Source organism: Pseudophryne corroboree, chromosome 8 (genome assembly GCF_028390025.1).
Source record: "Pseudophryne corroboree isolate aPseCor3 chromosome 8, aPseCor3.hap2, whole genome shotgun sequence".
NCBI classification, from domain to species: domain Eukaryota; kingdom Metazoa; phylum Chordata; class Amphibia; order Anura; family Myobatrachidae; genus Pseudophryne; species Pseudophryne corroboree.
The window spans coordinates 300,114,167-300,186,255 of NC_086451.1; the positions used below are offsets into that span (position 1 = coordinate 300,114,167).

Below are 72,089 nucleotides of genomic sequence, written 5' to 3' on the forward strand. Positions count from 1 at the left end.
CCCTTCTTCCCGGTTCGTTATCACTGCTCTGAGTGACTCCATCTTGATTTGAACCTTTGTAAGTGTTCAAAATTTTTTTAGATTTAGAATAGGTCTCACCTAGCCTTCTGGCTTCAGTACCACAATATAGTGTGGAATAATACCCCTTTTCTTGTTGTAGGAGGGGTAATTTAATTATCACCTGCTGGGAATACAGCTCGTGAATTTTTTCCCATACTGCCTCCTTGTCGGAGGGAGACCTTGGTAAAGCAGACTTCAGGAGCCTGCGCAGGGGAAACGTCTCGACATTCCAAACTGTACCCCTGGAATACTACTTGTAGGATCCAGGGGTCCTGTACGGTCTCAGCGTCATGCTGAGAGCTTGTCAGAAGCGGTGGAACGTTTCTGTTCCTGGGAATGGGCTGCCTGCTGCAGTCTTCTTCCCTTTCCTCTATCCCTGGGCAGATATGACTCTTATAGGGACGAAAGGACTGAAGCTGAAAAGACGGTGTCTTTTTCTGCAGAGATGTGACTTAGGGTAAAAACGGTGGATTTTCCAGCAGTTGCCCTGGCCACCAGGTCCGATGGACCGATCCTTTATACGGCAATACACCTTTGTGCCGTTTGGAATCTGCATCACCTGACCACTGTCGTGTCCATAAACATCTTCTGGCAGATATGGACATCGCACTTACTCTTGATGCCAGAGTGCAAATATCCCTCTGTGCATCTCGCATATATAGAAATACATCCTTTAAATGCTCTATAGTCAATAAAATACTGTCCCTGTCAAGGGTATCAATATTTTTAGTCAGGGAATCCGACCAAGCCACCCCAGCTCTGCACATCCAGGCTGAGGCGATCGCTGGTCGCAGTATAACACCAGTATGTGTGTATATACTTTTCATGATATTTTTCCAGCCTCCTGTCAGCTGGCTCCTTGAGGACGGCCCTATCTATAGACGGTACCGCCACTTGTTCTGATAAGCGTGTGAGCGCCTTATCCACCCTAAGGGGTGTTTCCCAACGCGCCCTAACTTCTGGCGGGAAAGGGTATACCGCCCATATTTTCTATCGGGGGGAACCCACGCATCATCACACACTTCATTTAATTTATCTGATTCAGGAAAAACTACGGTAGTTTTTTCACATCCCACATAATACCCTCTTTTGTGGTACTTGTAGTATCAGAAATATGTAACACCTCCTTCATTGCCCTTAACGTGTGGCCCTAATAAGGAATACGTTTGTTTATTCACCGTCGACACTGGATTCAGTGTCCGTGTCTGTGTCCGTGTCGACCGACTAAAGTAAACGGGCGTTTTAAAACCCCTGACGGTGTTTCTGAGACGTCTGGACCGGTACTAATTGTTTGTCGGCCGTCTCATGTCGTCAACCGACCTTGCAGCGTGTTGACATTATCACGTAATTCCCTAAATAAGCCATCCATTCCGGTGTCGACTCCCTAGAGAGTGACATCACCATTACAGGCAATTGCTCCGCCTCCTCACCAACATCGTCCTCATACATGTCGACACACACGTACCGACACACAGCACACACACAGGGAATGCTCTGATAGAGGACAGGACCCACTAGCCCTTTGGAGAGACAGAGGGAGAGTTTGCCAGCACACACCAAAAACGCTATAATTATATAGGGACAACCTTATATAAGTGTTTTCCCTTATAGCATCTTTTATATATTTCTAACGCCAAATTAGTGCCCCCCCTCTCTGTTTTAACCCTGTTTCTGTAGTGCAGTGCAGGGGAGAGCCTGGGAGCCTTCCCTCCAGCCTTTCTGTGAGGGAAAATGGCGCTGTGTGCTGAGGAGATAGGCCCCGCCCCTTTTTCGGCGGCCTCGTCTCCCGCTCTTAACGGATTCTGGCAGGGGTTAAATATCTCCATATAGCCCCCGGAGGCTATATGTGAGGTATTTTTAGCCAAAAAAGGTTTTCATTTGCCTCCCAGGGCGCCCCCCTCCCAGCGCCCTGCACCCTCAGTGACTGCCGTGTGAAGTGTGCTGAGAGGAAAATGGCGCACAGCTGCAGTGCTGTGCGCTACCTTAAGAAGACTGAGGAGTCTTCTGCCGCCGATTCTGGACCTCTTCTCGTTTCAGCATCTGCAAGGGGGCCGGCGGCGAGGCTCCGGTGACCATCCAGGCTGTACCTGTGATCGTCCCTCTGGAGCTAATGTCCAGTAGCCAAGAAGCCAATCCATCCTGCACGCAGGTGAGTTCACTTCTTCTCCCCTAAGTCCCTCGTTGCAGTGATCCTGTTGCCAGCAGGACTCACTGTAAAATAAAAAACCTAAGCTAAACTTTTCTAAGCAGCTCTTTGGGAGAGCCACCTAGATTGCACCCTTCTCGGCCGGGCACAAAAATCTAACTGAGGCTTGGAGGAGGGCCATAGGGGGAGGAGCCAGTGCACACCACCTGATCCTAAAGCTTTACTTTTTGTGCCCTGTCTCCTGCGGAGCCGCTATTCCCCATGGTCCTTTCAGGAACCCCAGCATCCACTAGGACGATAGAGAAAAGCATATATTTTTCTACGTAAATTCAGTTTGCAAAATAAAATATTTTGTTATACGACAAGCAATGTGTGGTGTAATTTTCTTACCTTGCAGTACTTATACTGAAGCACTTTGATGATAGCCTTGCAGGTTTCAGGTATGATGTGTCCCAAAGCCTGCGCAGAGATACGGGTCCTATACTTCAGGTCCTCAAACGACTGTCCAGTAGCAAGGAACCGCAGGGTAGCCACGAGCCTCTCCTCAGCAGGGATAGGAACCCGACATTTGTTATCCAGCTTCTGCATGAATGGGGTCACAAGACGCAGCAACTCCTGGAAGGTGTCATCATTCATGCACAGGAAGTTGCGGTAGTTATCTGGGTTGTTCTCCCTGATCTCATCCAGGAGGGGCATGTAGGAGCGAGTAGGCCGCTTAAGCAGCCACTCCTTGGTCCAGCAAGATCTCTCCCTCCGCCTTTGCTGGGCCCTCTCCCTGTCTGCCCTCACCTTCAGCACAGAGTAGCACATGAGAGCCTGATAGCGAGTAGAATCTAGAAACACTTTGGGGTAGATTTACTAAGATGGGAGTTCTATTTAAGATGGGATGTTGCCCATAGCAACCAATCAGATTCCAGGTATTATCTTCTAGAAGGGACTAGATCAATGAGACGTAGAATCTGATTGGTTTCTATGGGCAACATCCCATCTTAAATAGAACTCCCATCTTAGTAAATTTACCCCTTTGTGTGGAACGAGCAGCAGGTATAAAGTAAACCAGACTTCTCTAGTCACAGAGCAAACAGGAGTGCACAGACTATAAAATGGCTGCTTGTTTATATATCCCCCATATAGGCCAGCCCACTATTTAAATTTTTCTTAATCTGGCAGATAAATCTGGTGTGCTTTTGGGCAGCATGAGATGCGCTCGAATTCGATCATCCGATACCACCTGATTTCCGTTCGTGAGGGGCATGAGATAAATCTCAGGATTGTACGTGCATCGAATGCAGTAAAAATGCACTTTCGATGAGATTTGTCTCAAGGTGAGCTTCAAGGGAAATCGGGCCCGATCTCGCGTTGAAAGCAATCGCACAAGTGTATGGGTACCATTAGGTTGAACTGAATTGACAAATTGTCTTTTTTCAACCTCAGAAACTATATAACTATGTAAACACAGCACCGCAGCATCAACTTTGTGAGCCAGTACCCAGCTGGACATATGATCCACCAAAAGAGGATAAAGGTATGCCAACTTGCGAAGGACAGAGAACTTGTCCTCTGGAGCTTTCCAGGCATCCGCAATCCAAAGAAAGGGAAATAATGGCTTTCTTGTGTCGATGCTCAAATGGAGCCACAGCCTAGCCCCTGAATTAAAACTGAAAGTTTGCACTTCAATTGCCGCTGTTTAATTTGAAGTCCAATATGATAGCAAAAAGACAAAATAAGAAAATTGCATCATGTTCCAAATATATATGGACCTCTTGTTCAGCACACGTATGAATACATGTGGTTTGCTTTGCGCAGCTCTTTATTAATGTTTTGGATTTATTCAGGATAAGACACAATCCTGTTCATACTACATAATTTGACTATTTATAACTACTTTATTATCAATTTTGTAATTGCCACTGATCTAACATGATTAATCAGTGCCTGTTATTTGTTTCAGTTGTACCAAGAAGCTGAGAATCATCTGTTCCGCCCAAATACTGCAGTGTGTACACCATACTTGCCTACACTGTATTTCTCCTCTCCGGGAGAAGCGCGGAGAGGAGACGCTGCAGGGGTCTTCAGGGGGCGGGGGCGGACTGTGACATCACCAAGCCCCGCCCCATACCGGAAAATGCCACGATTCGTGGGTCCGCGGGAAGGGGGCGGGACTAAAATGACGCAATTTGCGTCATTTTAACCCCTTCCCCACCCGACGGACCTGCAAATACGGGAAATTATCTCTCCATCCTGCTGGCATCACTACTAGGGTGCGAGCAGGATGCGGGAGACCTGCCCACTCTTCCAGGGGTGCGGGGGGCTACCCCAAAAAACGTGAGCCTCCCGCAGCTTCCGGGAGAGTAGGTAAGTATGGTGTACACGGCTTTAATCTGCTGCAGTGGAGGTGGGATTAGAGGGTTGTACTGTACAGCAGCTGTTGTACAATGCAGTAGACCAGGGGGTGTCCATACTTTTTGCAGAGGACCAGATTTGGTGAGGTGAAAATGGGTGAGAAACAACCATTGAGCCTGACATTCTTTGAACCATTAATAACATCAGAAGACTAAACAAATAACTTGTTTTACCTACTTTAATCTAGTTGCGCAGTTGATTTTTTTAAAAATAGGATTTTAATTACCTACCGGTGAATCCTTTTCTCGTAGTCCGTAGAGGATGCTGAGGTCCACATTAGTACTATGGGGTATAGACGGTTCACTAGGAGCCATGGGCACTTTAAGAGATTAATCGTGTGCGCTGGCTTCTCCCTCTATGCCCCTCCTACCAGACTCAGTCTAAAAACTGTGCCCGAGGAGACGGACATACTTCGAGCGAAGGAAATACACAGATAGTGGTGAGATTCACACCAGCTCACACGTACAACAAAAAGAAAGCAAAGCTAACCAACTTAGAACGATTCAGCAATGGCTGAACTCACAAACTGAACCAAGTAACAATGCAGGAAAATGAAGCACTGGGCGGGCGCTCAGCATCCTCTACGGACTACGAGAAAAGAATTTACTGGTAGGTAATTAAAATCTTATTTTTTCTTCTGTCCTAGAGGATGCTGGGGTCGATATTAGTACCATGGGGATGTACTAAAGCTCCCAGTACGGGAGGAGAGTGCTGAGGTTCCTGCAGAACTGATTGACCAAACTGTAGGTCCTCAGAGACCAAAGTATCGAACTTGTAAAACTTAGTAAACGTGTTCGACCATGACCAAGTAGCTGCTCGGCCAAGCTGAAGAGCCGAGACACCCCGGGCAGCCGCCCAGGAAGAACCCACTTTACGAGTAGAGTGGGCCTTAACAGATTTTGGACACGGCAATCCTGCCATAGAATAAGCGTGTTGGATGGTGAACCTGATCCAGCGAGAAATTGTCTGCTTAGAAGCAAGACACCCAACCTTGTTGGGATCATAAAGGACAAAGAGCATCCGACTTTTCTGTGACGAGACGTTCTCTTCACATATATTTTCAAAGCCCTCACAACATCCAAGGACCTTGAGGGACTTGAGGAGTCAGTAGTCACTGGCATCACAATAGGCTGATTGATATGAAAGGCTGACACAGCCTTCGGAAGAAATTGCTGACGCATTCTAAGCTCAGCTCTAACCTCATGGAAAATCAAATAGGGGCTCCTGCATGACAACGCCCCCAATTCCGACACACGTCGAGCAGACGCCAATGCCAACAGTGTGACCGCTTTCCAAGTAAGAAACTTGTTGTCCATGTACTGTAAAGGTTCGAACCAATCCAATTGCAGGAACTGCAGCACCACATTATGATCCCAAGGTGCCGTAAGAGGCACAAAGGGTGGTTGAACATGCAGAACCCCTTTCAAGAATGTCTGAACCTCAGGAAGAGCTGCCAATTGTTTCTGGGAAAAAACAGACAAGGCCGAAATCTGGACCTTTATGGAGCCCAAGTGTAGGCCTACATCCACACCTGCTTGCAGAAAGAGGAGAAACCGTCCCAGTTGAAACTCCACCGCAGGAAACTTCTTGAATTCACACCAAGACACATACTTTTTCCAAATCCGATGGTAATGTTTTGACATTACTCCCTTCCTAGCCTGTATCAGGGTAGGAATTACCTTTTTCAGAATGCTTTTCCAAGCTAAGATCTGGCGTTCAACCTCCATGCCGTCAAACGTAGCCACGGTAAGTCTTGATAGGCAAACAGCCCCTGTAGGGGAAGGTCCTCGTGAAGAGGAAGAGGCCTCGGATCCTCTTGCAGTAATTCCAGAAGATCCGCGTACCAAGCCCGTCTTGGTCAGTCCGGAGCAATGAGGATCGCCTGAACTCTTGTTCTTTTTATGAGCTTGAGAATCCTTGGGATGAGCGGAAGTGGAGGGAACACATACACTGACTGGTACGTCCACGGAGTTACCAGTACATCCACCGCCACTGCGTGGGTCTCTCGACCTGTAACAGTACCTCCGAAGCTCCTTGTTGAGGTGAGAGGCCATAATGTCTATCTGAGGTACACCCCATCGGCTTGACACCTCTGCGAACACCTCCGGATGGAGGCCCCATTCTCCTGGATGGAGATCGTGTCTGCTGAGGAAGTTCTCTTCCCAGTTATCCACTCCCGGAATGAAAATTGCCGACAGCGCCATTGCGTGCTTTTCTGCCAAGAGGAGGATTCTTGTTACCTCTGACATCGCAGCTTTGCTCTTTGGTCCGCCCTGTCTATGTAGGACACCGCTGTGACGTTGTCTGACTGAACCTGAATGGCTTGATTTTGCAGAAGATGTGCCGCTTGTAGAAGGCCGTCGTAAATGGCCCTTAGTTCCGGAACGTTTATTGGAAGGATGGATTCCTGACTGGACCACCTTCCTTGGAAATTTTCCCTTTGGGTTACAGCTCCCCAACCTCTGAGACTTGCGTCCGTGGTTAGAAGGATCCAGTTCTGAATCCCTAACCTGCGGCCTTCTGAATCCCTAACCTGCGGTAGGTGAGAAGCTTGGAGCCACCAGAGGAGTGAAATTCTGGCTTTTGGAGACAGGCGTATCCGCTGGTGCATGTGAAGGAGTGATCCCGACCACTTGCCTAGGAGATCCAGTTGGAAGAACCTCACATGGAATCTTCCGTACTGAAGAGCCTCGTAGGAGGCAACCATCTTCCTCAGAAGGCGAATACACTGATGAACCGATACCTGGGTTGGCTTCAGAAGCTTCCGGACCATTGATTGGATCACCAACGCTTTCTCCACCGGTAGAAACACCTTCTGCACTTCCGTGTCGAGTATCATCCCCAGGAAGGGCAGTCTCTTTAGTCAGCTCCAAATATGACTTTGGAAGATTCAGGATCCACCCATAATCCTGGAGTAGCCGAGTTGAGATAGCAATACTCTGCAACATCTTCTCCTTAGAAGATGCTCTTATCAGCAGATCGTCCAGATATGGAATTATGTTCACACCCTGTCTGCGGAGGAGTAGCATCATCTCTGCCATGACCTTGGTGAACACCCTTGGTGCTGTGGATAGGCCAAATGGCAGTGCCTGGAACGGATAGTGACAGTCCAGCAGCGCAAATCTGATATAAGCCTGGTGATGCGGCCAGATTGGAATGTGAAGGTATGCATCCTTGATAACTGGGGATACTAGGAATTCCCCCTCCTCCAGACCTGAGATCACCGCTCTCAGAGACTCCATCTTGAGTTTGAATTCCCTCAAGTAGGGGTTCAATGACTTTAGGTTTAATATTGGCCTTACCAAACCGTCCGGTTTCGGTACCACAAACAGGCTTGTGTAATAACCCTTGTGTTGCAGGTGAAGTGGAACTGGAACAATGACATTTGTTTGAACCAATTTTTGAATGGCTTCCTGTAGGATGGCCCTTTCTGTCAGCGAAACTGGTAAGCCTGATTTGAGGAATCTGTGAGGTGGGAGCTCTTGAAACTCCAGCCTGCATCCCTAGGCAACAATATCTTTTACCCAGGGGTCTAGGCATGATGACGCCCAAACGTGACTGAAAACTTTTAGTCTCGCTCCCACCTGCCCGACCTCCAAGCTGGGAGGTCCACCGTCAAGCTGACGATTTTGAGGAAACAGAACCTGGTTTCTGTTCCTGGGAACCTGATGGTGCAGGTTTTCTGGACTTTCCCCGACCACCTCTAAAGAAGGTGGGAGGGGGTTTGGATTTTTTACATTTTGCGGTCCGAAAGGACTGCAGTGTAGGCGAAGGAGAAGACTTCCTAGCCGGTGGTGCTGCTCAGCGAAGAAAGGTTGACTTACCCGCAGTTGCCGTGGAGATCCACGCATCCCCAAACAGAGCCTGACCTGTGAAGGGTAGGTTCTCCACAATTCTCTTGGATTCTGCATCCGCAGTCCATTGGCGAAGCCAGAGTCCTCTGTGCGCTGAGACCGCCAGAGAAGTAGCCCGTGCATTCAGCATACCGAGGTCCTTCATGGCCTCCACCATGAACCCCGCAGAATCCTGTATGTGACGTAAGAACAGATCAATGTCACTCCTATCCATAGTATCTAAGTCCTCTAGTAATGTGCCTGACCACTTCACTATGGCTTCAGAAATCCACGCACAAGCAATAGTGTGCCTTAAAGCTATGCCAGTTGCTGTATATAGTGATTTGAGTGTAGTCTCAATTTTGCAGTCAGCCGACTCTTTCATAGCGGTTGAACCAGGAATAGGTAAAACCACCTTTTTTTGACAACCTAGATACAGAAGAGTCAACAATAGGGGGGTTTTCCCACTTTTTTCTATCCTCTTCAGGAAAAGGGAAAGCAATAAGAACCCTTTTTGGGATCTGGAATTTTTTCTATAGGTTTTCCCAGGATTTTTCAAACAAAAAGTTTAACTCCTTGGAAACCGGAAAGGTACGCGAGGATTTCTTACTTTCTGTAAAATAAGATTCCTCCACCTGTTCAGGTAAGTTCTCAGAAATGAGTAAAACATCCCTAATGGCTTCAATCATTAGTTGCACCCCTTTAGCAAGGGATGCATCCCCCCCGCATATCCCCATCACCGTCCCCGGTATCAGTCGGTATCAGTGTCAGCTTGCATTATATGGGCAAGTGTACGCTTTTGTGGGTATGTAGGTGGGGTTTTTGATGAAGTAGTGGGGGACAAATATTGTAACCCCTCCACAGATTTCCTCAAAAACTGCGTCTCTTTCTCAGTATGTGACATCCTTGTAGAAATCTGGGGTGTCATTCCCCTTAAAGAATCCACCCATGGGGGTTCGGATTCCAAAGGCCGAGACAGTATATTGCAATCCCGAGTACATGGAATAGACTCCTCAGGAGAAGATAAATACTCTGCAGCACAGGACACAAAGTCCTTAGACATGGTAATGTGGGATATACACACACACACACACACACAGGAAAAATAAGATTTTACTCACCGGTAAATCTATTTCTCGTAGTCCGTAGTGGATGCTGGGAACTCCGTAAGGACCATGGGGAATAGCGGCTCCGCAGGAGACTGGGCACAACTAAAGAAAGCTTTAGGACTACCTGGTGTGCACTGGCTCCTCCCACTATGACCCTCCTCCAGACCTCAGTTAGGATACTGTGCCCAGAAGAGCTGACACAATAAGGAAGGATTTTGAATCCCGGGTAAGACTCATACCAGCCACACCAATCACACCGTATAACTCGTGATATTATACCCAGTTAACAGTATGAAATATAACTGAGCCTCACTAACAGATGGCTCATAACAATAACCCTTTAGTTAGGCAATAACTATATACAAGTATTGCAGACAATCCGCACTTGGGATGGGCGCCCAGCATCCACTACGGACTACGAGAAATAGATTTACCGGTGAGTAAATTCTTATTTTCTCTGATGTCCTAGTGGATGCTGGGAACTCCGTAAGGACCATGGGGATTATACCAAAGCTCCCAAACGGGCGGGAGAGTGCGGATGACTCTGCAGCACCGAATGAGCAAACTCAAGGTCCTCCTCAGCCAGGGTATCAAACTTGCAGACTTTTTCAAAATTGTTTGAACCCGACCAAGTAACAGCTCGGCAAAGTTGTAAAGCCGAGACCCCTCGGGCAGCCGCCCAAGAAGAGCCCACTTTCCTCGTGGAATGGGCTTTTACAGATTTAGGGTGCGTCAGTCCAGCCGCAGAATGTGCAAGTTGAATCGTGCTACAGATCCAGCGAGCAATAGTCTGCTTAGAAGCAGGAGCACCCAGCTTGTTGGGTGCATACAGGATAAATAGCGAGTCAGTTTTCCTGACTCCAGCCGGCCTGGAAACATCTATTTTCAGGGCCCTGACTACGTCCAGTAACTTAGAGTCCTCCAAGTCCCACGTAGCCGCAGGCACCATAATAGGTTGGTTCACATGAAAAGCTGATACCACCTTAGGAAGGAATTGGGAACGAGTCCTCAATTCTGCCCTATCCATATGAAAATCAGATAAGGGCTTTTGCATGACAAAACCGCCAATTCTGATACACGCCTGGCCGATGCCAAGGCCAACCGCATGACCACTTTCCACGTGAGGTATTTTAGCTCTACGGATTTAAGTGGCTCAACCCAATGCGACTTCAGGAAATCCAACACCACGTTGAGATCCCACGGTGCCACTAGAGGCACAAACGGGGGCTGAATATGCAGCACTCCCTTAACAAAAGTCTGAACTTCAGGCAGTGAAGCCAGTTCTTTTTGGAAGAAAATGTACAGAGCCGAAATCTGGACCTTAACGTACCCCAATTTTAGGCCCGTAGTCACTCCTGACTGTAGGAAGTGCAGAAATCGACCCAGTTGAAATTCCTCCGTTGGGGCCTTCCTGGCCTTACACCAAGCAACATATTTTTGCCATATGCGGTGATAATATTTTGCGATCACATCTTTGATAGCCTTAATCAGCGTAGGAATGACTTCCTCCGGAATACCTTTTTTCCTTTAGGATCCGGTGTTCAACCGCCATGCCGTCAAACACAGCCGTGGTTAAGTCTTGGAACAGGCAGGGCCCCTGCTGCAGCAGGTCCTGTCTGAGCGGCAGAGGCCATGGGTCCTCAGATCATTTCTTGAAGTTCTGGGTACCAAGCTCTTCTTGGCCAATCCGGAACCACGAGTATAGTTCTTACTCCTCTCCTTCTTAGTATTCTCAATACCTTGGGTATGAGAGGCAAAGGAAGGAACACATACACCGACTGGTACACCCACGGTGTTACCAGAGCGTCCACAGCTATCGCCTGAGGGTCCTTGACCTGGCGCAATATCTTTTTAGCTTTTTGTTGAGGCATGACGCCATCACGTCACCTTTCTCAACGGTGTACAATCATTTTGAAGACTTCTGGATGAAGTCCCCACTCTCCCGGGTGGAGGTCGTGCCTGCTGAGAAAGTCTGCTTCCCAGTTGTCCACTCCGGGAATGAACACTGCTGACAGTGCTAACACATGATTTTCCGCCCATCGGAAAATCCTTGTGGCTTCTGCCATCACCATCCTGCTTCTTGTGCCGCCCTGCTGGTTTACATGGGCGACCGCCGTGATGTTGTCTGACTGGATCAGCACTGGCTGGTGTAGAAGCAGGGGTCTAGCCTGACTTAGGGCATTGTGAATGGCCCTTAGTCCCAGAATATTTATGTCTAGGGAAGTCTCCTGACTTGACCATAGTCCTTGGAAGTTTCTTCCCTGTGTGACTGCCCCCCAGCCTCGAAGGCTGGCATCCGTGGTCACCAGGACCCAGTCCTGTATGCCGAATCTGCGGCCCTCTAGAAGATGAGCACTCTGCAGCCACCACAACAGCGACACCCAGGCCCTTGGAGACAGGGTTATCAGCCGATGCATCTGAAGATGCGACCCGGACCTCTTGTCCAACAGATCCCACTGGAAGATCCTTGCCTGGAACCTGCCGAATGGAATTTCTACGTAAGAAGCTACCATCTTTCCCAGGACTCGCGTGCATTGATGCACCGACACCTGTATTTGTATTAGGAGGTCACTGACTAGAGATGACAACTCCTTGGCCTTCACCTCCAGGAGAAACCCTTTTTTTCTTGTTCTGTGTCCAGAACCATACCCAGGAACAGTAGACGCGTCGTAGGAACCAGCTGCGACTTTGGACTATTCAGAATCCAGCCGTGCTGTTGTAGCACTTCCCGAGATAGTGCTACTCCGACGAACAACTGCTCCCTGGACCTCGCCTTTATAAGGAGATCGTCCAAGTACGGGATAATTATAACTCCCTTTTTTTTGAAGGAGTATCATCATTTCGGCCATTACCTTGGTAAATACCCTCGGTGCCGGGGACAGACCAACGGCAACGTCTGGAATTGGTAATGACAGTCCTGTACCACAATTTGGAGGTACTCCTGGTGAGGAGGGTAAATGGGGACATGCAGGTAAGCATCCTTGATATCCAGTGATACCATGTAATCCCCTTCGTCCAGGCTTGCAATAACCGCCCTGAGCGATTCCATTTTGAACTTGAACCTTCGTATATAAGTGTTCAAGGATTTCAATTTTAGAATGGGTCTCACCGAACCGCCTGGTTTCGGTACCACAAACATTGTGGAATAGTAACCCCGGCCTTGTTGAAGGAGGGGTACCTTGATTATCACCTGCTGGAAGTACAGCTTGTGAATTGCCGCCAGTACTACCTCTCCTCGAGGGCAGCAGGCAAGGCTGATTTGAGGTAACGGCGAGGGGCAGTCGCCTCGAACTCCAGCTTGTATCCCTGTGATACTACTTGCAGGACCCAGGGATCCACCTGTGAGCGAGCCCACTGGTCGCTGAAGTTCCCGAGACGCGCCCCCACCGCACCTGGCTCCACCTGTGGAGTCCCAGCGTCATGCGGTGGACTCAGAGGAAGCGGGGGAAGATTTTTGATCCTGGGAACTGGCTGTCTGGTGCAGCTTTTCCCTCTTCCCTTGTCTCTGTGCAGAAAGGAAGCGCCTTTGACCCGCTTGCTTTTCTGAAGCCGAAAGGACTGTACCTTATAATACGGTGCTTTCTTAGGCTGTGAGGAAACTTGAGGTAAAAATTTTTTCCTTCCCAGCTGTTGCTGTGGATACGAGGTCCCAGAGACCATCCCCAAACAATTCCTCACCCTTATAAGGCAGAATCTTCATGTGCCTTCTAAAGTCAGCATCGCCTGTCCACTGCCGGGTCCCTAATACCCTCCTGGCAGAATGGACATTGCATTAATTTTGGATGCCAGTCGGCAAATATCCCTCTGTGCATCCCTCATATATAAGACGACGTCTTTAATATGCTCTATGGTTAGCAAATAGTATCCCTGTCCTGACAGGGTAATAGACCACGCTGCAGCAGCACTATCCATGCTGAGGCAATTGCAGGTCTCCGTATAGTATCTGAGTGTGTGAGTGTGTATATACAGACTTCAGGATAGCCCCTGCTTTTTATCAGCAGGCTCCTTCAAAGTGGCCGTATCCTAAGACGGCAGTGCCACCTTTTTTGACAAACGTGTGAGCACCTTATCCACCCTAGGGGATATCTCCCAACGTGACCTATCCTCTGGCGGGAAAGGGTACGCCATCAGTAACTTTTTAGAAATTACCAGTTTCTTATCGTGGTAACCCACGCTTCTTCACACACTTCATTCACTCATCTGATGGGGGAACAAAACACTGGCTGCTTTTTCTCCACAAACATAAAACCCCTTTTTTGTGGTACCTGGGTTAATGTCAGAAATGTGTAACACATTTATTTTTATTGCCGAGATCATGCAACGGATGTTCCTAGTGAATTGTGTATATGTCTCAACCTCGTCGACACTGGAGTCCGACTCCGTGTCGACATCTGTGTCTGCCATCTGAGGTAGCGGGCGTTTTTGAGCCCCTGATGGCCTTTGAGACGCCTGGGCAGGCGCGGGCTGAGAAGCCGGCTGTCCCACAGCTGTCACGTCATCCAGCCTTTTATGTAAGGAGTTGTCGGTTAATACCTTTCACCTATCCATCCACTCTGGTGTCGGCCCCACAGGGGGCGACATCACATTTATCAGCATCTGCTCCACCTCCACATAAGCCTCATCAACCATGTCGACACAGCCGTACCGACACACCGCACACACACAGGGAATGCTCTGACTGAGGACAGGACCCCACAAAGTCCTTTGGGGAGACAGAGAGAGTATGCCAGCACACACCAGAGCGCTATATAATGCAGGGATTCACACTACCCACAGTGATTTTTCCCTTATAGCTGCTATAATACACAGATTTGCGCCTAAATTTAGTGCCCCCCTCTCTTTTTAACCCTTTGAGCCTGAAAACTACAGGGGAGAGCCTGGGGAGCTGTCTTCCAGCTGCACTGTGAAGAGAAAATGGCGCCAGTGTGCTGCGGGAGATAGCCCCGCCCCTTTTTCGGCAGACTTTCTCCAGCTTGTTTATGGATCCTGGCAGGGGTATTTTACACATATATAGCCTCTAGGACTATATATTGTGTTATTTTGCCAGCCAAGGTGTTAATATTGCTGCTCAGGGCGCCCCCCCCCCAGCACCCATCAGTGACCGGAGTGTGAGGTGTGCATGAGGAGCAATGGCGCACAGCTGCAGTGCTGTGCGCTACCTTGTTGAAGACCGAAGTCTTCTGCCACCGATTTTCCGGACCATCTTCTTGCTTCTGGCTCTGTAAGGGGACGGCGGCGCGGCTCCGGACGATCGAGGTCGGGCCCTGTGTTCGATCCCTCTGGAGCTAATGGTGTCCAGTAGCCTAAGAAGCCCAAGCTAGCTGCAAGCAGGTAGGTTCGCTTCTTCTCCCCTTAGTCCCTCGTAGCAGTGAGTCTGTTGCCAGCAGATCTCACTGAAAATAAAAAACCTAAAATAAACTTTCTTTTTCTAGGAGCTCAGGAGAGCCCCTAGTGTGCATCCAGTTCAGCCGGGCACAAGCTTCTAACTGAGGTCTGGAGGAGGGTCATAGTGGGAGGAGCCAGTGCACAGCAGGTAGTCCTAAAGCTTTCTTTAGTTGTGCCCAGTCTCCTGCAGAGCCGCTATTCCCCATGGTCCTTACGGAGTTCCCAGCATCCACTAGGACGTCAGAGAAATGTCAGATACAGTTTCCCCCAGAGTACCTTCACAGAGTCACAGAGTCTAAGGAGCCAGCCACCCAGCGCACCTGTCGGCAGTTATTATGATAAAAGCCCAGCGCTGACTAACTAACCTTAATAGGTTAGTTAGTACTAACAATACACTCCCCCCCCCCCCCCCCCCTGTCTATAACACCTTGGTACCGCAGAGGATAACTGGAGTTATGTGGAGGGTCTTCCTTCTATGTCTGCAGGGAGGAAAAGGTCACTGGTGAGTGCTGGATCCGCTCTGAGAAGCCCCACCCCCTGTAATGGCGCACGGATTCCCGCACAAATTTGATTATACTGGCCAGAGGTATACTATGCTAACAGCGGGATTAGCTTGTTAGCTTCTTTGACCGGTTTAGGGTGACCGTGCTGGCCCAGAACGCCCCTCCAAGCGCCTACACTTAGTGTTGCTGAGCCTTCATGGAGCGCAGCATGTCAGAGCTGCGCTCCCACCCTTGTGCCGCCATACCTGCTAACCAGGACACCGGCGCTGTACTCACCACCTTTTATCCACTGGCTCGGTTAGGGGGTGTCGGCCGTGCTACAGGAGTGAGCGGTCGCCTCGTGGGCTTGCGATCACCCCCCTCAGGAGCTAGAGAACCATTAACTTCAAGAGTTGGTTCCTACTCCCCCCCCCCCCCCCCTCATTTTATAGGTTCATACACACAGGTGGACTGGGTTTGTCTCAGCGGGAGAGGCAACCCCAGCCCTTCTGTCTCACCAAATCATCAGACCAGCCTATAGTCTGCACGCAGAGGAGGGGAAGATAGCGGTCAGTTACCGTATAGCGCGGCTGACCGTAACGGGCGAAGTGCAGCGGTCTGCAAAGGAGGTGTGCCTGAGAGACAGCAGGCTGCGTGGGTGTAGTATGGTATGCCGGCGGCCGGGCTCCTGCGCTCGTCACGCTGTGGGCACGGTGGCGCGCTACGCTATTTTATTCTCCCTCCAGGGGATTCGTGGACCCCCACGAGGGAGAAAAAGTGTTGGTATGCCGGCGCCGGTATACTGTGCGCCGGGATCCCGACAGTCGGCATATTAAAGACCACCCGGCTGCGGGGCTGAGTGTCAGTGTGGCGGTAATTAGTAATAAACAAGCAGGGTCCACACAAGCGGGCAGGGTGGAATTCGGATCTCTAAAAAGGGGGAGGGCGCAGCGCCCTGTGAAAGACAGAGGCTGCGGGCCGGTGGAAATGTGAGCACGGGCCGCAATTGGCCCCCGGGTCAGACTTTGGACTGCCTGCAGTAGATATTCTGAGCAGAGTGCATGGGTTATTATAAGCTGGAATGACCTCCGTTCTTTTCACATGAAGCAGCAATGGTGGAAAGTGCTATGAGGAAGGCTAGAGCCCTCTTATGCCAGGTCATGCAGCCAGTAGGAACAAAGTTGGGAGAAAATATACCTGGCAGATCTAGAAGTGTGGTGCAGCACATATGTGGTAAGTAGTATTAGTTTTTTTAATAATGCTATCAAATGATGCTCAGTGTAAAGCTGTGTACACAGTTATTGGCCCATTTTCCCAATATTGGGTGAATGGACGATGATTGTATAGGTGTGTATGCAGTACTGACGCAGGAGCGTTAATAACTTCTAACGCTCCAGGCAACGGCCGGGATTGGGAGGTCGCATCTCATGGGCTGCACAGCTGACCTCCCGTTCTCCATAGAGGAGCCGCCTCACCTTCACGCCCAGTTCTGCTGCTGCTACCACCGCTCACTGGGGTCATGCTAGGTACATTGCTCAGCTGATCAGGAGCGTATAACCCGATCAGCAGAGGATAGGAAATGTGTGTACTTATCTTAAGTAAGCATCTGAAAACTATCAGTCTCTTAATTATGATGCATAGGTGGCCTCCTAACCAGTCAGTTACAGTACATTTCATCTTTCTGACAGTAAAATGTCATCCTATCTGGACAAATGTGCCATATTCCTTGGCAGACAACGAAATGCAAGCATTTAATGCACTACCAGCACACTTTAGTAAATGAACGCAAACAGATCACTGGTTACAGCATCTTTCTGCACACACCACTATTTTATCAAATAAAGTGTGGCAGCAATCTGTAATATTGTAGGTTCAATATCACAACCCAATATAAAAATAGTCGAGGCTGTTCCTCATCTATTTGATGACATGGTTCTAAAATGTAATTCTACTTTGTGGCAGTTTACATATTGCATGGGTAAATTTGCAAAAAACAAACCACACAACATGCAATGTCTAGTAACAAGTAAAAAAGTTACATTATTTAGCTTCAAAACCTATTAATGTTCTTTACAGTTTTTTTATTATTTTTTTATTTTATTTACAAGTTCATATGATGTACAGTCTTACATGGGTTACTTGTGCAAAGTGAAAGTGTGTCAGTATTTGTTGAACATAACCAGTCCAAAAAAAAAACAAACTTGCATTGTTAACTAGAAATGGAAAATATAGTGAGAGGTGGACAGAGTATCCGTTGCAGTTTAGGTGATGCAGGGGATAGAACCCCCCCCCCCCAAAAAACAAAACAAAAACAAAACCCAGAGCAAATTCAGAAGGGCGGAGGGAGCAACTTTCTATATCCTCCTGTTGCTCTACCATGAATTTTTTTTTTTTTGCCCCCCAACCCCTGTGTAGCTTTGCCATTATCAAAAACTAGCAGTGATTGGGAACCTTTGGCACACCAGCTGTTGTTGAACTATACATCCCAGCATGCTCTGCTACAGTTTTAGCATGGCCAAATAGCAAAACTGTAGCAGGGCATGCTGGGATGTGTAGTTCAACAACAGCTGGAGTGCCAAAGGTTCCCCATCACTGATTTAGGGTGACAATGTTACAGTAAAAGGAGCCACTTACTCAATAATACACACATTTTAAAGAAAACTAAAAAGTGCTTTGTCGACAGCACAAATTCAAGGTTGAACAGGGCGGCTGTCAATCTCTCATCCAACGGGCGCTTGCAGATTTGTGAAGCCAAACTGAACTCTAAATAGAAAAAAAAAAGCTAGCGCAGCTTTGGATGGGCAATGCATTGAGCATTTGTAAAGAACCTGCAAAAACCATGGAGGCAAAAAGCTTCCTTTAAAATATAAAGCAAGATAAAAACAAAAGTAAAAGATTATCTAGGCAGAATCAACAGTGCCGATAGCATGATGTCCTTGCATGGTGTCATGAATACAATATAGGTCAGTCTCTTATGCATTAAAGAGAATCTTCAGATGATGTTCCCACTCAACCTACAATAGTGAGAAACGGAACCAAAGAAAAGGATAGGAGAAAATCTTTTGCAAGTAACCTATGTATGGTACATTTGATTTCAACACGAATGCTCTCTGGTGTCCGATGGGGAAAAAGCATCAGCTGGGGGCTAAGGAAGTCAGTGACAACACAACAGCCAGTTTGCAGTCAATGTAAATGTAAAGATTCTAGCAAGAGGAAGATCACTCAAACACTATATATATATTATATATATAATTTCCTCCTGATTAGAGTGTTCATATACAAGGGCCAGTGTCAACAGTCACGCCAGCTCTGTTCCACTATTGCGGAAACCCTCTTCTCATATTCCCGCTTGTTCTCCTGGTAGAGCTGAGCTGCCTGACTGTTTGCCGGACTGTTCGGGTTTGGTTCATCCAGCAGGGACTGGGGGTAAATAAAAAAACAAAAATGAGCATTCCATTTCACACAAAACACAAAGTTACGCGATAGGGAAAATAAACACCACCTATCCGGCTTGTTCCTACCTGTATGGAAGTTAAAATTGAAGACACATCATAAGTTGGACTCCAACGATTTTGAAGAATGTCCAAACATATACTTCCATCAGCATATACTAAAGGATTAAGAGGAGAAAAAAATAAATTTGTACAGGATTATGCAAAAGCATATTATGATGCAGAAATAATACATATTTTTGTATTTGGAGGATGCACTTTCAGGTTATTTTAGAAACTTGCCTCAATTTTTCTTTAGAATCATCTTTTCCTGTACTACATGGTCTATAATATTACATCACCATTTTTCCCACCAGTGTATGCTAATAAGTAGGTGCATTTTAGTGAATACCATAATAAAATATTCCTTTTGGTGTATAGAGAAGTTTGGGGAGTTATTACATGTTTTGGCCAGACTAACACGGTGAGATAAATCTGTAAGATTTTGACTATATAGTCAAAATCTTATGAAAAGTTAGTGCATATCTCATGGTGCTAGGCAGCTTGCTATACAGATTCGATCCCGATGCGCGCTCCCGTGGGGTCGGTATCGTAAGGCTAGATAGACTGTGCAGGCAAGTCAATCTTGACTATCTAGTGTACTATCTAGTACAAAGTATAGTCAAAATTGGCACTTAGTCAAAATCTTACATAGACAAAATCTCAAGCACAGATAGTCAAAATCTGTCCTATCTGTGCTATCTGGGCTCTGAGGGAGTTCAAGGGAAATCGCATAGTCAAAATCGAACATAGCAGGGATCTCACAGTGTGTACACACCCGGTGTGTACACAACGGTGAGATAAATCTGTAAGATTTTGGCTATATAGTCAAAATCTTATGAAAAGTTAGTGCACATCTCTAGGTGTTAGGCAGCTTGCGATACAGATTCGATCCCGATGCGCGCTCCCGTGGGGTCGGTATCGTAAGGCTAGATAGGCTGTGCAGGCAAGTCAATCTTGACTATCTAGTGTACAATCTAGTACAAAGTATAGTCAAAATTGGCACTTAGTCAAAATCGTACATAGACAAAATCTCAAGCACAGATAGTCAAAATGTGTCCTATCTGTACTATCTGGGCTCTGGGGGAGTTCAAGGGAAATCGCATAGTGAAAATCGAACATAGCAGGGATCTCACCGTGTGTACACACCCTAATTTTAATTCAGGTGATTATTGTATCCAAGTAGAAGATAAAAAGATAAATCAAAACATGAATGTTTTGATCACTAAGCGATAGGGACTAGGGGGGTAATTCAGACCTGATCGCTAGGCTGCGTTTTCGTACAGTGGGTGATCAGGTCTAAACTGTGCATGCACCGGCGCGTCGCATGGGTACAAAGCGGATCGCCGCTCAGGGATGGGTTTGTGCGAAGGATCCATTCGCACGGGCGTTCACAAGGAGAGAGAGAAGGCGTTTGTGGGTGGCAAGTGACCGTTTTCTGGAAGTGTTTGGAAAAAAGCAGGCGTGTCCAAGTGTTTGCAGGGCGGGTGTCAAACGTCAATTCCGGTCCTGAACAAGCTGATGTGATCGCAACAGTTGAGTAAGTCCTGGGCTGTGCAGACCCTGCACAAAATCAGTTTGTACAGCTCTGCTATACATGCGTTCGCACACTTGCACAGCCCTAATAGGCGGCAACTATCTAATTGCAGCAGTGCAAAAATCGTCTGCTAGCGATCAGGTCTGAATTAGGCCCATGGTCAGCATCACAAACAAAGAAGACTGTGCTTGCGATACTGGCTTTGTACGATTTTGGTTACGTGTCAATTTTGACTATACTTTTATACTAGATAGTCAAAATTGACTTGCCTGCACATTCTATCTGGGCTTGCAATAACGACCTCGCGGGACCGCGCATCGGAATCGCAAGGTGACTTTCGCTAACTTTCTTTGCGATTTTGACTATATAGTCAAAATCGCAAAAAAAATAAAATAACTTACATTAAAAGCACAAAAGAATAACAGACTGTTTAATTAAATGTGATGTATGGTTAGGTGTGTTACAAGAACAAACATTGTCACATTCCTACACTTTCATAGAATACTTAAGAGTTAACAAGGACTTTTTTTTTGTTAAACAGAGTTCATTGATACATTACCCTTATTCTCTACTTGCCAATATAAAGATAGCCCTTGCAATTTACAATCTGTCCACATTTAAAAGAGATCTGGCATCACAAATTTACTAAGTTGCTTTACCCATGGTAATATAGAACATCACTGCATGTAGATTTTTTCAGGTTTACCTCTTAAACTGGTATTATGGGCATTCAAATTGGTTATAATGAGAATTTACTCACCGGTAATTCTATTTCTCGTAGTCCGTAGTGGATGCTGGGTACTCCGTAAGGACCATGGGGAATAGACGGGCTCCGCAGGAGACTGGGCACTCTTAAAAGAAAGATTAGGTACTATATCTGGTGTGCACTGGCTCCTCCCTCTATGCCCCTCCTCCAGACCTCAGTTAGGGAAACTGTGCCCGGAAGAGCTGACATTACTAGGAAAGGATTTGGAATCCAGGGTAAGACTCATACCAGCCACACCAATCACACTGTACAACTTGTGATAACTATACCCAGTTAACAGTATGAACAATAACTGAGCCTCATTCAACAGATGGCTCATAACAATAACCCTTTAGTGAAGCAATAACCATATACATGTATTGCAGAGAGTCCGCACTTGGGACGGGCTCCCAGCATCCACTACGGACTACGAGAAATAGAATTACTGGTGAGTAAATTCTTATTTTCTCTGACGTCCTAGTGGATGCTGGGTACTCCGTAAGGACCATGGGGATTATACCAAAGCTCCCAAACGGGCGGGAGAGTGCGGATGACTCTGCAGCACCGAATGAGCAAACTCAAGGTCCTCCTCAGCCAGGGTATCAAACTTGTAGAATTTTGCAAAAGTGTTTGAACCCGACCAAGTAGCAGCTCGGCAAAGTTGTAAAGCCGAGACCCCTCGGGCAGCCGCCCAAGAAGAGCCCACCTTCCTCGTGGAATGGGCTTTTACTGATTTAGGATGCGGCAGTCCAGCCGCAGAATGTGCAAGCTGAATCGTGCTACAGATCCAGCGAGCAATAGTCTGCTTTGAAGCAGGAGCACCCAGCTTGTTGGGTGCATGCAGGATAAATAGCGAGTCAGTTTTTCTGACTCTAGCCGTCCTGGAAACATAGATTTTCAGGGCCCGGACTACGTCCAGCAACTTGAAATCCTCCAAGTCCCTAGTAGCCGCAGGCACCACAATAGGTTGGTTCAAACGAAACGCTGATACCACCTTAGGAAGAAATTGGGGACGAGTCCTCAATTCTGCCCTGTCCATATGAAAAATCAGATATGCGCTTTTACATGACAAAGCTGCCAATTCTGACACACGCCTGGCCGAAGCCAAGGCCAACAGCATGACCACCTTCCACGTGAGATATTTTAGCTCCACGGTCTTAACTGGCTCAAACCAATGTGATTTTAGGAAATCCAACACGACGTTGAGATCCCAAGGTGCCACTGGAGGCACAAAAGGGGGCTGAATATGCAGCACTCCCTTAACAAACGTCTGAACTTCAGGCAGTGAAGCCAGTTCTTTTTGAAAGAAAATAGACAGAGCTGAAATCTGGACTTTAATGGATCCTAATTTTAGGCCCATAGTCACTCCTGACTGTAGGAAGTGCAGAAATCGACCCAGCTGAAATTCCTCTGTTGGGGCCTTCCTGGCCTCACACCAAGCAACATATTTTCGCCATATGCGGTGATAATGTTTTGCCGTCACATCCTTCCTAGCCATTATCAGCGTAGGAATGACTTCATCTGGAATGCCTTTTTCCATTAGGATCCGGCGTTCAACCGCCATGCCGTCAAACGCAGCCGCGGTAAGTCTTGGAACAGACAGGGCCCCTGCTGGAGCAGGTCCTGCCGGAGCGGCAGAGGCCATGGGTCCTCTGAGATCATTTCTTGTAGTTCTGGGTACCAAGTTCTTCTTGGCCAGTCCGGAACTATGAGTATAGTTCTTACTTCTCTCTTTCTTATTATCCTCAGTACCTTTGGTATGAGAGGAAGAGGAGGGAACACATAAACCGACTGGTACACCCACGGTGTCACTAGAGCGTCCACAGCTATCGCCTGAGGGTCCCCTGACCTGGCGCAATACCTTTTTAGCTTTTTGTTGAGGCGGGACGCCATCATGTCCACCTGTGGCCTTTCCCAACAATTTACAATCAGCTGGAAGACTTCTGGATGAAGTCCCCACTCTCCCGGGTGGAGGTCGTGCCTGGTGAGGAAGTCTGCTTCCCAGTTGTCCACTCCCTGAATGAACACTGCTGACAGTGCTAGCACGTGATTCTCCGCCCATCGAAGAATCCTTGTGGCTTTTGCCATCGCCATCCTGCTTCTTGTGCGCCCTGTCGGTTTACATGGGCGACTGCCGTGATGTTGTCTGACTGAATCAGCACCGGCTGATCTTGAAGCAGGGGTTCTGCTTGACTTAGGGCATTGTAAATGGCCCTTAGTTCCAGAATATTTATGTGTAGGGAAGTCTCCTGACTCGACCATTGTCCTTGGAAGCGTCTTCCCTGAGTGACTGCCCCCAACCTCGGAGGCTTGCATCCGTGGTCACCAGGACCCAGTCCTGTATGCCGAATCTGCGGCCCTCGAGAAGATGAGCACTCTGCAGCCACCACAGCAGAGACACCCTGGCCCTCGGGGACAGGGTGATCAGCCGATGCATCTGAAGATGCGATCCGGACCACTTGTCTAACAGATCCCACTGAAAGATCCTTGCATGGAACCTGCCGAAGGGAATTGCTTCGTAAGAAGCTACCATCTTTCCCAGGACTCGCGTGCAGCGATGCACCGACACCTGTTTTGGTTTCAGGAGGTCCCTGGCCAGAGATGATAATTCCTGGGCCTTCTCCTCCGGTAGAAACACCTTCTTCTGTTCTGTGTCCAGAATCATGCCCAAGAACAGCAGACGCGTCGTAGGAACCAGCTGCGACTTTGGGATATTCAGAATCCAGCCGTGCTGTTGTAGCACTTCCTGAGATAGTGCTACTCCGACCAACAACTGCTCCTTGGACCTTGCCTTTATAAGGAGATCGTCCAAGTAAGTACGGGATAATTATAACTCCCTTCTTTCGAAGGAGTATCATCATCTCGGCCATTACTTTGGTAAATACCCTCGGTGCCGTGGACAGACCAAACGGAAACGTCTGGAATTGGTAATGGCAGTCCTGTACCACAAACCGGAGGTACTCCTGGTGAGGTGGGTAAATGGGGACATGTAGGTAAGCATCCTTGATGTCCAGTGATACCATAAAATCCCCCTCTTCCAGGCTTGCAATAACCGCCCTGAGCGATTCCATTTTGAACTTCCTTATATAAGTGTTGAAGGATTTCAAATTTAGAATGGGTCTTACCGAACCGTCTGGTTTCGGTACCACAAACATTGTGGAATAGTAACCCCGTCCCTGTTGAAGGAGGGGAACTTTGATTATCACCTGCTGGAGGTACAGCTTGTGAATTGCCGCCAGTACTACCTCCCTGTCCTTGGGAGTAGCTGGCAAGGCTGATTTGAGGTAACGGCGAGGGGGAGACGTCTCGAACTACAGCTTGTATCCCTGAGATACCACTTGTAGAACCCAGAGAACCACCTGTGAGCGAACCCACTGGTCGCTGAAGTTCCGGAGACGGGCCCCCACCGCACCTGGCTCCACCTGTGGAGCCCCAGCGTCATGCGGTGGACTTAGTGGAAGCAGGGGAGGATTTTTGTTCCTGGGAACTGGCTGTCTGGTGCAGCTTTTTCCCTCTACCCCTGCCTCTGGGCAGAAAGGACGCGCCTCTGACCGGCTTGCCTTTCTGAGGCCGAAAGGACTGTACTTGATAATACGGTGCTTTCTTAGGCTGTGAGGGAACCAGAGGTAAAAAAGTAGACTTCCCAGCTGTTGCTGTGGATACGAGGTCCGAGAGACCGTCCCCAAACAATTCCTCACCCTTATAAGGCAAAACTTCCATGTGCCTTTTAGAATCAGCATCACCTGTCCACTGCCGAGTCCATAATACTCTCCTGGCAGAAATGGACATTGCATTAATTCTAGATGCCAGCCGGCAAATGTCCCTCTGTGCATCCCTCATATATAAGACTACGTCTTTAATATGCTCTATGGTTAGCAAAATAGTATCCCTGTCAAGGGAATCAATGTTATCTGACAGGGAATCAGATCATGCCGCTGCAGCACTACACATCCATGCTGAAGCAATAGCAGGTCTCAGTATAGTACCTGAGTGTGTATACACAGACTTCAGGATAGCCTCCTGCTTTCTATCTACAGGCTCCTTTAAGGCGGCCGTATCCTGAGACGGCAGTGCCACCTTTTTTGATAAGCGTGTGAGCGCCTTGTCCACCCTAGGGGATGTTTCCCAACGCAACCTGTCCGTTGGCGGGAAAGGGTACGCCATTAGTAACCGCTTAGAAATCACTAATTTCTTATCTGGGGAACACCACGCTTCTTCACACAATTCATTTAACTCATCAGATGGGGGAAAAGTCACTGGCTGCTTTTTCTCCCCAAACATAATACCCTTTTTAGTGGTAACCGGGTTAATGTCAGAAATGTGCAACACATTTTTCATTGCCATAATCATGCATCGGATGGCCCTTGTGGATTGTACATTTGTCTCATCCTCGTCGACACTGGAGTCAGACTCCGTGTCGACATCTGTGTCTGCCATCTGAGGTAGCGGGCGTTTTTGAGCCCCTGATGGCCTCTGAGACGCTTGGGCAGGCGCGGGCTGAGATGCCGGCTGTCCCACAGCTGTTACGTCATCGAACCTTTTATGCAAGGAGTTGACACTGTCGGTTAATACATTCCACATATCCATCCACTCTGGTGTCGGCCCCGCAGGGGGCGACATCACACTTATCGGCTCCTGCACCGCCTCCACTTAAGCGTCCTCATCAAACATGTCGACACAGCCGTACCGACACACCGCACACACACAGGGAATGCTCTGATTGAGGACAGGACCCCACAAAGTCCTTTGGGGAGACAGAGAGAGAGTATGCCAGCACACACCACAGCGCTATATAATACAGGGATGTACACTATACTGAGTGATATTTCCCCTATAGCTGCTTATTAACACAGTTTTGCGCCTAAATTTATGTTCCCCCCCTCTCTTTTTTACCCTTAAAGTCTGGAAACTGCAGGGAAGAATCCGGGGAGCGTCCTTCCAGCGGAGCTGTGAAGAGAAAATGGCGCTGGTGTGCTGAGGAAGATAGCCCCGCCCCTTCAGCGGCGGGCTTCTCCCGCGTTTTTAAATAGTTAATGGCGGGGGTTATTGCACATATACAGTTTATTAGACTGTATTATGTGCCTTTTTGCCAATAAGGTAATGTAATTGCTGCCCAGGGCGCCCCCCCCCCCCCCCCAGCACCCATCAGTGACCGGAGTGTGTGGTGTGCTAAGGGAGCAATGGCGCACAGCTGCAGTGCTGTGCGCTACCTTAATGAAGACAGGAGTCTTCAGCCGCCGGTTTTCAACTTTCTCTTCAGTCTTCTGGCTCTGCGAGGGGGACGGCGGCGCGGCTCCGGGAACGGACGATCGAGGTCGGGCCCTGTGTTCGATACCTCTGGAGCTAATGGTGTCCAGTAGCCTTAGAAGCACAAGCTAGCTGCAAGCAGGTAGGTTTGCTTCTCTCCCCTCAGTCCCACGTAGCAGTGAGTCTGTTGCCAGCAGATCTCACTGAAAATAAAAAACCTAACAAATACTTTCTTTTCTAGTAAGCTCAGGAGAGCCCCTAGGGTGCATCCAGCTCTGGCCGGGCACAGATTCTAACTGAGGTCTGGAGGAGGGGCATAGAGGGAGGAGCCAGTGCACACCAGATATAGTACCTAATCTGTCTTTTAAGAGTGCCCAGTCTCCTGCGGAGACCGTCTATTCCCCATGGTCCTTACGGAGTACCCAGCATCCACTAGGACGTCAGAGAAAAATTATTTTCCACTCAGTCAAATTACGTGCGGGATGTAGGTAAGTCCGAATTTAGCAGCCATGTGGAATGCTGGCCGGCCGGCATCTCACAAGGCCGCTGAACTTTATTACATCCTGGCCTACATGTTGGTTTAGTTGTGGGTAAATACAATTTTAGATAATGGGCTAGTTTGTGATTATTTGGGGAAAAAGCAAGACTGTACTGCTGTACGTAATAGCTGTGAATGAAGGGACAACTCTTCAATGTCCACTGCCTTCAATAGTTTCTTCATAGACGGTAATGGGTGATACATGGTTTCAGCGAAACATTTTTGGTAATACATCAGACATTACATACACTCCGCAGTTTTATAAACAGGCAAAGTTCTTACTCAAAGCTGCATACACACTAGACGACTTCACACAGGGCGACATGACCGTTCATATCGCTTAGTGACGTCACACAGCGGCCGGCCATGCATGCAGCTCCTGGACCACAGCCCAGATTGAGCATGCATGCACTGCCAACAGCGAGGATCATTGCATCAAGTCGCTGGCGGCATAAACCCTTGCCGAGAAAATGAGCGACGTCGCTCAGGAAAGGGGAAAATGAGCGACGTCACTCATTTTCTCGGCAAGTGCGTATGCACCTTTAGAAATGATCTGAGAAGAGTATATTTATGAAAATATCAGACCAAAAAAAATAAAAAAATAGGATTTTAAATTACCTACTGGTAAATCCTTTTCTCATAGTCCGTAGAGGATACTGGGATCCATTTAGTACCATGGGGGTATAGACTGGTCCACTATGAGCCATGGGCACTTTAAGAATTTGATAGTGTGGGTGGCGCCTCCCTCTATGTCCCTCCTACCAGACTCAGTTTAGAAAATGTGCCCGAGGAGACGGACATACATTGAGAGAAGGATAGATAAGGACAGTGGCGAGATTCCGAACCAGCACACACAACAAGAGGAAAGACATGCTAACCAAACTTGAAACAGGAACAGCAACAACTGAACCAACATTACTTAACTAAGTAACAGTACAGGTAGAACGAAGCACTGGGCGGGCGCCCAGTATGCTCTACGGACTAAGAGAAAAGGATTTACCGGTAAGTAATTAAAATCCTATTTTCTCTTACGTCCTAGAGGATACTGGGGTCCATTTAGTACCATGGGGATGTACCAAAGCTACCAAACCAGGTGGGAGAGTGCTGAGGTTCCTGCAGAACTGATTGGCCTCTGAGGACCTTCAGTTTGGTCAAAGTATCGAACTTGTAGAACTTAGCAAACGTGTCGGAACCGAACCAAGAAGCTGCTCGGCAGAGCTGTAAAGCCGAAACACCTCGGGCAGCCGCCCAGGAAGAACCCACCTACCTAATAGAGTGGGCCTGTACAGATTTTGGACACTGTAAACTTGCCGTGGAATAAGCATGCTGGATAGTAAGTCTGATCCAGCGTGCAATTGTCTGCTATGGAGCAGGACACCCAACCTTATTGAGATCATAAGGAACAAACAGCGAGTCCGTCTATCTGTGACGAGCTGTTCTGGTCACCTTCAAAGCCCTCACAACAGCCAAAGACTTTGAAGTAGCAGAGGTGTCAGCGACAATCGGAATCATAATAGGTTGGTTGTTGTGAAATGCGGACACCACTTTAGGAAGAAATTGCTGACGAGTTCTGAGTTCAGCTCTGTCCTCATGGAAAATTAAATAGGGACTTTTGTGAGACAAAGCCCCCCAACTCAAACACACGCATTGCTGAAGCCAAGGCCAACAGTGTGACGGTTTTCCACGCAAGATATTTTACATCCACCTCCTGTAACGGTTCAAACAAGTCCGATTGGAGGAACTGCAGCCCCATATTGAGATCCCAAGGTGCCGTGGGAGGCACAAAGGGAGGTTGGATGTGCAGAACATCTTTCAAGAACGTCTGGACCTCAGGGAGAGAAGCCAATTGTTTCTGAAAGAAAATGGACAAGGCCGAAATCCGGACTTTTATGGAGCCCAGACGCAGGCCCACATCCACGCCTGCCTGCAGAAAAAGCAGGAAACTTCCCAGATGAAATTCCACTGCAGAATAATTTCAGCACTCACACCAAGAGACTTATTTCTTCCAAATACGATGGTAACGCTTAGCCGTTACCCCCTTCCTGGCTTGGATCATAGTAGGGATAACCTTGTTAAGGATCCCTCTCCTGGCTAGAATCAGCCATTCAACTTCCATGCCGTCAAACGTAGCCGCGGAAAGTCCTGATAGACGAACGGGCCGTGTTGCAGAAGATCCTTGCGAGGAGGTAAAGGCCACGGATCTTCGAGGAGCATCTCCAGAAAGTCTGTGTACCAGGCCCTTCTTGGCCAGTCCGGAGCAATGAGTATTGCTTGAACCTTTTCCCTTTTTATTCGTTTTAGAATTCCTGGGATCAGAGGAAGTGGAGGAAACACGTACACCATCTGATAGACCCATGGAGTTGTCAGGGCGTCTATCGCCACCGCCTGTGGTTCTCTCGGCCTGGAACAATACCACCTGAGCTTCTTGTTGCGACGAGAGGCCATCACGTCGATCTGTGGATATCCCCATCGACTTATCAAGCACCTGAACACTTCTGGGTGAAGGCCACACTTCCCAGGGTGCAGGTCGTGTCTGCTGAGGAAGTCTGCTTCCCAGTTGTCTACTCCCGGAATGAAGACCGCTGACAATGCCATAGCGCTTCTTTCTGCCCAGAGGAGAATTTTTGACACCTCTGACATTGCTGCCGTCACATTATCCGACTGGACCCGAATTGCCCGATTTTGAAGATGTGAGGCCTGCAGAAGGGCGTTGTATATGGCCCCGAGTTCCAGAATGTTGATTGGAAGGATGACTTCCTGACTTGACCATCTTCCCTGAAACTGCACCCCCTGAGTGATTGCTCCCCAACCTCTGAGGCTTGCGTCTGTGGTTAACAGAATCCAGTTCTGAATTCCGAACCTCCGTCTTGCGAAGAGGTGAGAAGACTGTAGCCACCACAGAAGGGAGATCCTGGACTTTGGCGACAGACGGATCCTCTGGTGCATGTGAAGGGGTGTGGTATAGTATGCCGGTGGGCAGGCTCCCGGCGACCAGCATACCGGTGCCGGAAGCCCGACCGTCGGCATACCGACAGCGTGGTGAGCGCAAATGAGCCCCTTGCGGGCTCGCTGCACTCGCCACGCTGCGGGCACGATGGCGCACTATGCGTGCCACGCTATTTATTCTCCCTCCAGGGGGGATCGTGGAACCCCACAAGGGAGAAAAACTGTCAGTATGCCGGCTGGCGGGATTCTGGCGCCAGTATACTGTGCGCCGGGATCCCGACAGTAGGCAACTTGAAGACCACCCCATGTGAAGATGCGATCCGGACCATTTGTCCAACAGATCGAGCTGGAAGGGTCTTGCGTGAAACCTTCCGTATTGAGGTGCCTCGTAATAGGCCACCATTTTCTCCAGAAGGCGAATGCACAGATGCACCAACACCCGGCTTCAGGACATCCCAAACCATTGACTGGATTACCAATTCCTTTTCCAATGGAAGGAACACCTTTTGTGACTCCGTGTCCAGTATCATTCCCAGGAATGGGAGCCTCCGTGTTGGCTCTAGGTGAGATTTCGGAAGGTTCAGAATCCACCTGTGATCCTGGAGTTTGGTTGAGAGAGAAATGCTGTCCAGCAACCTTTTCCTGGACGGCGCGGTACGGAATTATGTTCACTCCCTGTTTGCGGAGTAGAAACATCATCTCTGCCATCACCTTGGTGAACACCCTCAATGCCGTGGAGAGACCAAACGGCAGGGCCTGGAACTGGTAGTGACAGTCCTGCAGTGCAAACCGGAGATGAGCCTGACGAGGCGGCCAGATCGGAATATGAATGTACGCATCCTTGATATCTAGAGACACTAGGAATTCCCCCTCCTCCAGACCTGAGATCACCGCTCTCAGAGACTCCATCTTGAATTTAAACACTCGTAAGTACGGGTTCAATGACTTGAGATTCAGAATTGGTCTTACCAAACCGTCCAGCTTCGGTACTACGAACAAGTTGGAATAGTATCCCTTGTTTAGTAGATGAGGTGGAACTGGAACAATGACCAGAGTCTGTACCAGTTTTTGAAAGGCATGCTGTAAAGTTAGACTTGCCTCTTGTGAAACTGGCAAGCCTGATTTGAAGAATCTGTGAGGTGGGAGCTTTTGGAACTCCAGTCTGTAGCCCTGGGAAATAAGATCTATGACCCAGGGATCCTGGCACGAATTTGACCAGATGTGACTGAAGAATTGTAGTCGGGCTCCCACCTGACAGCTTTCAGACATTGCGGTCCACCGTCATGCCGTAGTCTTTGAGGAAGCAGAGCCTGAGCTCTGTTCCTGAGCACCTGCTGTTGCTGGTTTGCGTGGTTTACCTCTTGTGCCAATGGAGGATGTAGAAGCACCTCTGGATTTGCCCTTGAACTTGGCTGTCCGAAAGGACTGTAACTTAGAAGCTGAATACGTCTTCTTGGTTGGGGGAGCTGCTGAACGAAGATATGTAGACAACCACAGTAGCTGTGGAGATCCACTTGTCTAATTCATCTTTAAACAAGTCCTCTCCTGTGAATGGTAGGCCTTCCACACCTTACCAGGAGTCCGCATCAGCAGTCCACTGACGTAGCCATAAGCCCCTGCATGCAGACACTGCCATAGCGGTGGTGCGTGCGTTCGTTAAGCATGCCTATTTCCTTTATGGCTTCCGCCATAGAGTTTGCAGAGTCCTGTATATGCTGCAGGAGTAAGACAACATCCCCCCTAGATAAGGAATCTAACCCCTCAATTAGGTTATCTGACCATTTAGCAATGGCTTTAGTGATCCACGCACATGCAATAGTAGGTCTTTGGGCCACCCCAGCAGCTGTGTACAATGATTTGAGTGTAGTCTCAATTTTACGATCAGCCGTGTCTTTTAGGGAGGCTGCACCAGGAACAGGCAATACAATTTTATGTGACAGCCTAGAGACTGATGCGTCCACTATCTGTGGATTTTCCCATTTTTTCCTATCCTCCAGAGGAATAGGATAAGATGACAGCAACCTTTTAGGGATCTGAAACTTCTTGTACGGATTAACCCATGGTTGTTCAAACAGGGTATTCAATTCCTTTGACACAGGAAAAGTAACTGAGGACTTCTTTTTTACATTAAAATAAGATTCCTCACACTCCTCTGACACCTTATCAGGAATATGCAGAACATCTCTGATAGCCTCTATGCCCTGTGACAGAGCCCCTTCTGAATCCACCTCCTCCATGTCTGACCTGTCAGAGTCAGACTGCATGATATGGGTCAGAGATTGCTTTTGTGGATAAATGGGAGGGGATTGAGATGCTGTTTTGGGGACCGAGTCTCTGTTTATAAACTCATCCACCGTCTGTTTTAAGTATTGCGTCTCTTTCTCGTTGTGGGACAATTTTGTAGAAAGAGTGGAGATCATTCCTTTAAGAGAATTAACCCACTCCGATTCAGCCCCGCTATTCTGTGAACCCTGAGTACCCAGTAGTGAGCCCCCCCTGTGAAGAGGAACACTCTGCTATACCAGAAAACACTCTTTGCCTGACAATGTAAATGTGACAGCACACACACACACACACACACAGAGGAAATGGTTAAGCACAAGTAACCCACAAAGAGCCCTTCAGGGAGACACAGAGTTGTTTGGAGCCAGCCCCCACCGCACCCTTACTGCTAATGCCAAACTTAGCCGGGTTGCAGACTAAGTACCTTGATAAGGGACTTGGTAAACTAATAGTCGCACCTCCCCCTGCTATGACCCCCTGGTACCGCTGAGATCATTTGGAGTCACACCAGAGGAGCTGCGCGTCCCTGTCAGTCAGCGTCTGTGACCACTGCAGAGGGAAAATGGCACTGGTGAGCTGCTGGATCCTCTCATAGTGAAGCCCCGCCACTTCAATGGCACGCAGTCTTCCCGCTTTTTTTATATTGGCGGAGGTCATTTTGTGCGCTTAAAATGGAGCAGAACCCTTTTAAAGGCTGTGTTTGCCAGTGTGGGTACTGTGTACTGTGTACCGAGACGCAGTCGTGTACTGTGCATGGAGATGCATTCCGCCCCGTTTAGAAGCCGTGTGTCTCTGTACCCTCATGCCGCTAGCCGGGACACCGGCTCAGTACTCACCACTCTTCATTCTTCTGGCTCTGTTAGGGGTGGCGGCGGCTTGCTGCGGGAATGTACGCTCGCCGTGACGGGGCTTGCAAATAGTTCCCTCAGGAGCTCAGTGTCCTGTCAGCCGGGAACGGGACCATTAACCCTTCAAGAGGTTGCCCCCCCCACTAATCACTAGACTACTAATTACTCCAAACTGTAAAGCTTTAAGTATTCACGCTTGTTAAACCCACTCATGTAACTCAGTGTAAACAGTCCACAGTAATCCCCTAAATTCAGTATTGAGAAGGATTCTGGATGTGTATTTTAATACTACCAACAAGAAGTGATATGCAAAGATAAAAAGCAGAGAGTACAGTATATGAAATATCTTGTGTTCGCCAATTCATGAAACCTCTAAATGCAGACTTCAGTACTGACAGACAGCACTAGTTTTACCATTTTTCTTATTAAAATGCATCATCAGGAGTATGGTTTTATTACAGTCTATGGGGCTGATTCAATAAAACGCAAGCCATTTACTGTAGTGTTGCAAGTTTTCCCCTCACACCTCTATGGGGGTGCAAGGGAAAACTTGTGATCCAGTGGGCGAAACGTTCTGTTTCAGAACATCACATCGCAATTTTCTAAACTGGATGATTATCATAATAAGTGGTGGCAAGATAATCTGATGCAACATAAATAAGTAATGATTATATTATGTCAAATTGATCAGTGTAATCTTAAAATCGTTTTGAGTAAAAACACATGGATCAGTGTCAAGTTCCCGGGTCCACGTGTTTTCATGGCCATGGGTCAGTTATCAGGGATTTTGTTTGACTGCCTCTGGGCAGGTGAAGCAAAATCCATGATAATGTTGGCTTATGGGGATAACTGGATAGGCAGTGGAGGATCCATTAGCTGCGGTAATTTACTGCAACTAATAGGCCCTACACAAATGCCGATTTGTTTGAAAGATATGAACGATCTCGTTCATAAATGAACGAGAACTCGTTCATATCTTTCAGTGTGGAGGCTCCAGCGATGAACGATGCGCGGCCCCGCGCTCGTTCATCGCTGGTCCCCCGTCGGCTGTACATGCAGGCCAATATGGACGATCTCGTCCATATTTGCCTGCACTTCAATGGAGCCGCGTGACGGGGGGAGTGAAGAAACGTCACTGCCCCCCTGCCGCCGGGTTGCCCGTATCCACTGTCGGACAGCTCGGCGGCGGATCGGCATGTCTGTAGGGCCCTTAACAATTCCCCCAAAGTGCCCAACAAAGAGGAGACAATCATACTGTGGGATGAGCATATATTCATGAGAATACAATATATACAAGAAGTCCGTAAAGTGTCTCCGTAATGAGCGCCGTCTGTGGCCGGGAATCTCCTCTGCTGCTGTGGGAGGCCAGAGCGGGACAACACTCAATGTAGATAAGTACGCAACAAACTCTTTTATAGCATGTCAATAAAGTGTTATCATAATACTTAGCACACACACTCTGCGAGGAGACTTGCTTGGCATACAGTCACTGCGGAGTGACTTTGCTAACTCCCTGTATAATCACTAGGAACATCACAGACTCATTTAGTTCCTTAAGCCTTCTTCTGTCCAAAACAGTAAAGTAAGGGACCAAGTTACCACATTTAAAAATCAAACTTACCATTTGGGTGAAACATTTTAGACACAAACCGAACTGTTGGTGGTTTATTTGGATATTCTTCTGTGAATTCTATTGTGAGTTTAAATGTTCCTACAAATAATAAAAAAAAATAGTTAAAATCATAGGCCAAACATTGATTCTATTTTACTATTCCGACTGCAATTTGTTTAAATCTATAGACAAATGGGAATATTTTGACCATGAGGCAACAGGATGTGAAAGGGATATACATCAATGGTTCCGAAACCGGGTGCCACAGGATGTTTTACTGGGTCCAAATAAAATGAATAATGGTCAATGTGATTGGCAAATCCAGAGCTGGTGGCTGCCAAATATAAAATTTGTGGAAAAACCGAAGCACAAACACCACATAACTGAACAGAATAGTGACAGGTTAGCATAGTTTACTTAAGTATTTTTCCCTAATTTCTTAATAAGGGAAACATTAGGCCTGGGGGTGTCATGAAACAAATTGCAGACACTCTAGGGCGCTGTCATATTAGAAAGTTTGTGAACCACTTCCATATATTATGATTAATTTTCAAAACAAGATTTAAGAACTTTTAGCATTTAAGTTTTAAAACAAGTGATTACACGGTCAATGAAACTGTAGTAGGATCCAGACCGCTTATTTTGCATTACAATTTCTGACTAGATTGCTTAGAAATGAAGCACACATCTCTCCGTATGTATGCCCCATTGTGATGCGCGGCAACGCGTGTCGCTATTGTTGACTCTAGATTGGCCTGCATGTAGGCTAAATCTAGTTAGATTGCTCAATTCACCACTGGGTGAAGCGAGCATCCCCCCCCTCCCCCACCCCTTCGCTCAGCACACATCACGCTGTGTGCTGAGTGGGAGAGATGTGTGCTGAGCGTTCTGTGCTAGATCGCTCAGCACACATATCTGTACGCGAGTACCCCCCATTAGGGCTAAATTCAATTAGCCCTGTTAAGTTAATGGGGGTTAAAAAAGGGTGGTAGCCTTGGGCTTTATCACTTGAGGCTATTCAATTACAGCCTCCCAATATCTGTTTCACAAATCGGACCAGGGAAATTGAAAGGTTTGTCCTGTCCCAGGTAGTTTGCATTCAGACCTACCAAAAATCCCGGGTTGATGCGCATTCACACGCAAAAACCTGGGAGTTTGAAAGTAGTGTGAAATGGGTGTTAGGCAGTTACGCTCATAACTAAGAACATTTATACTGAAATGTCCTTTGACTATTATCACTCATTGGGTTTGATTACACTAACAACAGAGTGCATTTGACAAAAACACTTCTTAATCACTGTACGGTTACATCTAGTGTTCATGCTAGGCTGTTTTAGCAGAGGGCTGCACCCTGCTAAAACAGCCTGCTGCCACCTCAATAGATGCCTTGCACGTGTGCAGGACAACTATTCACATTAAAGTGAGAGCTTGGGGGCACCCCCCCATTAATGATGCAGCGCAGCTGGGGCACGCCCCCCTTGCCTGGCCCAGTCCCTAGCGGGAACGCAAACATAAGTGGTCATTTGCAAGGACCCGGCCACACAACCAATTTCAAAAATGAATGCAACTGGAGAAAACCACCATGTGCCTCTGAGCTGTCTGCATTGTACAACCCTCCCCTTCCTTCTCCCACCTCTGCCATCCCATGATATGCAGAGATTTGGGAATGTGTGACTGGCAGCCATACTTATCTGCCATCCAAGCAAGAGTTTAAAAAGGCTTTAATGATTTATAGTTACGGACTTAAAAATGATACAGGTTCAGCAACCCATATCCAAAATGCTTGGGACCAGAAGTATTTTGGATATCTGATTTTTCCATATTTTGGAATAACTGCATACCATAATGAGTTATCATGGCGATGGGACCCAAGTCTAAGCACAGAATACAGTTATGTTTCATATAGAACTTATACACACTCTCTGAAGGTAATTTTAGCCAATATTTTTAATAACTTTGTGGATTAAACAAAGTTTGTTTACATACACACAATTCATTTATGTTTCATATACTCCTTATACACACAGCCTGAAGGTCATTTAATACAATATTTTTAATAACTGTGTATTAAACAAAGTTTGTGTACAACGAGCCATCAGAAAACAAAGGTTTCATTATCTCAGTCAAAAAATTCTGTATTTCGGAATATTTGGATATGGGATACTCAACCTGTACTTAGCTTGCTATATGATAGGTACAAATAAAACATTTCTGTGGTATTGCAAATCTAAATTAAATAGTAATAAATCATCGGATAACACCTTGTGAAGTGCTCAGCCTTTCCGCACTGTATTCAGAAAATATATTTCTCAAGTCTTTAAACATTAAATATTGCTAATGACTGGTAGCATTAACTACTGCAAAGGGGTTGGGTTCGTGCAGGATCCCGGCTTTTCGATGGCCAGCATTGTAATTAAGACTACAATGCATTGGGGTATAAATAAAGTTCACCTTTGTTCAGCTTTAATGGTTTAAACCTTTCAGCTAGCAGAAAGGATTGACTTTTGCGTTACGTTTCAATGTACACTAATACATTACTGGGTTTTCTACTCACCATGGGCCTAATTCAGACTTGATCGCAGCAGCAAATATGTTAGCAGCTGGGCAAAACCATGTGCACTGCCGGGAAAGGGGGGCAGATATAACATGAGCAGAGAGAGTTAGATTTGGGTGGGGTGTATTCAAACTGAAATCTAAATAGCAGTGTAAAAATAAAGCAGCCAGTATTTACCCTGCACAGAAACAAAATAACTCCCCCAAATCTAACTCACTCTGCAAAAGTTATATCTGCCCCCCCTGCAGAGCACATGGTTTTGCCCATTAGCTAACAAATTAGCTGCTGCGATCAGCTCTGAATTACCCCCTATGACGGTTAACAATGAGGGGGCTACTTATCAAAGCTTGGCAAAAGATAAAATTGTGAGAGAGTACCAACCAATCAGCTCCTGACTTATTTTTCATACACAGCCTGTAAAATGTAAGACAAACTGATTGGCTGGTACTCTCATCTCTTTGATAAATATGTCCCTAAAGGGCCGTATTCACGGCCTGATTTGGGGAGAAAATAAGATTTTACTCACCGGTAAATCTATTTCTCGTAGTCCGTAGTGGATGCTGGGACTCCGTAAGGACCATGGGGAATAGCGGCTCCGCAGGAGACTGGGCACAACTAAAGAAAGCTTTAGGACTACCTGGTGTGCACTGGCTCCTCCCTCTATGACCCTCCTCCAGACCTCAGTTAGGATACTGTGCCCAGAAGAGCTGACACAATAAGGAAGGATTTTGAATCCCGGGTAAGACTCATACCAGCCACACCAATCACACCGTATAACTCGTGATACTATACCCAGTTAACAGTATGAAATATAACTGAGCCTCTCAACAGATGGCTCAACAATAACCCTTTAGTTAACAATTACTATATACAAGTATTGCAGACAATCCGCACTTGGGATGGGCGCCCAGCATCCACTACGGACTACGAGAAATAGATTTACCGGTGAGTAAAATCTTATTTTCTCTGACGTCCTAAGTGGATGCTGGGACTCCGTAAGGACCATGGGGATTATACCAAAGCTCCCAAACGGGCGGGAGAGTGCGGATGACTCTGCAGCACCGAATGAGCAAACTCTAGGTCCTCCTCAGCCAGGGTATCAAACTTGTAAAATATAGCAAATGTGTTTGACCCCGACCAAGTAGCTGCTCGGCAAAGTTGTAAAGCCGAGACCCCTCGGGCAGCCGCCCAAGAAGAGCCCACCTTCCTCGTGGAATGGGCTTTCACTGATCTAGGATGCGGCAGTCCAGCCGCAGAATGTGCAAGCTGAATCGTACTACAAATCCAGCGAGCAATAGTCTGCTTTGAAGCAGGAGCACCCAGCTTGTTGGGTGCATACAGGATAAATAGCGAATCAGTTTTCCTGACACTAGCTGTCCTGGAAACATAAATTTTCAGGGCCCTGACTACGTCCAACAACTTGGAATCCTCCAAGTCCTTAGTAGCCGCAGGCACTACAATAGGTTGGTTCAAATGAAAAGCTGATACCACCTTAGGGAGAAACTGGGGACGAGTCCACAATTCTGCCCTATCCATATGGAAAATCAGATAAGGGCTTTTATATGACAAAGCCGCCAATTCTGACACACGCCTGGCCGAAGCCAAGGCCAACAGCATGACCACTTTCCACGTGAGATATTTCAAATCCACGGTTTTTAGTGGCTCAAACCAATGTGACTTTAGGAAATCCAACACCACGTTGTGATCCCAAGGTGCCACTGGAGGCACAAAAGGGGGCTGAATATGCAGCACTCCCTTAACAAATGTCTGAACATCAGGCAGTGAAGCCAGTTCTCTCTGGAAGAAAATCGACAGAGCCGAAATCTGGACCTTAATGGAACCCAATTTTAGGCCCATAGTCACCCCTGACTGTAGGAAGTGCAGAAAACGGCCCAACTGAAATTCCTCCGTTGGGCCTTCCTGGCCTCACACCACGCAACATATTTTCGCCATATGCGGTGATAATGGTTTGCGGTCACTTCTTTCCTAGCTTTAATCAGCGTAGGGATGACTTCCTCCGGAATGCCCTTTTCCTTCAGGATCCGGCGTTCAACCGCCATGCCGTCAAACGCAGCCGCTGTAAGTCTTGGAACAGACAGGGCCCCTGCTGCAGCAGGTCCTGTCTGAGCGGCAGAGGCCATGGGTCCTCTGAGATCATTTCTTGAAGTTCTGGGTACCAAGCTCTTATTGGCCAATCCGGAACCACGAGTATAGTTCTTACTCATCTCATTATTATTCTCAGTACCTTGGGTATGAGAGGCAGAGGAGGGAACACATACACCGACTGGTACCCCCACGGTGTTACCAGAGCGTCCACAGCTATCGCCTGAGGGTCCCTTGACCTGGCGCAATATCTTTTTAGCTTTTTGTTGAGGCGGGACGCCATCATGTCCACCTGTGGCCTTTCCCAATGGTGTACAATAATTTGGAAGACTTCTGGATGAAGTCCCCACTCTCCCGGGTGGAGGTCGTGCCTGCTGAGAAAGTCTGCTTCCCAGTTGTCCACTCCGGGAATGAACACTGCTGACAGTGCTAACACATGATTTTCCGCCCATTGGAAAATCCTTGTGGCTTCTGCCATCGCCATCCTGCTTCTTGTGCTGCCCTGTTGGTTTACATGGGCGACCGCCGTGATGTTGTCTGACTGGATCAGCACCGGCTGGTGTTGAAGCAGGGGTCTAGCCTTATGTGTAGGGAAGTCTCCTGACTCGACCATAGTCCTTGGAAGTTTCTTCCCTGTGTGACTGCCCCCCAGCCTCGAAGGCTGGCATCCGTGGTCACCAGGACCCAGTCCTGTATGCCGAATCTGCGGCCCTCTTGAAGATGAGCACTCTGCAGCCACCACAACAGCGACACCCTGGCCCTTGGAGACAGGGTTATCAGCCGATGCATCTGAAGATGCGACCCGGACCACTTGTCCAACAGATCCCACTGGAAGATCCTTGCATGGAACCTGCCGAATGGAATTTCTTCGTAAGAAGCTACCATCTTTCCCAGGACTCGCGTGCATTGATGCACCGACACCTGTATTTGTTTTAGGAGGTCTCTGACTAGAGATGACAACTCCTTGGCCTTCTCCTCCTGGAGAAACACTTTTTCCTGTTCTGTGTCCAGAACCATACCCAGGAACAGTAGACGCGTCGTAGAAACCAGCTGCGACTTTGGAATATTCAGAATCCAGCCGTGCTGTTGTAGCACTTCACGAGATAGTGCTACTCCGACCAACAACTGCTCCCTGGACCTCGCCTTTATAAGGAGATCGTCCAAGTACGGGATAATTATAACTCCCTTTTTTCGAAGGAGTATCATCATTTCGGCCATTACCTTGGTAAATACCCTCGGTGCCGGGGACAGACCAACGGCAACGTCTGGAATTGGTAATGACAGTCCTGTACCACAATTTTGAGGTACTCCTGGTGAGGAGGGTAAATGGGGACATGCAGGTAAGCATCCTTGATGTCCAGTGATACCATGTAATCCCCTTCGTCCAGGCTTGCAATAACCACCCTGAGCGATTCCATTTTGAACTTGAACCTTCGTATATAAGTGTTCAAGGATTTCAATTTTAGAATGGGTCTCACCGAACCGTCTGGTTTCGGTACCACAACCATTGTGGAATAGTAACCCCGCCCTTGTTGAAGGAGGGGTACCTTGATTATCACCTGCTGGAGTACAGCTTGTGAATTGCCGCCAGTACTTCCTCCCCTCGAGGGCAGCAGGCAAGGCTGATTTGAGGTAACGGCGAGGGGGAGTCGCCTCGAACTCCAGCTTGTATCCCAGTGATACTACTTGCAGAACCCAGGGATCCAACTGTGAGCGAGCCCACTGGTCGCTGAAGTTCCCGAGACGCGCCCCCAACGCACCTGGCTCCACCTGTGGAGCCCCAGCGTCATGTGGTGGACTCAGAGGAAGCGGGGGAAGATTTTTGATCCTGGGAACTGGCTGTCTGGTGCAGCTTTTTCCCTCTTCCCTTGTCTCTGTGCAGAAAGGAAGCTCCTTTGACCCGCTTGCTTTTCTGAAGCCGAAAGGACTGTACCTGATAATACGGTGCTTTCTTAGGCTGTGAGGAAACCTGAGGTAAAAAAATTTCTTTCCCAGCTGTTGCTGTGGATACGAGGTCCCAGAGACCATCCCCAAACAATTCCTCACCCTTATAAGGAAGAATCTTCATGTGCCTTCTAAAGTCAGCATCGCCTGTCCACTGCCGGGTCCCTAATACCCTCCTGGCAGAATGGACATTGCATTAATTCTGGATGCCAGCCGACAAATATCCCTCTGTGCATCCCTCATATATAAGACGACGTCTTTAATATGCTCTATGGTTAGCAAAATAGTATCCCTGTCCTGACAGGGTAATAGACCACGCTGTAGCAGCACTATCCATGCTGAGGCAATTGCAGGTCTCAATATAGTACCTGAGTGTGTATATACAGACTTCAGGATAGCCTCCTGATTTTTATCAGCAGGCTCCTTCAAAGTGGCCGTATCCTAAGACGGCAGTGCCACCTTTTTTGACAAACGTGTGAGCGCCTTATCCACCCTAGGGGATATCTCCCAACGTGACCTATCCTCTGGCGGGAAAGGGTACGCCATCAGTAACTTTTTAGAAATTACCAGTTTCTTATCGGGGGAACCCACGCTTCTTCACACACTTCATTCACTCATCTGATGGGGGAACAAAACACTGGCTGCTTTTTCTCCCCAAACATAAAACCCCTTTTTTGTGGTACTTGGGTTAATGTCAGAAATGTGTAACACATTTTTCATTGCCGAGATCATGCAACGGATGTACCTAGTGGATTGTGTATATGTCTCAACCTCGTCGACACTGGAGTCAGACTCCGTGTCGACATCTGTGTCTGCCATCTGAGGTAGCGTGCGTTTTTGAGCCCCTGATGGCCTTTGAGACGCCTGGGCAGGCGCGGGCTGAGAAGCCGGCTGTCCCACAGCTGTTACGTCATCCAGCCTTTTATGTAAGGAGTTGACACTGTCGGTTAATACCTTCCACCTATCCATCCACTCAGGTGTCGGCCCCGCAGGGGGTGACATCACATTTATCGGCATCTGCTCCGCCTCCACATAAGCCTCCTCATCAAACATGTCGACACAGCTGTACCGACACACCGCACACACACAGGGAATGCTCTGACTGAGGACAGGACCCCACAAAGCCCTTTGGGGAGACAGAGAGAGAGTATGCCAGCACACACCAGAGCGCTATATATACACAGGGATTAACACTGTAACCGAGTGATTTTCCCAACAGCTGCTTGTATACACAATATTGCGCCTAAATTTAGTGCCCCCCCTCTCTTTTTTACCCTATGTAGTCTGGAAATTGCAGGGGAGAGCCTGGGAGCGATCCTTCCAGCGGAGCGGTGAGGGAAAATGGCGCCAGTGTGCTGAGGGAGATAGCCCCGCCCCTTTTTCGGCGGACTTCTCCCGCTTTTTTGTAGGTATATCTGGCAGGGGATTTTACACATATATAGTCTCTGACTATATTATGTGCAGTTTTGCCAGCCAAGGTACTTAATATTGCAGCCAAGGGCGCCCCCCCCCCAGCGCCCTGCACCCATCAGTGACCGGAGTGTGAGGTGTGCATGGGAAGCAATGGCGCACAGCTGCAGTGCTGTGCGCTACCTTGATGAAGACCGAAGTCTTCTGCCGCCGATTTCCAGGACCGTCTTCTTGCTTCTGGATCTGTAAGGGGGACGGCGGCGCGGCTCCGGACGATCGAGGTCGGGCCCTGTGTTCGATACCTCTGGAGCTAATGGTGTCCAGTAGCCTAAGAAGCCCAAGCTAGCTGCAAGCAGGCAGGTTCGCTTCTTCTCCCCTTAGTCCCTCGATGCAGTGAGTCTGTTGCCAGCAGATCTCACTGAAAATAAAAAACCTAAATTAAACTTTCTTTTTCTAGGAGCTCAGGAGAGCCCCTAGTGTGCATCCAGCTCAGCCAGGCACAAGATTCTAACTGAGGTCTGGAGGAGGGTCATAGAGGGAGGAGCCAGTGCACACCAGGTAGTCCTAAAGCTTTCTTTAGTTGTGCCCAGTCTCCTGCGGAGCCGCCATTCCCCATGGTCCTTACAGAGTCCCAGCATCCACTTAGGACGTCAGAGAAATGTGTGCTGAGCGAACTGCTCAGCACACATCTCTCCCCCCGCTCAGCACAGCGCGATGTGTGCTGAGCGTGCGGGGGGAGACGCTTATTTCACCCAGCGGGTGAAATGAGCGACCTGATAGTTTGAGCCTACATGCAAGCCAATCTAGCGATAGCAATGCGTGGTGCTGCGCATCGCTATCGCTGTGGGGGTACACATGGAGAGATCACTGCTTAAAATCTAAGCAATCTGTTCAGATTGCTTAGATTTTAAGCAGCGATCGCTCCGTGAGTACCCCCCTTAAGGGACAACAGTTGTTTATATGGCTGAGCAAGCAATAGATAGAATAGTTATAAATGTTACACACACAAGGGGGTAAATTTACCAAGATGGGAGTTCTATTTAAGATGGGATGTTGGCCATAGCAACTAATCAGATTCTACTTCTCATTTATCTAGCACCTTCTAGAAGATAATACCTGGAATCTGATTGGTTGCTATGGGCAACATCCCATCTTAAATAGAACTCTCATCTTAGTAAATGTACCCCAAGATCTTTTTTATACTTACCATCTTCAAATGGTGTTCCTTCAGGCCTATGTGGGGGGAAAAAAAATAGACATTAAAAGCATGATTGAGGCAAAGTACTTGTGTAGAGATAGATGTGTAGGGAGTAGTCCAAACTGGCGCTATGCAGCTTAGATGTAACAGATTTCGAAATAAATGTCACATTTAGATAAACAAACAAAAACTGGAAATTTAAAAAATACTGTCATACACCACAAGCGCTAAAATTAGTAAGATATCACCATAACATCCCTTTTGAGTTGAATGGAGAATTCTTTTATCAGAGTTGTGTCCCCGGTTCGACTCAATTGAATGTAAGATCTCCAAACATGGATGACATGAAAAATAGGATAACAAGAACAACCAATGTGTAGTAAATGTTACCAAAGCTTAATATGGTTAATAAAGTAGATAAAGCTCCTCTAAAAGACTGAAGTGAATTCAAAGCGTACACCACTCACACTTTAAAATGGGGGCATTAATCGCATCAAGGTTTCTTTGTGTGGTTAACTTCTCATAACATCCAGTGTGATAATAAGAATTGACTCACCGGTAATTCTATTTCTCGTAGTCCGTAGTGGATGCTGGGAACTCCGTAAGGACCATGGGGAATAGACGGGCTCCGCAGGAGACTGGGCACTCTAAAAGAAAGATTAGGTACTATCTGGTGTGCACTGGCTCCTCCCTCTATGCCCCTCCTCCAGACCTCAGTTAGGGAAACTGTGCCCGGAAGAGCTGACACAACAAGGAAAGGATTTGGAATCCAGGGTAAGACTCATACCAGCCACACCAATCACACTGTACAACTTGTGATAACCATACCCAGTTAACAGTATGAACAACAACTGAGCCTCCTTGTACGGATGGCTCATAATAATAACCCTTTAGTGAAGCAATAACTATATACATGTATTGCAGAGAGTCCGCACTTGGGACGGGCGCCCAGCATCCACTACGGACTACGAGAAATAGAATTACCGGTGAGTAAATTCTTATTTTCTCTGACGTCCTAGTGGATGCTGGGAACTCCGAAAGGACCATGGGGATTATACCAAAGCTCCCAAACGGGCGGTAGAGTGCGGACGACTCTGCAGCACCGAATGAGCAAACTCAAGGTCCTCCTCAGCCAGGGTATCAAACTTGTAGAATTTAGCAAATGTGTTTGAACCCGACCAAGTAGCTGCTCGGCAAAGCTGTAATGCCGAGACCCCTCGGGCAGCCGCCAAAGAAGAGCCCACCTTCCTTGTTGAATGGGCTTTTACTGATTTAGGATGCAGCAGTCCAGCCGCAGAATGTGCCTGCTGAATCGTGCAACAGATCCAGCGAGCAATAGTTTGCTTTGAAGCAGGAGCACCCAGCTTGTTGGGTGCATGCAGGATAAAGAGCGAGTCAGTTTTCCTGACTCCAGCTGTCCTGGAAACATAAATTTTCAAAGCCCGGACTACGTCCAGCAACTTGGAAGCCTCCAAGTCCCGAGTAGCCACAGGCACCACAATAGGTTGGTTCAAATGAAACGCTGATACCACCTTTGGGAGAAATTGGGGACGAGTCCTCAATTCTGCCCTGTCCATATGGAAGATTAGATACGGGCTTTTACATGACAAAGCCGCCAATTCTGACACACGCCTAGCTGAAGCCAAGGCCAACAGCATGACCACCTTCCACGTGAGATACTTTAGCTCCACGGTCTTAAGTGGCTCAAACAAGTGTGATTTCAGGAAAACCAACACAACGTTAAGATCCCAAGGTGCCACTGGAGGCACAAAAGGGGGCTGAATATGCAGCACTCCCTTAACAAACGTCTGAACTTCAGGCAGTGAAGCCAGTTCTTTTTGAAAGAAAATAGATAGGGCCGAAATCTGGACCTTTATGGATCCTAATTTTAGGCCCATAGTCACTCCTGACTGTAGGAAGTGCAGGAATCGACCCAGCTGGAATTCCTCTATAGGGGCCTTCCTGGCCTCACACCAAGCAACATATTTTCGCCATATACGGTGATAATGTTTTGCTGTCACGTCTTTCCTAGCCTTTATCAGCGTAGGAACAACTTCATCCGGAATGCCCTTTTCCGCTAGGATCCGGCGTTACACCGCCATGCCGTCAAACGCAGCCGCGGTAAGTCTTGGAACAGACAGGGCCCCTGCTGTAACAGGTCCTGTCTGAGAGGCAGAGGCCATGGGTCCTCTGAGATCATTTCTTGTAGTTCTGGGTACCAAGTTCTTCTTGGCCAATCCGGAACGATGAGTATAGTTCTTACTCCTCTCTTTCTTACTATCCTCAGTACCTTGGGTATGAGAGGAAGAGGAGGGAACACATAAACCGACTGGTACACCCACGGAGTCATTAGTGCGTCCACAGCTATCGCCTGAGGGTCCCTTGACCTGGCGCAATATTTTTTTTAGCTTTTTGTTGAGGCGGGACGCCATCATGTCCACCTGTGGCAGTTCCCAGCGATTTACAATCTGTGTGAAGACTTCTTGATGAAGTCCCCACTCTCCCGGGTGGAGGTCGTGCCTGCTGAGGAAGTCTGCTTCCCAGTTGTCCACTCCCGGAATGAACACTGCTAACAGTGCTAGCACGTGATTCTCTGCCCATCGAAGAATCCTTGTGGCTTCTGCCATTGCCATCCTGCTTCTTGTGCCACCCTGGCGGTTTACATGGGCGACCGCCGTGATGTTGTCTGACTGAATCAGTACTGGTTGGTTTTGAAGCAGGGGCTCTGCTTGCCTCAGGGCGTTGTAAATGGCCCATAGTTCTAGTATATTTATGTGTAGTGAAGTCTCCAGACTTGACCACTGGCCTTGGAAGTTTCTTCCCTGAGTGACTGCCCCCCATCCTCGGAGGCTTGCATCCGTGGTCACCAGGACCCAGTCCTGTATGCCGAACCTGCGGCCCTCGAGAAGATGAGCACTCTGCAGCCACCACAGCAGAGACACCCTGGCCCTTGGGGACAGGGTGATCAACCGATGCATCTGAAGATGCGATCCGGACCATTTGTCCAACAGATCCCACTGAAAGATCCTTGCATGGAACCTGCCGAAGGGAATTGCTTCGTAAGAAGCCACCATCTTTCCCAGGACTCGCGTGCAGTGATGCACCGACACCTGTTTTGGTTTCAGGAGGTCCCTGACCAGAGATGACAATTCATGGGCCTTCTCCACCGGGGGAAACACCTTCTGCTGTTCTGTGTCCAGAATCATGCCCAGGAAAAGCAGACGCGTCGCAGGAATCAGCTGCGACTTTGGGATATTCAGAATCCAGCCGTGCTGTTGCAACACTTCCCGAGAGAGTGCTACGCTGACCAACAACTGCTCTCTGGACCTCGCCTTTATGAGGAGATCGTCCAAGTACAGGATAATAATAACTCCCTTCTTCCGAAGGAGTATCATCATTTCGGCCATTGCCTTGGTAAATATTCTTGGTGCCGTGGACAGGCCAAACGGCAACGTCTGGAATTGGTAATGACAGTCCTGTACCACAAATCTGAGGTACTCCTGGTGAGGTGGGTAAATGGGGACATGCAAGTAAGCATCTTTGATGTCCAGCGACACCATAAAATCCCCCTCTTCCAGGCTTGCAATGACCGCTCTGAGCGATTCCATTTTGAACTTGAATTTCTTTATATAAGTGTTCAAGGACTTTAAATTCAGAATGGGTCTCACCGAACCGTCCGGTTTCGGTACCACAAACATTGTGGAATAGTAACCCCTTCCCTGTTGAAGGAGGGGGACCTTGATTATCACCTGCTGGAGGTACAGCTTGTGAATTGCCGCCAGTACTACCTCCCTTTCCCTGGGAGCAGCTGGCAAGGCAGATTTGAGGTAACGGCGAGGGGGATTCGCCTCGAACTCCAGCTTGTATCCCTGAGATACAATTTGTACAGCCCATAGATCCACTTGTAAGCGAACCCACTGGTTGCTGAAGTTTCGGAGAGGCGCCCCCACCGCACCTGGCTCCGCCTGTGGAGCCCCAACGTCATGCGGTGGACTTAGTGGAAGCAGGGGAGGATTTTTGTTCCTGGGAACTGGCTGCCTGGTGCAGCTTCTTTCCTCTACCCTTGCCTCTGGCCAGAAAGGATGCTCCTCTGACCCGCTTGCCTTTCTGAGGCCGAAAGGACTGCTCTTGATAATACGGTGCTTTCTTAGGCTGTGAGGGAACCTGAGGCAAAAAAGTCGACTTCCCAGCTGTTGCTGTGGATACGAGGTCCGAGAGACCGTCCCCAAACAATTCCTCACCCTTATAAGGCAAAACCTCCATGTGTTTTTTAGAATCAGCATCACCTGTCCACTGCCGAGTCCATAATACTCTCCTGGCAGAAATGGACATTGCATTAATTCTAGATGCCAGCAGGCAAATGTCCCTCTGGGCATCCCGCATATATAAGAAGACGTATTTTATATGTTCGAGGGTTAGCAAAGCAGTATCCCTGTCGAGGGAATCAATGTTGTCTGACAGGGTATCAGTCCATGCTGCTGCAGCACTACACATCCAGGCTGAAGCAATAGCAGGTCTCAGTAGAGTACCAGAGTGTGTATACACAGACTTCAGGATAGCTTCCTGCTTTCTATCCGCAGGCTCCTTTAGGGCGGCCGTAGCCTGAGACGGCAGTGCCACCCTTTTAGATAAGCGTGTGAGCGCCTTGTCCACCCTAGGGGATGTTTCCCAACGTAACCTATCCGTTGGCGGGAAAGGGTACGCCATCAGTAACCTCTTAGAAATCACTAGTTTCTTATCAGGGGAACTCCACGCTTCTTCACACAATTCATTTAATTAATCAGATGGGGGAAAAGTCACTGGCTGCTTTTTCTCCCCAAACATAATACCCTCTTGGTGGTAACCGGGTTAATGTCAGAAATGTGCAATACATCTTTCATTGCAGTAATCATGCATCGGATGGCCTTTGTAGACTGTACATTTGTCTCATCCTCATCTACACTGGAGTCAGACTCCGTGTCGACATCTGTGTCTACCATCTGAGCTAGCGGGCGTTTATGAGCCCCCGACGGCTTCTGAGTCGCCTGGGCAGGCGCGGGCTGAGACCCCGGCTGTCCCAAGGCTGCTGAGTCATTGAACCTTTTATGTAAGGAGTTGACACTGTCGGTTAAGACCTTCCACATATCCATCCAATCAGGTGTCGGCCCCGTCGGGGGCGACACCACATTTATCTGCCCCTGCTCCGCCTCCACGTAACCCTCCTCATCAAACATGTCGACACAGCCGTACCGACACACCGCACACACACAGGGAATGCTCAGACTGCGGACAGGACCCCACAAAGTCCTTTGGGGAGACAGAGAGAGAGTATGCCAGCACACACCACAGCGCTATATTACACAGGGATTCACACTATAAAAAGTGATTTACCCAATAGCTGCTTAAATATCTTATTTGCGCCTAAATTTATGTGCCCCCCCTCTCTTTTTTTCCCTTCTTGTATCAGGATACTGCAGGGGAGAGCCTGGGGAGCTGCTTCCAGCGGAGCTGTAAAGGGAAAATGGCGCTGGTGTGCTGAGGAAGAAGGCCCCGCCCCCTCAGCGGCGGGCTTCTGTCCTGCGTTTTCTGTAACTTAATGGCGGGGGTTTTTACACATATACAGTTAACTGACTGTATTATGTTTATTTTATGCCAAAAGGTATTATAATTGCTGCCCAGGGCGCCCCCCCCCCCCCAGCGCCCTGCACCCTACAGTGACCAGAGTGTGTGGTGTGCTGTGGGAGCAATGGCGCACAGCTGCAGTGCTGTGCGCTACCTTAATGAAGACAGGAGTCTTCTGCCACTAATTTCATCGCTTCTCTTCTGTCTTCTGGCTCTGCAAGGGGGACGGCGGCGCGGCTCCGGGAACGGACGATCGAGGTCAGGCCCTGTGTTCGAACCCTCTGGAGCTAATGGTGTCCAGTAGCCTAAGAAGCACAAGCTAGCTGCAAACAGGTAGGTTTGCTTCTCTCCCCTCAGTCCCACGTAGCAGTGAGTCTGTTGCCAGCAGATCTCACTGAAAATAAAAAACCTAACAAATACTTTCTTTTCTAGTAAGCTCAGGAGAGCCCACTAGGAGCACCCAGCTCTGGCCGGGCACAGATTCTAACTGAGGTCTGGAGGAGGGGCATAGAGGGAGGAGCCAGTGCACACCAGATAGTACCTAATCTTTCTTTTAGAGTGCCCAGTCTCCTGCGGAGCCCGTCTATTCCCCATGGTCCTTACGGAGTACCCAGCATCCACTAGGACGTCAGAGAAACATAGGGAACTCAGCCAGACAAACAAATAGTTTGTTATGGATTCCTGATGGAGACAAATGATGCGTACCCCAACACTCACACTCAGAAGGCTGGTATGAAACACATAAAGGTATCTTTCTCTCCTTAGGGGGAGAATAGTAGTCTGGAATGGCGTACCACAACTCACAATTTGAGGTACAGTGTAACTCCTATCAAGGTATCTTTGAGTTCTGGGTGAAGATTCAACTTGTAGTTTTAACTTTGTTCATGAAGTCTCCAGACGTGAATCATATAGAAAAATAACAGAGAGCAACCAATGTGTAGTAGGTATTGCTAGTATTAGGTGCAATAAATAAAGAATCTCTGAAAATAAAATGAATTCAAGGTGTACCCCACTCACACATAAATTGGAAGCTTTAAATACATAAAGGTTTCTTTGGGAGAATTCTATTCTACGGTGAAACATACATTGAACTCAGCAAACCATAGGGATACTTTCAATGAAAAATAGTTAGTGCGTACCCCAACACTCTCACTCAGAGGGCGGGTAAAAAGCTCATAAAGGTATCTTTATCGCCTCAAAATATGGACAATAATTCAGTATGGCGTACCCCAACTCACAATTCGATGTACTGTGTGCCTCCTATCAAGGTATTTTTAAGTTCCAGGTAGGAAGTGCGACTTGTGGTTCGAACCATGTAGTTTTCCACAAACCCCAAAACGAAAAAAAATGATGGCACTCACAACGGAGTAAAAAGTAAGGGGTTACAGATATTTATTTAACAGTACATGAAAAAAACATGGGAGGTGGATATGTGGAAAATAACCATACCCAACAATACATAGAGAAAAACAATAAAAACGGCAAAGAGAGATATTATCCTCTTTCGAAAAATAAAAAGCAAAAATATTTAAAAAGAAGCAATAAAAATCCGGACAATATGCTACTCACACTCCTTCTGTCTGACAGAAGGAGTGTGAGTAGCATATTGTCCGGATTTTTATTGCTTCTTTTTAAATATTTTTGCTTTTTATTTTTCAAAAGAGGATAATATCTCTCTTTGCCGTTTTTATTGTTTTTCTCTATATATTGTTGTGTATGGTTATTTTCCACACATCCACCTCCCATGTTTTTTTCATGTACTGTTAAATAAATATCTGTAACCCCTTACTTTTCACTCCGTTGTGAGTGCCATCATTTTTTTTCGTTTTGGGGTTTGTGGAAAACTACATGGTTCGAACCACAAGTCGCACTTCCTACCTGGAACTTAAAAATACCTTGATATGAGGCACACAGTACATCGAATTGTGAGTTGGGGTACGCCATACTGAATTATTGTCCATATTTTGAGGCGATAAAGATACCTTTATGAGCTTTTTACCCGCCCTCTGAGTGAGAGTGTTGGGGTACGCACTAACTATTTTTCATTGAAAGTATCCCTATGGTTTGCTGAGTTCGATGTATGTTTCACCGTAGAATAGAATTCTCCCAAAGAAACCTTTATGTATTTAAAACTTCCAATTTATGTGTGAGTGGGGTACACCTTGAATTCATTTTATTTTCAGAGATTCTTTATTTATTGCACCTAATACTAGCAATACCTACTACACATTGGTTGCTCTCTGTTATTTTTCTATATGATTCACGTCTGGAGACTTCATGAACAAAGTTAAAACTACAAGTTGAAATCTTCACCCAGAACTCAAAGATACCTTGATAGGAGTTACACAGTACCTCAAATTGTGAGTTGTGGTACGCCATTCCAGATTACTATTCCCCTCCTAAGGAGAGAAAGATACCTTTATGTGTTTCATACCAGCCTTCTGAGTGTGAGTGTTGGGGTATGCATCATTTGTCTCCATCAGGAATCCATAACAAACTATTTGTTTGTCTGGCTGAGTTCCCTATGTATCACACTGGGTGTTATGAGAATATGAGAAGTTAACCACACAAAGAAACCTTGATGCGATTAATGCCCCCATTCTAAAGTGTGAGTGGGGTACGCTTTGAATTCACTTCAGTCTTTTAGAGGAGCTTTATTTACTTTATTGACCATATTAAGCTTTGGTAACATTTACTACACATTGGTTGTTCTTGTTATCCTATTTTTCATGTCATCCATGTTTGGAGATCTTACATTCAATTGATCCGAACCGGGGACACAACTCTGATAAAAGAATTCTCCATTCAACTCAAAAGGGATGTTATGGTGATATCTTACTAATTTTAGCGCTTGTGCTGTATGACAGTATTTCAAATTTCCAGGCAAAGTACTTGTGTAGTTTATATGAAGGTTACTAGTGAGGGGGCTCCAATAAGCCTGTCCACTCACCAACACGTAAGGAGTTTCTCAGCTTGAATAAGGCACAGTGGTTAACATTGCTGCCTTACAGTGGTTGTGGTCATGGGTTCTAGATCAATCAGAGCCCTCCTGGTTTGGCATTAAATATTATTGCCCTTGTAAATTGATGAGAACTGACAAGTGGTGGTTGTGAAGACCCACAAGCTTAGTCAATATACCCGCTACAGTTAATTGGACCCTGATGTATGTCCCTGTGGTATTATATCTACAATGTACGCTCCACTGGAGCAGCAGCTGATGGAAATTATTAGATATCCTCTGTAAAGCACTTCATTTTATGTCATTTCCACATAAATAACTTCATAATAATAGATAGCAATGAAACTGAATTGTCATGGACTATTATGTGGGTTGTATAGATGTTTTATCTACAAATGTCATGAATGAATGCATTCAGAAGTTTAGTGGCAGGAGGTGGTACTTTATTGCTGTATTCTGATTGGCTGTAAGAACTGCTTCACTTAAGCATACTGCCCCATGCTACATGACCAAAAAATAAATAAAAATGATTACATCATAGCAACACAATCTCTACGTGATTTTACTTTAGGCGGTTTATTTAGCAAGCGTCGGGTTCAAAAGCCCAACACTTCCGATCATGTTTTGCTAGTTAAAACATTGCCTTTTTACCATTTGTGCATAAACATGATCAGAAGCGCTTAGTTTTTGAATCGGACACTCAGAAAATAAAACCCTAGATGTAGTTCAGCCACTACTGGTTTTACCAAGCCTGCCAATGCAATGTAGGTTATTTTTGTTTAAGGATACCAAATTTACTCATAGAAAATGAAAACACCATAAATAAAAGCAAACACAGTGTCATTACATGATGTTACACTAGATACAAAAGGCACCAAATGCAAAAAGCTGCCAAGGTGTTTAGCTTTCAGTCAACAATTGTTTATATTGGTAAAGATAAAAACATAGCAAAAAAACAAACAAAAACAAAGTGGAACTGGCTGTGATATAGTGAGTGGGGGGTTGATGACCACGGGTAATTGTATCACCGGGGACTATCCTATTAGCCCCAATGCAGTGGGCTCCCCCCACTACCCGATGCTGGCACTTATCGCGGATAAGTATAATCCGTGATAAGCGAATGCCGGAGCCTTATCCCCGGTCCCATGTGTTTTTGAGCAATTGCGGGTGCGTTTTCAGACGATGAAAATGGACTCTAATTGGATACCGCGATAATGACCACCAGTCAGTAATTGCAAAATCCGTCCGTTTTCACCCACCAAAAACGGATTGGATACCCCTCATGTCAAGTACACAATTGTAGACGTACTGGTAAGGATGGGATAGTAAAAGCGGATGTCAGACCATAGCAAAGGGAAAAATAAATCTGCTTTCAGGCAAAAACACTAATGACCTACAGAATTACAAAAAAAGGTTTACTAAAAGACACTCTTTTGGCCATGTTACATAGGAAACACTGAATATTTTTTTCCATCCAGGTTAAAAAAAAACAAAACAAAAAAAGGGGGAGGGTGCCAGACGGGTTTTCCATGTAACTCCACAGTGCATTTGCACTGAAGATTACATGCATTGCTCCCAGTAATGGGTTACTACAAGAGAGATCAGAAGACCAGCCTCAGAACACTGCTGTTTTCCTTGTAGGAAAAACACAGGATTCAATCCCTCCCATGTGAAAGTACTCATAACATATGTTCCACGACTACACTTCCTGATATATGCAGACATCAGAACGTCAGCACAAAGGCTTTAAATATTTATCACATTTCTTTTCTGCCTGTCTTTCACATCTGCCAGCAGCTAAACAGTATAGGTCTGGCCAAAAGATTAATTTTAATGTCATTAGGAAGTCAACGCTGTGTTGTAGGTGAATACAGACAATACCAAAGAACACAAACATACAAAAACAGAACAAAAAGGCATTTGCATCACTTGGTCTATATTAACTCTTGCAAGTATGTCAGTCACGTCCTACAGTAGCTTGTTTATAGACTTCATCCACATAGTGGCCTCTTACACGTGGAGCTCAGGGGTCTTGGAATTGTTATGCGGTTGGCATTCATACTGTCAACAAGCAGTATGGGTTAATTATCATCACTACCATTGGACTGGCGGCAGCTTTAACACTTGTTGATCTCCCAGTGCAGGCGGTCCAAGGTCCCTATACTGCTTTTCAAAGTTATGAATGTATCCTTGGAATTTTATATTAAACATTAATTTAGACTGTATAGTTAGAAGGGCACTCAACCTAATGTTCAGAAGGAGGCATGAAAGGTAAATATTGCACATTGAGTTGTCCTAGGGTTCAAATTCTCATGATTATTGTAATTCAATTCTGGTAACCAAAGACAGAATGGAGTGAAAGCACAATTAGTGGATGGCAATGGTTCCAACTGTTTGGGGATAAAAAAAAAACAACTTGAATTTCACGCCAACCAAATCTACACCAGGACTTGACAGTGAATAGTGGGCTTGATCTTCTGTCAAACACAAGTCCAAATGTAGATGCATCTAGTGATTTTTAGCAAACTACATTTCTGGGAGTAAAACGGGCTGCCATCTTGAAATGCATGCAAGAGATTGTGTTAGTGTCACTGGTGTGCAGCCAGACACCCACGCACTTCTGTGATGTGCATATGATGAAGGAACGTCCATTTCTGTTGGATGTTTGAAACCCAGCATGGGGCAGGTGTAAATGTATTTATTTATTAACAGTTTCTTATATAGCGCAGCATATACCGTTGCGCTTTACAATTAGAACAACAGTAATGGAACAAAACTGGGTAAAAACAGACAGAGAGGTAGGAAGGCCCTGCTCGCAAGCTAATGTCTAATGATGATGGCACGAAGCCGTACGGATCAGCATAAGGTAGTAAATCTAGCAGCCGTTGATGTCTGCGCTTGCACCTGCTTATCGTCCAACACGGAAGCAGGCCCAGTGTTTGCACTTTAATATGTGGCATGTATACTCATTTTGTTAATATCATATATTGTAGATGAGTATTGTATGTATCTAGGAGGAGGCGTCACACACAAACACAACATTTATGATAGGCTGCATCTTATGCTTGGTAATCCCACTCTCCCATAACCATATGAAGTTGGGGATCCTAGTGGGGGGAACTCGGTAACACACTTTACCTAGGTGGCAGTGCAGCTTAGTGTGTGTTGGAGTAAATATACTTTGCAATGAGAGGATCATTTTATGGCTTTAACTGTTAATGATTATTGTAGCGGATTCTGTGTGGGGTCACTGCTGGCTGTGATGTGGGGCCACTGCTGGCTGTGATGGGGGGGGAGGGGGGGGGGTTGAATCTCACCCTGCAGCGAGTCCTTACCCAAATATGACTGCATTCCAGACCATGATGTTGTTCTCGGAGGGGGCACCGCTCACCCCTGCAGGGGGGTCCTCCTGGAGCCTGAGAGAGACAGCCAGACACAGCATTAGCTATGGTTACACCCCACTGCCCCCCGATCCGGCGCCCGCAGGGAGGCGTCATATTGTACTGTCACTTACCTTTTAAAGTCTCTCATAAGGCGCCGTCTGGCCGGAGTTGACATTTGTTGTCGCTGCTACCGGATATAAATAAGACGGAGGTGTCCGTACACCGGGCCTGGGAGATGAGCTGCGGGCGGGGACTAAGCACGGGAAAAGGGGGATCAGGTAAGTCACCCCTAGGAGACCGGGCCGGCAGTAGGACCTCAGCAGTCTCTCTCTCTTCCGGGAGCTCCCGACCCTGGCGGAGGAATATATGATTGCACAGCAAGAGAAAGAAAAACAAGTCCTGTGCTTCTGGCACCACAACCCGGCCAGTTCCACAGAGGGGGAGGTGACACACTCACTATTCTGTCTGTAAGCCCTTCCACGCGTATGGCAGCACTAAGCACAGGTTAGATGTGTAGGTATCTTACTATATTAGTACACGAGTACCATGACCCTGTATTTAGTAAAATGGGAACAGTATGTATTTGCCTGTACCTACAGACACCCCTACGTGACGCGTGGTATGGCCCGCTCCGTTGTGTCACCTAAACAGCTGCTCCGCCGAGGGGACGTCATCTGACCACACCCCTCGCCGATGACTGACAGACAGAGTAGCTGTAAAGTGGCTGAGGCTGAGCGGTGCGAGGCCGTAGGTGGTGGCCGGCGAACGTCACTGTCTGAGTGTGAGGCTTGGGCCGCGCAGCAACGGCGGCATCCGCATCTGCCGCCCTGTGCGGTACTATAATAGGGGAGTACGTGTATGTAGCACCAGACATGCCAACATGACCCCTTCCACCAGGTATAAAATGGATTGCTCCTGGTCTTCCCTCCTAATTTTTGATTGCAGTTACCTGTGTTAAGGTGGGTACACACTGGCCGATATATCGCGGGTCCGTCGGCCAGTGTGTACGGGCGATATGTCTGTGAACTCCGTCGATCACAGACATATCGCGTCGGCCCCACAGCATAGCCGACGGCCAATATATCTACTGATATATTGGCGCATCGCTGTGTGTGTACAGGCGACCAGCCGACCGCCCATACACATGCTGCGACAGCCGAGGTGATTGACAGCTGAAGTGGGCGGGCGTGTGTACACATCCGCCTAGTTCATGACGTCAGTCCCCGACGGATCGGGCAGTGTGTATGTACAGCACACTTCCCGATCCGTCCATAGATATATCTGCAGATCAATTGATGCATTTTATACCTGGTGGAACGGGTCATAGGGTCTGATTCATACCTCTCAACATGACCCTCTCCAGGAGGGAAAGAATGCTCTGCTCCTGGACTTCCTGTTTAATGTATGATTACTGGCACCTGTTTTGAACAGGTTAATCATGGATAAGAAAGGTTTTTTGGCACAGGTGATGGCAATCATAAATTAAGAGGAAAGTCCGGGAGCAGAGCATTCTGTCCCTCCTGGAGAGGGTCATGTTGAGAGGTATGCTGATGTTTTGCTGGTACATTGTCACAGTATTCCAGGCCTGGCCAACCTGTGGCTCTCCAGATGTTGTGAAACTACACATCCCAGCATGCCCTGCCACAGTTTTAGCATTTCCGAATAGCAAAACTACGGCGAAGCGTGATGGGACTTGTAGTTTTACAACAGCTGGAGAGCCACAGGTTGGCCAGGCCTGCAGTATTCCATCATGATTTGCCAAGAAACCCATAAATAACTGCTATGGAGAAGACCAAGCTACAAAAGCAAAGATTTGGCGCAAAAAGTAAAGTAGGCTCAATGGCTAGGCTGGACTACAGATAGCTTTTACATGAAACATACCTCCCAACATGACCCTCTCCAGGAGGGACACAATGCTCTGCTTCTGGACTTTTCTCTTACTTTATGATTGCCGGCACCTGTGTTGAACCGGTTAATGGATAAGAAAGGTGTTTCACCACAGGTGATGGCAATCATAAATTAAGAGAAAAGTCCAGGAGGAGAGCATTCTGTCCCTCCTGGAGAGGGTCATGTTGGGAGGTATGCATGAAATATGTGTCTTCTGATAAATTGCTTTTTTACTAGATCGTTTTATGCTCTGCATAATGCAACCCTACCTGCAAAACTGCATAGATACTTTTTTTTCTGTATGTTCTTGTTTTCTGCTGACTGTATTCTCTTACCTATTGTATTTTTCTGACTTTATATTGCTTGATCTAATTGGATTTAGGGGCTGCTAAAGGCAAAGACCACATTAGTTGGTCATTTATATTTACAAACTAGCTGAAGTACACGTCAGGGGGCGATGGGGGTTCGGGTTGCTAGTAGCCCTAATCTTCAGCTTTCTGTGCTGGTTAGTTTTGTAATCACTTTAACATTGCGTTTAAAGTTTTCCTTCTGTTACACAATATTTATTTCTCTAACGTCCTAGTGGATGCTGGGGACTCCGTAAGGACCATGGGGAATAGACGGGCTCCGCAGGAGACTGGGTACTCTAAAGAAAGATTTAGTACTTTCTGGTGTGCACTGGCTCCTCCCTCTATGCCCCTCCTCCAGACCTCAGTTAGAATCTGTGCCCGGACAGAGCTTGGTGCTTTTAGTGAGCTCTCCTGAGCTTGCTAATAAGAAAGTATTTTAGTTAGGTTTTTTATTTTCAGAGAGCTTCTGCTGGCAACAGACTCTCTGCTACGTGGGACTGAGGGGAGAGAAGCAAACCTACTAACTGCGGCTAGGTTGCGCTTCTTAGGCTACTGGACACCATTAGCTCCAGAGGGATCGAACACAGGACCTGACCTTGTCGTCCGTTCCCGGAGCCGCGCCGCCGCCCCCCTCGCAGAGCCAGAAGATAGAAGCCGGCAGAAGCGGAGAAGACATCGAAATCGGCGGCAGAAGACTCCTGTCTTCACATGAGGTAGCGCACAGCACTGCAGCTGTGCGCCATTGCGCCCACACTAACCCACACACTCCGGTCACTGTAGGGTGCAGGGCGCAGGGGGGGGCGCCCTGGGCAGCAATTGATACCTCCTGGCGAAAGCTGCATATAGACAGTTGGACACTGTTATATGTATGAGCCCCCGCCATTTATTTTACACAAAATCACGGGACAGAAGCCCGCCGCTGAGGGGGCGGGGCCTTCTTCCTCAGCACTCACCAGCGCCATTTTCCTTCCACAGCTCCGCTGAGAGGAAGCTCCCCAGGCTCTCCCTGCAGAATCACGGTAGAAGGGTAAAAAAGAGAGGGGGGGCACATAAATTTAGGCACATTAATCATAATACAGCAGCTACTGGGTAAACACTAAGTTACTGTGTAATCCCTGGGTTATATAGCGCTGGGGTGTGTGCTGGCATACTCTCTCTCTGTCTCTCCAAAAGGCCTTGTGGGGGTCCTGTCCTCATTTAGAGCTTCCCCTGTGTGTGTGGTGTGTCGGTACGCGTGTGTCGATATGTTTGACGAAGAGGGCTATGTGGAGGCAGAGCAAGTGCAGTTGACTGACGTGTCGCCGCCGACGGTGCCGACACCTGATTGGATGGATATGTGGAAGGTGTTAAATGATAATGTAAACTCCTTACATAAAAGGTTGGATAAAACTGATACCTCGGGCCAGTCAGGGTCTCAACCGATGCCTGATCCTACAGCGCAGAGGCCCTCAGGGTCTCAAAAGCGCCCACTATCCAAAATGGTTGACACAGATGTCGACACGGATTCTGACTCCAGTGTCGACGATGATGATGCAAAATTGCAACTGAAAATGACAAAAGCTATACGCTACATGATTATAGCGATGAAGGATGTTTTACACATATCAGAGGTAAACCCTGTCCCTGACAAGAGGGTTTATATGCAGGGGCGGATCCAGAAAAAAATTACAGGGGGGGCACCATAAGGGGCGTGGCTTCATTGGAATGGGCGTGGCTTCGTTGGAATGGGCGTGGTATTGCAGGAAAAGACTACCTTATACCCCAGTTTTGCAACCTGCACGCCCAGACGTTGGCCACCACAGGAAAGAAAAATAATCCTGATTCATGCCCCTTACATTATTTGTCATTTTTCCTCCTTATAGTAATGCCCAGTATACATTATTCCACATACTGCAATGGCCCTTAGACATTATTCCACACACAATAATGCACATGACACAATATGCACACACTGTAATGCCCCAGACACATTATGCCACACACCGTAATGCCTGTGACACATTATGACAGGAATCGCAATGCCCGTTATACATTATGCTACACACTGCACTGCCCCTGATACATTATAGCACATACAATGTCTGTGACACATTATGCCACACACTGCAATGACCTTGAGACATTATACCACAATGCCCGTGATATAGTATACCATACACCGTAATGCCTGTGACACATACCGCAATGCCCGTTATACCCTATGCCACACACCGCAATGCCCGTTATATATTATGCCACACTGCAATGACCCTGAGACATTATACCACATACCACAATGCCCGTGATATAGTATACCACACACCGTAATGCCTGACACATTATGACACACACCGCAATGTCCGTGATACATTATGCCACACACTGCAATGACCCTGAGACATTATACCACATATCACAATGCCAGCGATATAGTATACCATACACCGTAATGCCTGTGACACATTATGACACACACCGCAATGTCCGTGATACATTATGCCACACACCGTAATGCCCATTACACATTAAGTCCTACAGTAAGGCTTCTAATTACTTTTCAAATACCTGCTCGTTGCCAGGGGTTTCATGCTCTTGGTTCCATGCACGGTGCCAGGGGTTTTCATGCTCAGGGTGTCATGCTCGTTGCCAGGGGTTTCATGCACTGGGTGTCATGCTCGTTGCCAGGGGTTTCATGCACTGGGTGTCATGCTTGTTGCCAGGGGTTTCATGCACTGGGTGTCATGCTCGTTGCTAGGAGGTAGTCCTTGTTGCTAGGGCTGTGCTCCCAGTGCCACATATGTCCCCAGTGCCAGATATTCCCCCACGGTGCCAGGTACTCACATGCCCCCAGTGCCAAATATAGCCCCCCCCCCATGTGCCAGGTACACATATACCCCCAGTGCCAGATATTCCCCGACAGTGCCACATATGCCCCCAGTGCCAGATATCGCCCCCCCCCCAGTGCTATATATGCCCCCAGTGCCACATATGCCCCAGTGCCAGATATTCCCCCCCCAGTGCCACATATGCCCCCAGTGCCACATATGCCCCCAGTGCCAGATATTCCCCCCCCCAGTGCCATATATGCCCCCAGTGCCAAATATGCCCCCAGTGCCAGATATTCCCTCCCCAGTGCCATATATGTCCCCAGTGCCAGATATTCTCTCCCCCCCCCCCCCCTCCCTGCCAAATATGCCCCCAGTGCCAGATATTCCCCCCAGTGCGTCCCCCCCCCCCTTCCTCCGCCGCCGCCGCTGCTCCCCCCGCTCCCCTGCTGTTAGGAGGGACACGGAGGGCACAGCACAGTGCACGCCTCCCTGTGTCCCTCCTGTGTCTCCGGCGGCCGCGGGTCACTGTAATAAAGGAAGTGCTCACGAACGGCACTTCCTTTATGAGACCAGCGGCCGCCGGAGACCCAGGAGGGACACAGGAGAGGCGTGCACTGTGCCCTCCGTGTCCCTCCTAACAGCAGGGGAGGAAACGAGACCGCAGACTGACATGCGGACGCTAGTCCGCATGTCAGTCTGCACTAAAAATGACAGGGGGGGCACGTGCCTTGGTGCCCCCCCCCTAAATCGGCCACTGTTTATATGTATGGGGAGAAAAAGCAAGAGGTGACTTTTCCCCCTTCACATGAGTTAAATGAGTTATGTGAAAGAGCGTGGGATTCCCTAGATAAGAAAGTCCTGATTTCCAAAAGGTTACTTATGGCGTACCCTTTCCCGCCAGAGGACAGGGTGCGCTGGGAATCCTCCCCTAGGGTAGATAAAGCTCTCACACGCTTATCTAAGAAGGTGGCCCTGCCGTCGCAGGATACGGCCACCCTAAAGGATCCTGCAGATAGAAAGCAGGAAAGTATCCTGAAATCTGTTTATACACATTCAGGGACTCTACTGAGGCCGGCAATTGCGTCGACGTGGATGTGTAGTGCTGTAGCAGCGTGGACAGATAATCTGTCTGAGGAAATGGATACCTTGGACAGGGATACCATTATGCTGACCCTGGGGCATATAAAAGACACTGTCCTATATATGAGGGATGCCCAGAGGGACATTTGCCTACTGGGCTCTAGAATTAATGCAATGTCAATTTCTGCCAGGAGGGTCCTGTGGACTCGGCAGTGAACAGGTGATGCCGACTCCAAAAAACACATGGAGGTGTTACCTTACAAGGGTGAGGAATTGTTTGGGGACGGTCTCTCGGACCTGGTTTCCACAGCTACTGCTGGGAAGTCAAACTTTTTGCCATATATTCCCTAACAACCTAAGAAAGCACCGTATTACCAAATGCAGTCCTTCCACGCACAAAGACGCAAGAAGGTCAGAGGTGCTTCCTTTCTTGCTAGAGGCAGGGGTAGAGGGAAAAAGCTGCACCTTACAGCTAGTTCCCAAGAACAGAAGTCCTCCCCGGCTTCCACTAAATCCACCGCATGACGCTGGGGCTCCACGGGTGGAGCCAGGAGCAGTGGGGGCGCGTCTCCGACATTTCAGCCACCAGTGGGCTCGCTCACAGGTGGATCCCTGGGCTATACAGATTGTGTCTCAGGGATACAAGCTGGAATTCGAGGTGATGCCCCCTCAACGTTACCTAAAATCGGCCCTGCCAGCTTCCCCCATAGAAAGGGAAGTAGTGGTAGCGGCAATTCACAAGCTATTTCTCCAGCAGGTGGTGGTAAAGGTTCCCCTTCTTCAACAGGGAAGGGGTTACTATTCCACAATGTTTGTGGTACCGAAACCGGACGGTTCGGTCAGACCTATATTAAATTTAAAGTCCCTGAACATTTATCTGAAAAGATTCAAGTTCAAAATGGAATCGCTCAGAGCGGTCATTGCAAGCCTGGAAGAGGGGGATTTTATGGTGTCGCTGGACATCAAAGATGCTTACTTGCATGTCCCCATTTACCCACCTCACCAGGAGTACCTCAGATTTGTGGTACAGGACTGTCATTACCAATTCCAGACGTTGCCGTTTGGGCTCTCCACGGCACCGAGAATATTTACCAAGGTAGTGGCAGAAATGATGGTGATCCTGAGAAAGCAAGGTGTCACAGTTATCCCATAGTTGGACGATCTCCTCATAAAGGCGAGGTCAAGGGAGCAGTTGCAGATCAGCGTAGCGCACTCTCAGGAAGTGTTGCAACAGCATGGCTGGATTCTGAATATCCCAAAGTCGCAGCTGATTCCTACGACGCGTCTGCCCTTTCTGGGCATGATTCTGGATACAGACCAGAAGAAGGTGTGTCTCCCGACGGAGAAGGCTCAAGAGCTCAAGAGCTTGTGACTCTAGTCAGACCTCTTAAAACCGAAACAGGTGTTGGTGCATCACTGCACGCGAGTCCTGGGAAAGATGGTGGCATCGTACGAAGCCATTCCTTTCGGCAGGTTCCATGCGAGTATCTTTCAATGGGATCTGTTGGACAAATGGTCCGGATCGCATCTTCAGATGCATCGGCTGATCACCCTGTCCCCCAGGGCCAGGGTGTCTCTTCTGTGGTGGCTACAGAGTGCTCACCTTCTCGAGGGCCGCAGGTTCGGCATACAGGACTGGGTCCTGGTGACCACGGATGCGAGCCTCCGAGGGTGGGGGGCAGTCACTCAGGGAAGAAACTTCCAAGGGTTGTGGTCAAGTCAGGAGGCTTGTCTGCACATAAATATCCTGGAACTAAGGGCCATATTCAACGCCCTGAGTCAAGCGGAGCCCCTGCTTCGCAACCAACCGGTGCTGATTCAGTCAGACAACATCACCGCGGTGGCTCATGTAAACCGCCAGGGCGGCACAAGAAGCAGAGTCGCGATGGCGGAAGCCACCAGGATTCTTCGGTGGGCGGATAATCACGTGCAAGCACTGTCAGCAGTGTTCATTCCGGGGGTGGACAACTGGGAAGCAGACTTCCTCAGCAGGCACGACCTTCACCCGGGAGAGTGGGGACTTCATCACGAAGTCTTCATTCAGATTACAAATCGATGGGAACTGCCACAGGTAGACATGATGACGTCCCGTCTCAACAAAAAGCTACAACGGTATTGCGCCAGGTCAAGAGACCCTCAGGCGATAGCTGTGGACGCCCTGGTAACACCGTGGGTGTTCCAGTCGGTCTATGTGTTTCCTCCTCTTCCTCTCATACCCAAGGTGCTGAGAATCGTAAGAAGGAGTGAGAACAATACTCATTGTTCCGGATTGGCCAAGAAGGTCTTGGTACCCGGAACTGCAAGAAATGCTCACAGAGGACCCATGGCCTCTGCCTCTCAGACAGGACCTGTTGCAACAGGGGCCCTGCCTGTTCCAAGACTTACCGCGGCTGCGTTTGACGGCATGGCGGTTGAACGCCGGATCCTAGCGGAAAAAGGCATTCCGGAGGAAGTTATTCCTACGCTGATAAAGGCTAGGAAGGACGTGACAGCAAAGCATTATCACCGCATATGGCGAAAATATGTTGCTTGGTGTGAGGCCAGGAAGGCCCCTACTGAGAAATTCCAACTGGGCAGATTTCTGCACTTTCTACAGTCTGGAGTGACTATGGGCTTGAAGTTGGGATCCATAAAGGTCCAGATTTCGGCCCTATCCATTTTCTTTCAAAAGGAACTGGCGTCTCTTCCTGAAGTTCAGACGTTTGTTAAGGGAGTGCTGCATATTCAGCCCCCTTTTGTGCCACCAGTGGCACCTTGGGATCTCAACGTGGTGTTGGGTTTCCTGAAATCCCACTGGTTTGAACCACTTAAGACCGTGGAGCTAAAGTATCTCACGTGGAAGGTGGTCATGCTATTGGCCTTAGCTTCGGCTAGGCGTGTGTCAGAATTGGCGGCTTTGTCATGTAAAAGCCCCTATCTGGTTTTTCATATGGACAGGGCAGAATTGCGGACTCGTCCCCAATTTCTGCCAAAGGTGGTGTCATCTTTTCATTTGAACCAACCTATTGTAGTGCCTGCGGCTACTCGTGACTTGGAGGATTCCAGGTTACTAGATGTAGTCAGGGCTTTGAAGATTTATGTAGCCAGAACGGCTGGATTCAGGAAAACTGACTCGCTGTTTATCCTGTATGCCCCCAACAAGTTGGATGCTCCTGCTTCAAAGTAAACCGTTGCCCGCTGGATCTGTAACACGAGTCAGCAGGCTCATTCTGCGGCTGGATTGCCGCATCCAAAATCAGTGAAAGCCCATTCCACAAGGAAGGTGGGCTCTTCTTGGGCGGCTGCCCGAGGGGTCTCGGCTTTACAGCTTTGCCGAGCTGCTACTTGGTCGGGTTCAAACACATTTGCAAAATTCTGCAAGTTTGATACCCTGGCTGAGGAGGACCTTGAGTTTGCCCATTCGGTGCTGCAGAGTCATCCGCACTCTCCCGCCCGTTTGGGAGCTTTGGTATAATCCCCATGGTCCTTACGGAGTCCCCAGCATCCACTAGGACGTTAGAGAAAATAAGATTTTACTCACCGGTAAATCTATTTCTCGTAGTCCGTAGTGGATGCTGGGCGCCCGTCCCTAGTGCGGACTTTCTGCAATACGTGTATATAGTTATTGCTTAATAATGGGTTATGTTATGTTGGCATCCATTGTTTGATGCCCTGTTGTTGTTCATACTGTTGACTGGATAAGTGTATCACAAGTTATACGGTGTGATTGGTGTGGCTGGTATGAGTCTTACCCGAGATTCCAAAATCCTTTCCTTATAATGTCAGCTCTTCCGGGCACAGTTTCCTTAACTGAGGTCTGGAGGAGGGGCATAGAGGGAGGAGCCAGTGCACACCAGATAGTACTAAATCTTTCTTTAGAGTGCCCAGTCTCCTGCGGAGCCAGTCTATTCCCCATGGTCCTTACGGAGTCCCCAGCATCCACTACGGACTACGAGAAATAGATTTACCGGTGAGTAAAATCTTATTTTTCTTCCCACCTCCATTTCTGTCAGTTATTTTAGTTCATTGTAGGGATGGACATCAACAACGGGTGTGGCTTATTAGATCGACAGTGTCTAGGTCGACAGTCACTAGGTTGACAGGGTTTCTAGGTCGACAGGTCAAAAGGTCGACATGAGTTTTTCATGTTTTTTTGGTGTCGTTTCCTCCGTACAGTAACCGGGAAGCCCAATTAGTGCACCGTGTTCGCTCGCCATGCTTCGGGCAAGGTGTCTCGCTGCGCTTGGCACAGGTTACCGTTTCCAGTCGTAGTCCGCGTGGATCATTAAGTATGAAAGACTTCAAAAAAAATAAAATGTGAAAAACTCATGTCGACCTAGAAACCCTGTCGACCTAGTGACTGTCGACCTATAGTGGTCAACCTAAACATTGTCGACCTAGGCACTGTCGATCTTCAGACCGGATCCCATCGACAACTGATTATTCCTAATCATCAATGGTTTATGGCTGATGTTGAATGTTTTTACTATCGATGGGAGAGAACCAGATGGTTTCCCTCCATCGATGGCACATTCTAAACAATATTTCTCTGACGTCCTAAGTGGATGCTGGGACTCCGTAAGGACCATGGGGAATAGCGGCTCCGCAGGAGACTGGGCACAACTATAAAGAAAGCTTTAGGTCTAACTGGTGTGCACTGGCTCCTCCCACCATGACCCTCCTCCAGACTTCAGTTAGAATCTTGTGCCCGGCTGAGCTGGATGCACACTAGGGGCTCTCCTGAGCTCCTAGAAAGAAAGTATATTTAGGTTTTTTATTTTACAGTGAGATCTGCTGGCAACAGACTCACTGCAGCGAGGGACTAAGGGGAGAAGAAGCGAACCTACCTAACAGGTGGTAGTTTGGGCTTCTTAGGCTACTGGACACCATTAGCTCCAGAGGGATCGACCGCAGGACCCGACCTTGGTGTTCGTTCCCGGAGCCGCGCCGCCGTCCCCCTTACAGAGCCAGAAGCATGAAGAGGTCCGGAAAATCGGCGGCAGAAGACTTCGGTCTTCACCAAGGTAGCGCACAGCACTGCAGCTGTGCGCCATTGCTCCTCATGTACACCTCACACTCCGGTCACTGATGGGTGCAGGGCGCTGGGGGGGGGGGGGGGCGCCCTGAGGGCAATATATGACACCTTGGCTGGCAAATCTACATCATATATAGTCCTAGAGGCTATATAGATGTAAAAATACCCCTGCCAGTATTCCAGAAAAAGCGGGAGAAGTCCGCCGGAAAAGGGGCGGGGCCATCTCCCTCAGCACACTGGCGCCATTTTTCCCTCACAGCTCCGCTGGAAGGAAGCTCCCTGGCTCTCCCCTGCAGTCTGAAAACTACAGAAGGGTAAAAAAGAGAGGGGGGGGGCACTAAATTTAGGCGCAGGACATATAGATATATATATATATTGTGACAAGAACACTGGGATAGTGTTTGAGGGCAGGTATATTTGTCCCAGGTTCTTGTCTTACATGTTTTAGAAAATGTTAACTTCTAGGAAAAATGCTTTTTGTTTTGTCTGAACCTTTTCAGTTTGCTGTAAAAGCTGGGTAAAGGCTCTGAGAGAGAGATAAGGCGAGTTCTAGACATTGGGCCCAGTTCGGGTCTTTGGCCTCACAGAGGGCTAATCAGGGTTTCAGCTGTGTAAGAGTGATATAGTGCTTCTAACCTGATTAGTATGGGCAGACTGCCTGGGAAGGCTGCAGGATCTGTGTGTGAGAGACACGCTTTCTGATGCAAGTAAGCTATACAGTATGTACTGAAGAACTCTGTGTTTTGTTTAGTGACAGTTAGGAACATCTTATGTTTAGTTAGTGCCGGACAGGCAAGGTATTTTTATTTTGGGGTTTGTTTTATTTTCTGTTTCAATAAAACTGGCCGGGGTCAGTTGTACCAGAAACTGGACTTGTGTTGTTCCTCAGCTGCTGCGTGCTGCCATATTCCCCAGGAAAAGGCACCTTGCACCCCTACAGTGTTACAACTTGGTGGAGAATGCGAGCAGGCCGTTCTGCGCATAAGTGAAAGCAGCAGCTTTGTGAGGCCTGCAGAAAACGGTGGTTTATGCAGATACAGCCCAGTGTGAAGTTACTGAGACTCACCCCTGAGGGTTTGATATATGTCCTGGGTGAAAGCAGCTGCAAAGCCGCCTGAACAATCTGTTGACATGGAGGATCTGCTTAAAGCCTTGCTGCAAGCTACAGCGGCTCAGCAGGAGGCCAACCGACAGCAGCAGGTGGCAATGGAGGAAAATTGGAGACTACAGCAGGAGGCCAACAGACAGCAGCAGGTGGCAATGGAGGAAAATAAGAGACAACAGCAGGCAGTTGTTGATGAACTTTACAGGCAACAGCGTCAGGATAGAGAGGCCTTAGCAGAAGTGGTGCAGAGACTTGCAGCTCGGGTTGGAGATGTGGCCGTCAGTGCTCCAACCAGCTCTAGTTCTATACGAGCCAGTCACTTCCTGCAGAAAATGACAGAGGCTGATGATGTGGAGGCCTATCTGACCACGTTTGAAAGGACTGCCGAGCGTGAGAACTGGCCGAAAGCACAGTGGGCCAGTCTGCTGGCACCTTTCGTGTCAGGTGAGCCCCAAAAAGCTTACTTTGATTTAAGCCCTGCTGAGGCTCGGGACTATGATAAACTAAAGACTGAGATCCTGACCCGCCTGGGAGTCACGCTGTCAGTACGAGCACAACGGGTGCACCGTTGGCTGTACGCCATGGAGAAGCCTCCGCGCTCCCAGATGCACGACCTTATTCAGCTAACAAAAAAATGGCTGCAGCCAGAGACATTAACTGGTCCCCAGATGGTGGAAAGAGTCGTCATGGACCGCTACTTGAGATCTTTGCCCATGGTCCTGCGCAAGTGGGTGAGCCATGGAAACCCGGGTACTGCTGACCAATTAGTGGACATGGTAGAGAGGTATTTGGCAGCAGAGGAACTACTGATGACCACCCAGCAACCCATAGATCCTCGACAGCGCCCTTCAGTAAAGACTGGTAAGACTGTTCCGTGGGAAAACGTTGCTGGGCGGTTAAGAGAACGCAAGGCTGGAGAGACTGTAAACACTGGCCCTGGAAACAGGCCAATGGGGCTAGAACGGTCTATGCTGCCCAAATGGGTTGATAATCGTGTGGTTAAATGTTTTAGGTGTGGTATGCCAGGTCATGTTATTGCCAATTGCCCAGTCACGCAAGAACCCATGCAATGTGATGCTGCCTTTGAATGTCGCAGAATGTCTTTCTTTGCTAGGTTAGCCTGTACTGTGGTACCTTCACCTGAGCTGGAAAAACAAATGTGTGATGTGTTCTTAGAAGGTAACCGGGTAGAGGCCTTGCTAGATTCAGGAAGTTTAGTTACCCTCGTGAAAGCTGGGTTAGTGAACCCCTTAAAGGTCCAGCAAATACCTATTGGGGTAACTTGCATACATGGGGATACCCAATATTATGCCACTGCTGAGGTGAATATAGAAACTTGTTGTGGGTCAGCAATGGTTAAAGTGGGTCTGGTCCCTACCTTGGTGCATGAGGCCATAATAGGGAGGGATTTTCCTCATTTTTGGAAACTGTGGGAATCACGGTTATCAACAGATGTGAGAAGTAAAAAGCCAGTTGATAATACCGGTGATTTTATGGATGTACGTGGGTCTTCGGAACTTTCTGGCCCTTTGCCTTTTGCTAGTTTGGCTGGGGAAGTGACAGATGGGGAGTCCAGTGGGGACCCTCTTGCCGGGAACAGAGACATAGTAGTTAGAACTGAAAGCGTGCCTGACCTGGAGGTAAAGAAGGATCTGTTTGCGTCTGAACAGTTAAAGGATCCTACCTTAATAAAGGCTAGAGAGAATGTTAAGATTGTTAATGGGGAACCTGTGGTACCAGGTGACAGGGTTACGTATCCCCACATGGCCATCTGTAATGAGCTCTTGTACCACATTGTCAAAAGGGGTGAGGATGTGGTGGAACAGCTGGTAGTTCCCCAGCCTTATCGGAGAACGGTACTAGATTTAGCTCATAGTCACGTTACCGCAGGACATTTAGGGGCAGAAAAAACCACTGAAAGAGTTTTACAAAGGTTCTTTTGGCCAGGGGTTTATAAAGAAGTGTCTGAATATTGTTCTTCCTGTCCTGAATGCCAGTATCATGCCCCTAGACCCCATTTCAGGAGCCCACTAGTTCCCATGCCTATTATAGAGGTCCCGTTTGACAGAATAGCCATGGATCTCGTGGGGCCCTTGTTAAAGTCTGCTCGGGGCCATCAGTATATCCTGGTAATTATGGACTATGCCACTCGATATCCTGAGGCTGTCCCTTTACGCACTATCACAACCAAGGCGATAGCTAGGGAGCTGGTGCAGGTATTTAGTAGAGTGGGAATACCAAAAGAAATTTTGACTGACCAAGGTACTCCATTTATGTCAAGGATCATGAAAGAATTGTGCAAGTTATTTAAGGTCACTCACCTCAGGACGTCCATCTACCATCCCCAAACTGACGGGTTGGTGGAAAGGTTTAATAAAACATTAAAAAGTATGTTAAAAAAGGTTGTTGAGAGAGATGGGAAAAACTGGGATTGTTTGTTGCCCTACTTGTTAATGGCCATCAGAGAAGTTCCTCAGTCCTCTACGGGGTTTTCTCCATTTGATTTGTTGTATGGTAGACACCCCAGAGGGCTGTTGGATGTTGCCAAAGAGACGTGGGAAGGACAGCCCACTCCTTATAGAAGCGTTATTGAGCATGTAACACAAATGCAGGATAGGATTGCAGCCGTGGTACCTGTTGTCAGAGAGCACATGGAACAGGCCCAAAGTGCTCAACAGAGGGTCTATAACCGGAGTGCCAAGATACGGGAATTTGCTCCTGGAGATAGAGTTCTTGTTTTGGTACCCACTGTGGAAAGCAAATTCCTAGCTAAATGGCAGGGTCCATTTGAGATTAGGGAAAAAGTGAATGAGGTTAATTACAAAGTATACCAGCCGGGAAAGAGAAAACCCGAACAGATCTACCATGTTAACTTAATCAAACCCTGGAAAGATAGGTTGTCTCTGTCAGCGGAGCCTTGCCCTTCGGTGTCTTCACCCCGGTTGCTTCCCGCAGTGAAGGTGTCAGAGACATTATCAGCTGATCAGAACAATCAGGTTAAAGAATTTCTCATCCAAAATAGGGAGGTATTTTCAGAGCTGCCTGGCCGAACGACCATAATAAAACATGACATTGTCACAGAACCAGGGGTCAGGGTTCATTTAAAGCCATATAGGATTCCTGAAGCTCAGCGAGAAGCTATTTCTAAGGAAGTTAAAACCATGTTAGAACTTGGAGTCATAGAGGAGTCTAACAGTGAGTGGTCCAGTCCCATAGTGCTCATCCCGAAGCCCGACGGTAGCATACGCTTCTGTAATGACTTTCGTAAGTTAAATGAGGTGTCCAAGTTTGACGCATACCCCATGCCCCGTGTGGATGAGCTTGTAGAAAGGCTGGGAACAGCCAGGTTTCTCACCACATTGGACCTGACCAAAGGTTACTGGCAAATACCTTTATCTGATAGCGCCAAAGAAAAAACAGCCTTTTCGGTTCCGGAGGGGCTGTACCAGTATAAGATGTTACCCTTTGGGTTGCATGGGGCTCCAGCAACCTTTCAACGGGCGATGGATAAAATTTTGAGGCCCCATAGAAAATATGCAGCTGCCTATTTGGATGATGTGGTAATTCACAGTACAGACTGGGGGTCACATTAGGTTAAAGTACAAGCAGTACTGGACTCAATCAGAGAGGCAGGGTTAACTGCTAACCCAAAGAAGTGCTGCCTCGCAATGGAGGAGGTCAAATACTTGGGCTTCACCATAGGCAGAGGTCTGATTAGGCCCCAATTGAATAAAGTTGATGCTATTCAAAACTGGCCTCGTCCAGTGAATAAAAAACAGGTAAGGGCTTTTTTGGGAATTACTGGGTACTATAGACGGTTTATTCCTAATTTTGCGACCACAGCGGTGCCGTTGTCAGACCTTACCAAAGGGAAGCAGTCAAATGTGGTGAAATGGAACCCTGATGCAGAAAAGGCGTTCCAAGCGTTAAAAGTGGCTTTGTGTTCACAACCGGTGTTGATAACACCAGATTTTTCAAAAGAATTTGTGGTACAGACAGATGCCTCAGAGGTAGGGATAGGTGCTGTGC

General features: G+C 47.8%; 1 protein-coding gene across 1 annotated transcript; it reads right to left on the reverse strand.

The window, feature by feature from the left end:
* Window positions 1–18,033: 18,033 nt before the first annotated feature.
* On the reverse strand, window positions 18,034–56,450 carry UBE2A (ubiquitin conjugating enzyme E2 A). The gene is made up of 6 exons (XM_063937342.1): window positions 55,949–56,450; window positions 55,770–55,850; window positions 43,884–43,909; window positions 34,675–34,764; window positions 18,940–19,028; window positions 18,034–18,838 (listed from the first exon to the last, which is right to left on the reverse strand). The coding sequence occupies exons 1-6, from the start codon at window positions 55,990–55,992 to the stop codon at window positions 18,710–18,712; spliced, it is 459 nt and encodes a 152-aa protein (XP_063793412.1). The 5' UTR covers window positions 55,993–56,450; the 3' UTR covers window positions 18,034–18,709.
* Between the last annotated feature and the right edge of the window lie 15,639 nt (window positions 56,451–72,089).

Excerpts from the sequence above, each read along its gene's own strand:
- UBE2A (XM_063937342.1), bottom strand. The coding sequence starts at position 55,992 with ATGTCAACTCCGGCCAGACGGCGCCTTATGAGAGACTTTAAAAG. Across the intron at positions 55,851-55,948 it reads CTTATGAGAGACTTTAAAAG|GCTCCAGGAGGACCCCCCTG; the intron begins GTAAGTGACAGT and ends TGTCTCTCTCAG. Across the intron at positions 18,839-18,939 it reads CAATTTTAACTTCCATACAG|TCCCTGCTGGATGAACCAAA; the intron begins GTAGGAACAAGC and ends ATTTACCCCCAG.